The sequence below is a fragment of the Hordeum vulgare genome, chromosome 4H (genome assembly GCF_904849725.1).
Source record: "Hordeum vulgare subsp. vulgare chromosome 4H, MorexV3_pseudomolecules_assembly, whole genome shotgun sequence".
NCBI lineage: Eukaryota > Viridiplantae > Streptophyta > Magnoliopsida > Poales > Poaceae > Hordeum > Hordeum vulgare.
In genome coordinates, this window is record NC_058521.1 from 292623183 (window position 1) to 292695271 (window position 72089).

Genomic DNA, 72089 nt, shown 5'->3' on the forward strand with positions numbered 1-72089 from the left:
ACACTTGTCATTTAGAGCAACCCAAATTCCTCAAAGAGTACGAGAGTAAATCATCAGTGAGGAAATACCCCAAACACCAAACCACAAACCAGAAGCCAAGTGATTGAGCATCACTGAAGAATTTGTTCCTGTGTGGAACTGAAGCCTTTTACCTTTGAGGACTGTGCATCCTCCAAACGGTTTGGCGTCGTGGTCTAGAGCAATCCAGCACTCAACTGTGGATCGTCGGGTGACCATGTTTGTGAGGGTTTGGAAGTCTGCCCTGAAGACTTACCACGAGTGTTGGGCGAGGACTGTGTGTCCTTAGCTCAAGGAGAATACGGTAGGGACTCTGTGTCCTGGGACTGTGTGTCTTTTGGTTTCAATACCAAGCCGCTCCAAACCAGACGTCCAACTATCTCAGCAGTTGGAACTGGGTCATCAACCACTGTCTTCACTTTGATATGGGTTCTATTTCTTCAACTCTTTCAATTCCTCAATAGTGTATGTCAAACATTTTCATTGTCTATGTTGGAAGAATTTCCTATAGACTTTCTCTGAATTTCCTCAACCTCAAATTCTTCACGCGAGTTAATCCTCACCTGCTTAATCTGTGTCTGCTTACTGTGCAAATTGTTTTCCATATTCCTCATCTAGAAAATTGTTGTGGTGATACTTTGCACCCCTGATCCTTTGTTGTTTCCGCTGCAAGTCATTCATCAGTGAGAAATTTCCTCAAAAGGAATTTCCTCGGTGATGAAATTCTAAAAATCTCCTATTCATCCCCCCTCTAGTCGATATAACGCACTTTCAATCCCTCAGTTCGATTCCGGCAGTCCCAAGCCCCCTCCTGCTCCCAGTGACCCTGCTAGACTAACTAGACCTCAAGGGACCCGTTCCCACCGTCGAGCTAAACCGGGAGCCACCTGAGACCGAAGAAGCAAAGTGAAAGAAGCTCCCTCTACCGTTGTTGAAGTGATGCTCGTCCTCGAGCTCCGAAGCTGCTCCAACCTCCAAAAATGAATGCGGCGATCCTTCTCGAGCACGTGCATGTCTGGAGCATGGCGGGAGATGCTGTGTGCCGCCGGGAGTCATCGCCGAAGTGCGGCTTTGTTCATGTCCCAGCGCGCACGAGAGGGAGGGGAGAACCGGACAGAGCCCCAGCCCCGAGTGGCGTAATCCCCCTTTGGTGCATTTCCTATTTTGCAAAGCGTATTCCCTCGCGGCTGTTAGAAAGCGTAAAGAGAACGAAACATTTTCCTTTATAATTGATTTTTAAAAACAGATATTTGCAGAAACTTAGAATAGTTATAACTTTTTATAGGAAAGTCCAAATGGACTGATTCTTTTTCATACCATTTTCTAGTGACCTCTAGTTTATTTTAAGATTTAATTTAAAAAAATTCAAACAACTTTTGTGTGCTGTTTTGGATATGTGTGTTGATCCAAATATTTTCAAACTAGGAATTTGAAGAGTGGATACCTACTCCAAGATGATGGGATACACATCAGCCTCCTCAAACCGCTAAGGCAAGCATCTTGAACCCACATTTGCATGAGTTGTGCGATGAATGTGGTGGTGCTTATATTATGTGATTCGAGGTTATGTTAACATAAGCATCACATGAAATCATACTTTGCATTTTTATGCATGCTTCTCACATTAATAACAATGATGAAATCTGATGGTGGTATGTGCTAGTTATGAGAGGTCGTGGAATAAACTAGTCACGCGGAACATGACAGATTATGGCCTGGTCATTACATGTGCACGAGGATGCCGGTAAAACTTGGTTAACTCCAGTATCGACCTAGATCGAGTCTTGTGTGTGTCATACTTCTTATCGTGCTACCACAGTTCCCTGGATAATGGGTTCGGTATAGTCAGTTGTAGACCTATTATCAGTCACACACCAAGTAGAGGGGCCGGTATGAAGGTATACATGGCCCTGGAATAAATCCAGTCATCCGGTCACGGGGCATGGGTGTTTCCGGTCTGGGACCGGAAGGGAATGGCCCTTCCTAGTGAGCGTGGGGTATAAATTTTTGATCCCATGCTAGTCGAGGTCGGAGCCTCCCCGTCTTATGGTTTTGCCTTGGCAGTGTAATCCGGGTGATGCCGGGCTTCGTGGAGGAAGATCGGTGTGTGCTGATTCTGAGTGTCCACTTCTAAAATGTCGTACACGGGATTAGTCATGATGGCTATTGAAAACCGTGGGCTATGGGTATAGAGGACACCCTCTGCAGAGTCAAAACTATTCGAGTAGCCGTGTCCCCGGTCAAGGACGTTGTTTGACGAGTCAAGTGTCGGTCCTAGAGTCGGTCTTTGGAGTATAAACGGTGATAATAATAATGGTTGTGGTAAATCATATGATAATATGGTGGATGATCATATTATGATTATTACTCTGAACTAACCCCTATGATTATGTTGTTGGATATACCTGGGACGGTTCTACCTCCTGGATATTCAATATTTATTATTATGTCATATAAGCCCTTTATGTGGTGTGGCTCAGACGCCCGACTATGGCATGTTTACTGTTTCTTATAAGCCCTTTATGTGCTGTCGCTTAGACGCCCGACTGTGGCACGCATATTACTACTTATTAAACATTATCATCCTTGCTTGTTTATAAACTATTGATGGAAACATTGCATATATTCATGAATACATCCATGAATCAAACTTAATGACAAGATATTATTGTTAGTGGAATTTGCATGCATCTCACCTGCTTAACGTGCTTGTTTTCTTGATGTTTGTGAGTACATTCGAAGTGCTCACTGGCTTGTACCTGGCTATTGTCTTGGCCAGATTGCATTTGGAGAGGAGCACGATGCCGTCAACCCCGGAACCTAGCAGTAAAGGATAGCAGCCTTGTGAGATAGGAATTTATCCAGGTCAGGCGTTCCTGTGGGAATGGAGTCCCATGGGCACTGGAGATTCCTCTAGTCGCTTCCGCCGTCAACCTCAGACTTTTGTTCAACCCACTAGACCTTCATGGTCTTGTAACCCAACATTTGTATTTTTCTTGGATTTTCTGTATCAAGTGAGTGTCTACCAGCTAACAGCAATCCTAGGGCTGGTATACACAGAGACTTGTTTTCTAGAAATTATTTTCTGAAAAACACATCCCCACAGAAGCTGCCACGTAGCACACCTGTTCGTTAGGATAGTTTTTCCTTTTTCGATTTTATTTCTTTTAACATAAATAGTTATGTTTTTGTTTTCTTTATACCCTTTATGTTTTAACTCCAAATTAGATGATTCTTTTTGCATTGTGTCATAAATTTTGTCTAGTTTCTGTAGATATAAATTTTGACCATGTTTGAATATTGTAAATTTGAATTCAAACAGATTTGATTCAAATCTTGTTTTGTGAATATGTTGAGTTTAAAAATAGGTTTTGAGTTGACTCTTTTTGCTACTCGTGACAAGTGATCTTATTTATCAGTAGGTATAATTTCAGAATTTTTAGAATATTTTAAATTAGGTTTTTAAGCAATACAGATTCCGTTTTAGTTCTTTTAGGTTTCTAGTTATTTCTTTTGTTATAATTGTTTTTAATTTGTTTTCGTTTGTACTTGTGAAAAGTTATATCTTGTTTTCTCTTAGTTAACAGTAGGTTCCACAACAACAAAATTTTAGTTTATTTACTTTTATTTGATGGCATGAAATCAATTCTAGTTGTATAATAACTTGCAAATTGATTTCGTTGCTAGTTTGATTTCCTATTTGAAAATACTTTCAAATAATATTGTTCTATAAATTTTATTTTGTGCTAACTTTACTTTAGATCAGAAACAATTTGTATTAAAGTTGAAATTGTTTTTGATTTAAGTCAAGTTAACCTTGTTTAGTTCATAAGAAGAGTTGGATAAAATATCTTCCATTAGTTCTTTTGCTAAAACAATTTGATGAAAAATACTTAATGTTATCTTAGTTGTTTTATAATTTTGTTTTCTGTTATTTTATTATTTTAGTGTTTTCTTTGTTGTTAAGTTTAATTCGGACAAAAAAACTATTTGGTGTTGTTGTAGTAGAAGACTCCATAGTTTCTTTGAAGTTTCTTTTGGATTCTTGTTTGATTTTTCTTATTGATTTATTGGATAAATTTTAATTGTTGTTTGTTATTGATTGTTAGCATGATTGCTAGTACGATTGCTTATGTGAATACTATGTTTGATTATATATATTTCATCGAAGAGCGAGGAATAGATCTATCAAGCTATTTTTCTATGAGCGATATTTATCGTCATCAACCTTACCAGGCAAGTTCACATTAATCATATTTTTACCTATGGTTTTATTGCATTAGTTTCAACCTTCTCCACCCATTGCATGCAAAGTAGGTACTTGGAAATTTTGATTCTTTAGTAGTATCTAGTGATAGGCACCCATAAGCCCCTTGTTACTTTGGTAGGGACGTTATTTTGCAATGCTTCTAGTTGACGGGGTTGGTTGAGTGTTTATCATGAGTGTTGTGAGAACTTAATAATCAAGACCTGAAGACTTCAAGACTTTCAAGACCTCATGATGCAATATACCTCTGGGTGAAGGACGGTTTAGATGGGCACCCTGGGGAAGCCAGTGGATGACCGGGATGCATGCGGAAGCGCCATGACATCTTGCGGAAAGCTTCACCCAGGCACGAAGAGATGGATGGATACTTCAAGACCCGAGGCTTACCTGCATAGCCACAAGTCATTATGGGCTCTGGCTTGGTTGGACATCGTGGTGACTCTGGACATGCGGTGTTACGAGATGTAAAAGAACGATAGGATTGGATGGGCACCGACAGAGTCTCATAGGAACTCTTTGAAAGACCATTTTTGATCATTCGGTTCTCAAACACCCTGAAGTGTGAGGACTTCAAGGGAGGCGATCACATCTTGTGGGGAACATGTGCAAAACTCTGCATAGTACTAAAACCTAATCGATTAGTCATGTCCACGGTCATGGACAACTTGAGCCAAAGGAACTAAAACTATCAGGAATTCTCAACACCAATAACTTAATGATATGGGTGTTATTGATAACTTGGGTATGAGAAATGGTTGGTGGAACCTTCTCATTAAACAACCAACAGTGTAGTGAATTTTGTTTTTACCCGCTCTCTTGTTGCAGGAAAAAATTGCTTTACGCAAAACTTAAACTACAGCCCCACCTTCCATATATGCATATAGTATAGATGATATTTTCACCCCTCTCTTTTGTGACTTGCCAGCATATTCAATATGCTGACCTACACGGCTGCAACATCTTATGTTGTAGATACTTTCTATGACGAGTAAGAGTATGATTCAGGGTTACGGTCTGCACTCAACCTGACATGGGTGTTTATTGGGACTCCACTTCCTTTGACTGTTTCCACTGAGATTCTGAGGTATATATATCAATTTTACGTTATTTACATGTGATTGCACTTTGATATATACATTGATGTACTGTGTGTGCCAGCATACTGATACAGGGATGGCACAGATACACTAAGGCTTGACTCATTTTGAGTCGGGTCGCTACATTTAATCTCTCCCTTTTTGGTAATTGATGACAACATATATATCAAAGCTTTGACAAAAGGTATAATCAATGACTAGCATCGTCGCTTTGAGAAGTACTTGATAAGAAAGATCTCCCCCTAAATTTGTGCATTATTTTAAATTTTCATTTGAATGCAAATGCACAATCGATTAGGATCATGGGTCACTCTTCCATGTCACATATACCTTGGTGCTACTCATGAATGATATGAAATAATTGTAATGCATATAACACCAAACACTAAGTGAATGATCATCACATAGATATCTCAAAGATAAAGAAATTAGCACCAAATATAGAGCATATAATCAAACACGACAAAGTTTAATTTATCCAAAAGGTGAACCAAATGTTTTACAAACCAAAGAGAGCAACGAAAACAACACTCTCTCTCAAAACCCTATTGATCTACACACTTCTCCCCCATTGGCAACTAGTTACAAAAAAGTTCAAAGATCTAGAACTATGTGTTTCTCTGGGCTTGGTGTCCTCCGTAGCAGTTGAGGGAGTCAAAAAAAGAGTGTCGGAAAAGGCTTCAGCAGATGTCCTATGAGGTGGTGAAGTAGACACTGGAGCTGTAGGAGCTGGTGGAGCTGATGGAGCTGATGCTAGGGCTGATGAATTAGGTTTGGACTCTGGAACTATCATAGCTGCTGATCTAGCCTGAGTCCTAAATTGAGTGGAAGTCTGAAGAGAAGGACCCTCATCATCATCACTGCTAGAGGTGGTTGTGGGCACTGCATCAACCTCCTGCTTCAACTGGTTGATTGTTGTAGTCAGCTCAGTCACCTTAATGCCCAAGTCAAGGTATTTGGTTTCCACGATCCTTTCGAGACTCTTCTGATTCAGCAAAATATCTTTAATATTCTTCTCCATCCCTTGGATGGTGCTGATAAGAAACGCCACCAGATATGCCTTGGATCTCATCGCTGGAGCATTAGCGGCTCTGACTGCCTCTTCCTGCACCTCAGCCTCTACCTCAGCCTATGCGGTTGCTAAAGTGGGACAACTAGGATCCATCACAACAACATTGTCTTCATTTTCTGGCTTGAGTGGTAGGTGTTGACGATCAAGCAGATACACATTATTCCCAATCTTGGAGTTAATGAGCATCTAAATGTTGGGTGCATATCCGCAAGACCTCTTCTTCTCAGCAGAAGTCCTTATCATTATCTCTAAAATCAGGTCCATCACCCTGATCCTGGTGTGAGTGTCTACATGGTGCAATATGTTGATGGAGTACCCCCTGATCATCTTATCATCACCTGATTTGCGCTGAAGGTGTACCTCATTATACTGTTGGTGGTGGGTAGTCCTACTTGCACAAGTAGACTGAGCCTAGCTTATGGGTCTTCATGTATTTCTTAGGCACTAGGTTATACATGTTGGTCATTGATTTGTGGTTCATATTGGCCTCAGTATAAACATCCAAGTCTCTCTTGTACCTCTGGGGCTCCCAAAAAGGTAGCCCACTCTTTAATAGTGTATTGGTACCTCATTCCTTCTATCATCCATACAATTCTACCATCAGGATAGAAGTGAGTTGTGGAGTAGAATCGCATGATCATCCCGTCTTTCCATGTTGTCATCTTTCTGTCAACAAAGTATTCAATGTCTATGGCCCTGGAATTTTGTTGCACCTGAGGGAAGTAGTCTTCATTCTGCTTGATGTAGTCCCAATGTACATACCTCATGTCACTCATAGCTGGACTCTTTTCCAATAGAACAAATTCTTAAAAATCTTGTTGCTCCTTTTTATGGAAGCGAGCATCAAGGACATACCTCCTCCTGGTGGCATATGGATCATATGGGGACCCCGACTTGTAAATCGAGATCGTCGAATGCACGTGTAGAGTGATCCCATAGATCAATGCTCACTGAACACACATATACTAAATAATAAGAGTCTTACATCAATATATAACGTCTGATACAAATAGGACCATTAGGGCCAAGTCATTACATAAATACGGCCTCGAAGGCCAACACACCAACATACTACTGAATGCGGGTAACTTGGTTGATAGCGTGAACCCATGACATCTGCCTTAACCTACAGGCATTGTGACTCGGAAGCATCCTAGATCACATGTTCGTCCCTTTGAATTCTTCTCCAAACTCTGGTTCTTCCATGCTTGGCCAATTAAATAACCAGTGGAAAGCCAATGAGTACTTTGAATGTAATCGCAAGCAACCCATGATGTTGAACAAGGCAATAACGAAGTATGACATAATAGTAGTATGCGGATTTTGCGGAAAGCGGGTTTTTCCTAATGCAACAACATGTTAAAATTCTTTGGCAACATACACCACAAGGTATAGCGGTAACCCAATGAACAAGTTATAGATATCAATATGAACTGATGGCCGGACATCCCATGTCCACCCATCATGCCACGTCACCAGACATAGCTCGAGCATCATGTTTCCCCATGTCACCATATTTTCCTCATACTCCCCCCCACATACACTTGGTTTATGGGAAAATGAGTGGACATAGTTTAAGAAGCACCACCCAGTTGGCCTTGATCGTGGACACGGCTATTCGAATAGTTTTACACTCTGCACAGGTTGCATGCTATACCCACAAGACTTGGGGAACTTCCGTGTCATCCACGACTCTTGGTATCTAACATACCTGGGGTAAGCACCCGAACAATGCCTTTCCCTGGAGACACTTAACAAAGAGTCCACTCGTTTGGTACACATTCCACATGATGTACATCATACGAGCCTCGCTCTAGATCGTATCATCCATGCAGGGACCAACGGTGTACCCGGAACGTCTCAAAACAACATAGTCGTCCTACCAAGCACGACCCCATATCAAGAGTGACCATGTCACTCCCGTCACTACTAATGCGGGATCTTTGCTAATATTGACCAAAGTAATCAGCAAAGCCCCTCCCCATAAGGGGTATTGTGGTCGCACATGTAAGGTTGGAACGGTCGACAAATCTTAAATCTTTCTTGGTACACTCACACAAAACCTTTCTTGGTACACCACTTCTTTCTCGAGTGGTCATCCATCTCAACACCATCACCCTCGGGCATTAGTGGCACCCGATGGTTTTTTTTTTGAAAAGCCTTTGTAAACATTCCCTTCATCGTCACCATGCATATTCCCATCCCTTCTTGCGTAGCAACTACAAGCAACTAACTGCATCCCACATGCAGAACCCTAATAGGTGGTAGGCTCATGCCCAAATGCAGGTTTCAACAAGGTGTTTTTCGGATACTAGCCAACAAGGGGGGTCTCCAATCCAACAGGAATATATGCATAAGTAAGGTACCATATGACATGCAAGTAAAAGTTTCTTAGGCATGCTCAATGGACTACTTGCCTTGGTCAACAAAGTCTCCGGGGTCTTCGAAGTCTTCGGGTCCAACTCCTTCGTCAACCACATGATCTATCGACGCGATAGTAATAACAATAAAAAGAATAAAAACAAAAATAGGACAAAAACTCACACCTAAAATGTGACCGTATTCTGTAAAATACTTACTTCACATCTAAAAATATTTCTCCTTGGTTTTGGAGTGAAAAAGGCTAAAACTGCGTAAAACTAGGTTTTAAAATAAAACTGTGTATAAAAGTTTTTGTAAAAAATACACAGGTATTGTTATTAAATACTACATATTTTTACAATATTTATGGTGGAAAAATAATTGGATTTGGAAGATTATTTTTCCCTATGGAAAATTTGGCAAATGCCAGAAAATAGAAGAAGATAAAGAGCTCAGCACCCTGGCCAGATTCGGCTAGCAGCTGGTCTGGCCCAGCAGTTTGAACCTGATGCACGGGGCCCTGTGGCCAAAGACTAGGAGAGGGAGAGAGGGAGAGGGAGTCTGAGGCCGATAAGTGGGGCGACCCTGTCGGGGTCGTCTTCTACCTCGCGACAGAAGGGGGAGAAGCTGACCGACGTCAGCTTCGTTGATGGCGAGGGAAGATGAGCGCATAAATGGACTCCTCGCACTCCCGCCGTTCAGATGGAGGTTGAGGGACTGGCTGAGGTCGCCAGAGTCGCCGGTGACGAGGAGGCCGCGGCGGAGGGTGTCAGGAGGTGGTTGGTGTGAACACTTGTTGAAGGGAAAGGAGCAGGAAAGAGGTGGAGATGAGGCTAGGGCTTGCTGCGGTCACGATGGAGGAAAAAGTAGATGTCGCAGCGGGCCTGTGTCCCGAGATCGTCGGAGCCTTGATACAGTGGTGCCTCGGTCGATCTCGAGCACTGGTGCTCGGAGAGCTCAAATGGGGTTATTGGGTGGTCGATTGGAGGTAAGAGAAAGGTCCCACAGGGGGAGAGGTCGGGGGGCTTTATATAGGCGGGGTGCGGTCCACCGAAAGTTGGTGCACCCGCGAGGCCGTGGCAACGGCTAGTGGAGGAGAGAAGGCTCGGTAATGAGCATGTGGTCTTCGTGGGCATGGTTTACGTCCAAAGAAAGGATTGAGGGGGAGCGGGGCTGGTTCTTGGCGCGTCGTGGTGGCTGATATTATCGGTGACACATAGTTTTGTGATATAATTTGTAACAGGTAACAAGTAACAATTCTAACTAAGATGCAGCAAGGTGGCCCAATCCATTTTGTATCGAAGGACAAGCATGGACAAACTCTTATGTAAGTAAAAGCGCTCCCGAGGACACATGTGAATTTCTATCAAGCTAGTTTTCGTCATGCTCATATGATTTGCATTCGTTACTTTGATAATTTGATATGTGGGTGGACTGGCGCTTGGGTGCTGCCCTTACTTGGACAAACCTCCCACTTATGATTAACATGTCTCGCAAGCATCCGCAACTAAGAAATAGGAATTAAGATAAATCTAACCATAGCATTAAACATATGGATCCAAATCAGCCCCTTACGAAGCAACGCATAAACAAGGGTTTAAGCTTGTGTCACTCTAGCAACCCATCATCAACCTATTATTTCCCAATGCCTTCCTCTAGGCCCAAATAATGGTAATGTGTCATGTAGTCGACGTTCACATGACACCACTAGAGGACAGGCAATATATAACTTATCAAAATATCAAACAAATACCAAATTCACATGATTACTTATAAGCAGACTTATCCCATGTCCTTAGGAACAAATGTAACTACTCACAAAGCATATTCATGTTCATAATTAGAGGAGTGTTAATAAGCATTAAGGATCTGAACATATGATCTTCCACCAAATAAACCAACTAGCATCAACTACAAGGAGTAATCAACACTACTAGCAACCCACACGTACCAATCTGAGGTTTTGCGACAAAGATCGGATACAAGAGATGGTGCTGATGAAGATTTTGATGGAGATTGACCCCCTCTTGATGAGAGGAGCGTTGGTGATGACGATGCCTTTGATTTCCCCCTCCGAGACGGAAGTTTCCCCGGTAGAATAGCTCTGCCGGAGCTCTAGATTGGTTATGTTGAAGTTTCGCCTCGAGACGGCGGCGGCGCATCACGAAAGGTCTGATATTAATTTGTCCTGGTGAAAACCCTACATATAGCAGAAGAAGGGAGCCGGAGGCCTGCCAGGGGGCCCACAAAACTACAGGGCGCGGCCAGGGGGTATGTCGCGCCCCCTGGCTTGTGGCCACCTGGTGGGTCCCCTCAAGTACTTCTTTTGCCCATTATTTTTTATAAAATCCAAGACTTTGCTCTGTAACTTTTCAGGACTTTTGGAGCTGTCCAGAATAGGTCTCTTAGATTTGCTCCTTTTCCACTCCGGAATTCCACCTGCTGGCATTCTCCCTCTTCATTCAACTCTCGTAAAATAAGAGAGAAAGGCATAAGTATTGTACCATAATGTGTGATAAAAGCCCATAGTTCAATAAATATTGATATAAAAGCATAATGCAAAATGGACGTATCAACTCCCCCAAGCTTAGACCTTGTTTGTCCTCAATCGAAAGACGACATCAATAAATATGCCCACATGTTTAGATAGAGGTGTCGATAAAAAAAATTCGACATGAATGCATCATGATTATCTTTAGAACAACACCATAAATTGATATAGAATATCTTATACTAAAGTAACAATTCATTCACAAGGTAAAATATGAATCAAAAACTCTATTGAGAACTAACAAACTATGTTTTTAGTCATTGAAGGATTCCAATTTATCGCAACATAGGAAAAAGTCAATATAAGATCTTGTATAGCAAACCCACATACTCAATCATCTTATAGTCTTTCATAGTTGTTAACACTCACGCGGTACCTATGAGGTCAAAGCTTCAATCGGACACAGAGAAAGATAGGGGCTTATAGTTTTGCCTCCCAACTATTTACCTCAAGGGCAATGTCAAGAATAATAACTCATGATCACCCACATCCGAGTGGATATATTAGTCTAGATCATTCTCCAAGACATGACGCTTGTCAAACGATAAAGGCGAATTAAAGGAAATGGTGAAGATCACCATGACTCTTACATAAAGGTAAGTGCTAAAAAGTAAAGGTAATAGATAGGCCCTTCGTAAAGGGAAGCAGAGGTTCTCATGCGCTTTTATAGTTGAATGCACAATCTCTTAAAGCAAGATAACGTCACTTTATATTGGCCCTTGTGATAAAGAACTTTATTATGTAGTTTGTTGGTTTTATTTCTTCTATATCAAAAGTTCGTATAAAGTTTATTTTCCTCGCACTAATAAACCACACATATTTAAAGAGCATTTTTTATTGCTTGCATCGATGACAACTTACTTGATGGATCTTACTCAGTCCATAGGTAGGTTGTCATGCCCAAGATGTGGTCCTATCCTTATTTTGGTGCGAGGGCCTCGACAGGGATACAAACGCATCTCGTCGTTTCGCAAGAATGGATATCGTTACAAGTACATGTACTGAAAATATGGGTATATGGAATTGGCTTACACTCGCCACAAGCTACATCGGAGTCACCTGAGTACAATACATACTATCATCATGAAGAAGAGCGGGGTCCGACTACGGACGAAAACAAACGATAAAAGAACGACCTCCATCCTTGCTATCCCAGGCTATCGGCCTAGAACCCATCCTAGATCGAAGAAGAAGAAGAAGAAACTCCAAATCAACAATCAACGTGCTCGCGTCAAAGTAACTCTTTACCTGTACCTGCAACTGGTGTTGTAGTAATCTGCGAGCCACAGGGGACTTAGCTATCTCATTTCCGAAGGTAACAAGACTAGCAAAGCTTAATGGGTGAGGTAGGTTAAGCGGTGAGGCTACAGTATGCGACTAAGCATTTATTTGAGGTGGCTAACTTACGAGTACAAGAATAAAAGAGGGGGTGATTTACGCATAGAGGACGTGAACTACAGATGATCAAATGAATGATCCTACGACCTACTTTTGTTAGACAAAACCCCACCGTGTCCTTGACCAGAGAAGGAGATCATGAAAGAGAAACTCACGGTTACGCACTCAGTTGGCAAGTTTTAATTAAGTTTCCTTTAAGTTATCTAGAAGCAGATGTTAAACAAAGTGTCCACGTTGCCACATAACCGCGGGCACGGATTTCTGAAAGATTTAACCCTAGAGGGATGCTCCAACTAGTCCATCACAAACTACCACACGCTGGGATGGAATGACCTCGATCAGGGAAACTCGTGATCTCCTCGGGTTCCTATTGAAAAACCTCAACCTCGAGATAATACAAAGAATCCTCGGAATCCCTCTCACAAGATGCTCGAAAAAGGTAAAACAAATCAAGCAAGGCCGCCCGACGTGTCGACGAACCCGATAGGAGCCGCATATCTCGTTCTCTGGACACAACCGGATGAGCGCAGCGTACAGTGACCTGATAGAAATCACCTAAGTTGCTCCGGGGTTACCCCGCACACGACTTTATTTTGGACCAACACCATCAGCACACGCACTCCCTATATTATGTTGAATTACTCCTCGGGTTCATGACTCCCTATGTTTTTCAGTATTAACAAAACTATTATGTTCGGCAAATATAGTACCAAAGTTGGGCCTTGCCAAATGAGCTTTATCCCAAAACGAGAATCTACGGAGTCCCCATAACAACCCCAAGCATGTTAGCAGCGCTCATTTATGGAACATAACACCCGTAGTCGAAACTAAGGCGGCAAAGGTGGAACAAAACACCAGGCTAGAAAGGCCGAGCCTTCCACCTTTTACCAATTATATAGGTGCATTAAATTAATTAGCAATAATATGGTGATGTAACAAGGAACCCATGTTCTCACATGCTAGCAATTTCACCTGCAACTAGCAACACTAACACATGGTTAAGCAAGCGGTAACATAGCCAATCAGTGGATTGCTAGGTTGTAGACAGGTAGAAGGTTTTCATCGCAATGCTGGGAGGCTTATATTTAACAGGTGGTAGGCAGCGAGACATAACGATAGAAACGAAACAACTTGCATGGCAATAATAGTAATAGTATCTAGGGAAATGATCATATTGCCTGTGATCCTGCTTGGATAAAGAATGACTCCATGACGGAGACGAACCGATGCAATCGAACAGATACTCACATTCGGACATACTTGCGGAACTCTATCGAGACGTAGCAAACCGGAAATAAGAATCAACACACGATATTCACCATGGCACATGCAAGACATGTTGCACACCCTAATATGATGCATGTTTAGTTTAAATATTCAAGGCATGGCGTGGCAATTCACATCACGCAAACACTACAAATTAAGTGAAGCTCAATATGCAACGAGTTGCATATTGACGAAACTCCATGTTTAATTATTTAGTTCACTCCCGTTTATTTCCACGGCAATATGAAATGTTGTTAAACATGGCAAGGGGTGAAGCACAAATTAAACTACCTATCTAGGCATTTGAAATGAGGCCGGAAACGACATATAGCATCTTCGAACTAACCCCACACGTTGACTTTGTAATCCATCCAGATTTTTCCTTATCACATTTTATGTTCGTTAAACGGAAAACAAAAGTGGTTCACGTGATTCTACTCGTCGTTCTAGTCCATTTACATATATGGCTCATCTCTAACGGAGCTACGGTTCATTAACTACGACCTAAACCGTTTCTATCACGTCAACACGCAAACCGATGCAAACAACACTTAAACAGTTTTAAATATGCATGGGAGTTGGAAAATATTATTATACGTGAAATTATAGCTAGGTTACATATCTAACTCTCTGTGATCCGACGCATGGATTTAAAACTACGGCCGTTTGAAAATCATGTTTTTCTGAAATTAAAGAAAATCGCACGCGCTAAAAAAAGTATTCGGGCCGAATCTTGCACTAGGCCTAAACAGAACATGGGAACAATATTACTAAATGACGCCCAGGGCGTAATATAGGGGGGCTACGGGTGCTTCTCACCTTGGGCTTGGGGTAGTCTGGGCTGACTCGGAGAAGGTGGGTCGGCCGAGGCTGAGGGAGGTGAGCTGGCCGAAGGGGTGCTGGGCCGGCTCGGCGTGCTGGCCGCGGGCCCATGGCACTGGCGAGGCCCATGGGAGGCGCTAGAGCGGCGAAGCGCTCGCACGAGCTCCCGACGGAAGACATAGTGGCGGCTGGAAATCGGTGTTGCGTCTCGCGGCGACGACCCGGCGGTCCGGCGGCATCGTTGCTTGCCGGCGGGAACGGCAGCGGGGCATCGCAAGGCGGTGCACGGAGGCTTTGGGGCTTTGGGAGGAAGGAGGAGGAGCTCGGGGCTGGCTCGGGCTGAGCGGGGCAGCGGCCGATCCTGGCCTGCACGGGCCCGGTCTGGGCTCGGCGTGCCGGTCGCTGGAGGTGGGTGGAGTGGGTGTGGAGAGTGGCAACTAGAGTTAGGGTTTGGCACGGGATTCAAGGAAGAGAGGGAGAGATGGCAAGATTAGGGAGGTGGGGTTGTCAATTTATAAACAAGGGGGCTAGGGTTTGCTATCTGGGGTGTTTTCGGACCCTCCGATCTCGATCGTACGGCTCCGGTTGCGCCCTAGGGTTAGGTGGCTGGGATGAGAGGGCAGAATGGTGCGGCCCGTGACACGAGTTTTAAAACACTGAAACGTCCGACAATAACCCGATGACGGTGCCGTTACGGTCGACCATTCAGGTATCAAACGAGGGCCCAAGATGCGGTCCTATCCTTATTTTGGCCTCGACATGGATAGAAACGCATCTCGTCGTTTCAAAAGAATGGATATCGTTACAAGTACATGTACTGAAAAGATGGGTATATGGAATTGGCTTACACTCGCCACAAGCTACATGAGAGTCACATCAGTACAATACATACTATCATCATAAAGAAGAGCAGGGTCCGACTATGGACGAAAACAAACGATAAAAGAACGTCGTCCATCCTTGCTATCCCCGGCTGCCGTCCTGGAACCCATCCTAGATCGAAGAAGAAGAAGAAGAAGAAGAAACTCCAAATGAACAATCAACGCACTCACGTCAACATAACTCTTTACATGTACCCGCAACTGGTGTTGTAGTAATCTGTGAGCCACAGGTGACTCATCAATCTCATTTCCAAAGGTATCAAGACTATCAAAGCTTAATGGGTGAGGTAGGTTAAGTGGTGGGGCTGCAGAAAGCGACTAAGCATTTATTTGAGATGGCTAACTTAAGAGTACAAGAATAAAAGAGGGGGGTGATCTACACATAGCAGACGTGAACTATTTGATGATCAAATGAATGATCCTAACACCTACTTACGTCAGACATAAGCCCATCGTGTCCTCGATCGAAGAAGGAGCTCACGAAGGAGACAGTCACGGTTACACACTTAGTTGGCAAGTTTTAATTAAGTTTACTTCAAGTTATCTACAACCGGATGTTAAACAAAGTTTCCACGTTGCCACATAACCGCGGGCACGGATTTCTGAAAGATTTAACCCTACAGGGGTGCTCCAACTAGTCCATCACAAACTGCGACACGCTGCGACGGAATGACCTTGATCAGGGAAACTGGTGATCTCCTCGGGTTCCTATTGGAAAACCTCAACCTCGACATAACCCAAAGCATCCTCAGAATCCCTCGCACAAGACGCTCGACAAAGGTAAAACAAATCTAGGAAGGCCGCCCTGCGTGTCGATGAACCCAATAGGATCCACGTATCTCGTTCTGAGGACACAACTGGATGAGCACATCGTACAATGGCCTGATAGAAATCACCCGAGTTGGCCCCGCACACGACTTTGTTTTGGACCAACACCATCAACACTGACCCTCCCTGTATTATGTTGAATTACTCCTCAGGTTCATGACCACATTTGTTTTTCAGTATTAACAAAATTATTATGTTGGGCAAATATAGTACCAATGTTGGGCCCTGCCAGACGAGCTTTATCCCAAAAAGAGAATCTAGGGGGTCCCCATAACAACCCCAAGCATGTTAGGAACGCTCATTTATGGAACATAACACCGATAGCCGAAACTAAGGCGGCAAAGGTGGAATGAAACACCAGGCTAGAAAGGCCAAGCCTTCCATCTTTTACCAAATATATAGGTGCATTATATTAATTAGCAATAATATGGTGATATAACAAGGAACCCACGTTCTCACATGGAAGCAATGACAACTGCAACTAGCAAAGCTAACACATGGTTAAGCAAGTGGTAACATAGCCAATCAGTGGTTTGCAAGGTTGTAGACATGTTGAAGGTTTTCAAGGCAATGTTGGGAGGCTGATATTTAACAGGTGGTAGGCAGCGAGACATAATGAAAGAAACGACACAACTAGCATGACAATGATGTTAATGATATCTAGGGAAATGACCATCTTGCTTGTGATCCTGTTTGGAAGAAGAATGACTCCGTGATGCAGACGAACCGACGTAGTCGAACGGATCCTCACATCCCGACACGCTTGCGGAACTCTATCGATACGAAGCAATCCAGAAACAAGAATCAACACCCGATATTGACCACAGCACATTCAAGATATGATGCACACCCTAATATGATGCATGTTCAGTTTAAATATGCAAGGCATGGCATGGCAAGTCACATCACGCAAACACTACACATTAAGTGAAGCTCAATATGCAACGAGTTGCATATTGACGAAACTCCACGTTTAAATATTTAGTTTACTCCCGTTTATTTGCACGACAATATTAAATGTTGTTAAACATGTCAAGGGGTGAAGAAAAATGAAACTACCTATCTAGGCATTTTAAATGAGGCCGGAAACGACATATAGCATCTCCGAACTGACTCACACGTTGACTTTGTAATCTGTTCAGATTAGTCCTAATCACATTTTATGTTTTTTAAATGGAAAAACAGAGTGGTTCACGTGATGCTACTTGTCGTTCTAGTCCATTTACATATATGTCTCATCTCCAATGGAGCTACGGTTAATTAACTACGACCTAAACCGTTTATATCACGTCGATACGCAAACCAATGCAAACAACACTGTAAACAGTTTTAAATATGCATGGGAGTTGGAAAATATTATTCTACGTGAAATGCTAGCCAAGTTACATATCTAACTCTCTCCGATCTGACGCACGGATTTAAAACTACGGTCGTTTGAAAATCATGTTTTTCTGAAACTAAAGAAAATCGCAGGCGCTAAAAAAACTATTCGGACCGAATCTTGCAGTGGGCCTAAACAGAACATGGTGGCAATATTACTAAACGATGTCAAGAGTGTAATATAGGGGGGTTGCACGTGCTTCCCACCTTGGCCTTGGGGCGGTCTGGGCCGACTCGGAGAAGGTGGGTCGGCCAAGGCTGAGGGAGCTGAGCTGGCCGAAGGGGTGCTGGGCTGGCTTGGCGTGCTGGTCGCGGCCCCATGAGGCTCTGGCGAAGCCCAGCCGAGGCGCTGGAGCGGCGAAGCGCTTGCACTAGCTCCCGACGGAAGACATGGCGACGGCTGGAACTCGGTGCTCCAGCTGGCGGCGACGACCAGGCGGTCCGGCGGCGGAGGCGGTTCTTGCCGGCGGGAATGGTAGAGGGGCATCACGAGATGGCCTGGGGAGGCTGTGGGGCTTTGGGAGGAAGGAGGAGGAGCTCAGGGCTGGCTCGGGCTTAGTGGGGCAGCGGCCAATCCGAGCCTGCACGGGCCCGATTTGGGCTCGGCGGGCCGACCGCTGGAGGTGGGTGGAGTGGCTGTGGAGAGTGGCGGCTAGGGTTAGGGTTTGGCATGGGATTCGAGGAGGAGAGGGAGAGAGGGATAGATTAGGCAGGTGGGAGTTGTCTATTTATAGACAGGGGGCTAGGGTTTGCTATCTGGGGCGTTTTCGGACCCTCCGATCTCGATCGGACGGCTCCGTTCGCGCCCTAGGGTTAGGTGGCTGGGATGAGAAGGGAGAATGGTGCGGCCCATGACATGAGTTCTAAAACACCGAAACATCCGACAATAACCCGGTGACGGTGCCGTTATGGTCGACCATTCGGGTATCAAATGGACTTCGATTGAGATGAAATTTGGCACGTGGTCTACCTACACTATATTAAGACAGCACGCCAAGTTTGAACCCAATTCGAGAATATTTTTCAGACACCTTTAAAAACAAATATTTAACTAATGTCACGAGCGTGGGCGAGTGTGGTCGGGCTCAAAACGGACGACGACGAACATGGAGAGGACCAACAACTAATAAGTGATGCAGGTTTGAAAACAGGGGGCAACGGAGTGCTGATGCAATAAAGATGATGTGCATGATGCGATGATGAATGCGACCGACAATCTAATTGCACGGCGACAATGGAATAAAAGAGGAATCTTCTGGAGCATCGGTCTCGGGCTGTCACATAGGTATAGTAGAATCTCAAGGCAGAACTGGGTTAAAGGTATTTACATGCACAAGTAGTATCTCTACTTGGTGCAGGATTTTTTTGGCTAATATGGGGTGGAAGCAAGCGGCACATGTTGAAGGATCTACAACCATATAACTTCTATTTGGAAATAAGCAAACATAACTCATTATGTTGTCTTCCTTGTCCAACATCAACTTCTTAGCATATAATATTTTAATGAGTTCTCACAATCATAAGAGATGTCCAAGATGATATATTTATATGTGAACCTCTCTTTCGTTATTACTTCCTCATAATTGCAACAATGACCAATAGCTTTGTTTGTCAACTCACAACAAACTTCAATCGACATACTTTTTATATGTGAATTCATCACTCCTAATAAGATCATCATGCATGCTTTTTCTTTCTCTCTTTTTTTATACTTCTATCTATTTCTTTTTCTCATGATCATCGCAAGCAAGCAAAGCCCTTGACTCAAACTACTCTTTACTATATAACTCTTGGACTTGCTTGCATAGGGGGAACAAAAAAGAAAAATCAAAGCTAGATCACAATAAAACTTTATTCTACTATATCAAGGTATAACTAAAAGGATCGAACGAAGAAAAAAAGAAAAAACAGGTTTGATGGTGATACGATACCGGGGCACCTCTCCCAAGCTTGGCACAAGCCAAGGGGAGTGCCCATACCCATGTGTTCAGTTGTCTTTCTTTGGAGGTGGTGATGTTGGAGTTGTTGGTGAGTTTGAAATCTTATCAAGTTTCCACTTAAGCATGAAATTTTGTTCCCTCCAATCGTCTACTTCCAGGTCGAGCCTCAATATCCTTTGGCATAATTCACCCTTGCTTTCGTGCACAAAACGAGAAGGGATAACTAGCACCTTGGGTTTTCTCCTTGTGTTGGGAGGCTTGACTTCTACTCCACATGCATATCTTCGGGTTGAGGCAAGGGAATTTCCTCTTCATCCGATCTTTCTTCAGCATACTTGCATATCTCCTGCTCCTCCTCCGAGCACAATCCATAGGGATCTACATCCCCATAGAGCTTGGGATTGGCAAGATAATGTGATACATAGCTCTCCCCATCGGAATCTTGGGATGACATCTTACTCTAAATCTACTGCAGGAATAGCTCGAAATGTAAAGAGGAGATATTGTCGAGATACATAGGTCAAAACCTTTGGGAGATTATATAATGAATTTTTGCCAAACCGAAGGAGTCTTCCACAAGAAAACAGAGTCCAGAGAGTGCACGGGGTGGCCACAAGCCTGCAGGGCGCGGTCAGGGGGGTTGGTCACGCCCCCCGGGCTTGTCGCCTCCTCGTGCATGCTTCAGACTACTTTAAATTTTCCTAATTTTTAAATATTCCAAAACTGGTAAAAATTGCCATTGAAACATTTTGGAGTCGGTTTTCTTACCGTAGAACATACCTATTCCTTTTCGGGGTCTAAGACGTTCTGATAGGTCTCCCTAATGTACTCTTCCGGAGTTATGGTAGTGATAATATTAGTTTCAACATTTATGGGAGTACGTGAGATATAATGTTTAAATCTTTGCCCCTTTACCACCTTCGGATTTGTTCCTTCGGCCTTGTTGATCTTGATGGCACCAGAACGATATACTTTCTTGATAATGTAATGACCTTCCCATTTAGAGAGAAGTTTTACTGCAAAAAATCTTAAACGTGAGTTGTATAGCAAGACATAATCACCTACATTGAATTTACGCTTTTGTATCTTTCTATCATGCCATCTCCTAACCTTTTCTTTAAACAACTTAGCATTCTCATAGGCCTAGGTTCTCCATTCATCAAGTGAGCTAATGTCAGATAACCTCTTTTCAACAGCAAGTTTGAAATCATAGTTAAGTTCTTTAATTGCCCAATAGGCTTTATGTTCTAGCTCTAGAGGTAAGTGACATGCTTTACGATAAACCATTTTATATGGAGACATACCCATATGGTTTTGGTAAGTGGTTCCATAAGCCCATAATGCATCATCAAGTTTCTTATACCAATTCTTTCTAGATCTATTAACGGTCTTTTGCAAGATCAACTTCATTTCTCTATTACTCAATTCTACTTGCCCACTAGATTGAGGATGATAAGGAGATGCAACTCTATGATTAACATCATACATAGCAAGCAATTTACGGAAAGCACCATGAATAAAGTGTGAACCACCATCATTCGTTAAATATCTCGGGACTCCAAATCTAGGGAAAATAACTTGTTTCAGCATTTTAATAGAAGTGTTATGATCAGCACTACTAGTTGGAATAGCTTCTACCCACTTAGTAACATAATCAACAACAACTAGAATGTGGAGTGTACCTGTTGGATTTTGGAAAAAGGTCCCATGTTATCAAAACCCCAAACATCAAATGGTTCTATAACAAGAGAGTAATTCATAGGCATTTCCTGACGTCTACTAATTTTACCAATTCTTCGACATTCATCACGGGACAAGACAAACTTACGAGCATCCTTGAAGAGAGTAGGCCAATAAAAACCAGATTGTAATACCTTGTGTGCAGTTCTATCTCCAGTGTGATGTCCTCTGTAGGCCTTGGAGTGACACATGTATAGGATTTGTCCCTGTTCATACTCAGGTACACAACATCTAATAATACCATCTACTCCTTCTTTATAAAGGTCTGGATCATCCCAAAAGTAATGTCTTAAATCATAGAAGAACTTTTTCTTTTGTTGGTATGTAAAACTAGGTGGTATAAATTTAGCAACAATGTAGTTAACCTAATCAGCATACCAAGGAGCGTTGCGTGAAGCATTTATATTAACTAATTGTTCATCAGGAAAGCTATCATCAATAGGCAGCGGGTCATCAAGAACATTCTCTAATCTAGACAAGTTATTTTCTATGGGGTCTAAACTTATCACAAGCAAACACAACTGCTAAAAATTTCTTTTGAGTGGTAGCGTAGTTTCTTTGAGGACTGTCTAGAGTTTTACTAGCATATTGGATAACATTTAATTTCTTATCAACTCTTTGTCCTAGAACAACACCAACACCAAATTCACTAGCATCACAAATAATTTCAAAGGGTGGGTTCCAATCAGGTGGTTGAACAATAGGTGCAGTTATCAAGGCTTTCTTAAGAATTTCAAATGCTTCTACACAATCATCATCGAAAACGAATGGAACATTCTTTTGCCAAAGATTAGTGAGAGGCTTAGAAATTTTAGAGAAGTCTTTAATAAATCACTTATAGAAACCAGCATGACCAAGGAAACTTCTTATACCTTTAATATCTGTTGGACACGGCATATTTTCAATAGCATCAACTTTATCTGTATCCATCTCAATACCTCTTTGTGAGATTTTATGTCCCAAGACAATGCCTTCATTAACCATAAAGTGGCACTTCTCCCAATACAACACAAGATTAGTTTCTTCACTTCTCTGCAAAACTCGATCAAGGTTGCTCAAGCAATCATCAAAACAAGTTCTGTAAATGGAAAAATCATCCATGAAAATCTCAACAATCTTTTCACAAAAGTTAGAGAATATAGCCATCGTACATCTTCGAAAGGTAGCAGGTGCATTTCATAAACCAAAAGGCATACGTCTATAAGCAAAGGTACCGAAAGGGCAAGTAAAAGTGGTTTTCTCTTGATCCTCTTTTGACAGGTATTTGAGAGAAGCCAGAATAACCATCTAGAAAGCAAAATTGTGTATGTTTGGATAGTCTTTCTAGCATTTGATCAATAAAAGGTAGAGGGTATTGATCTTTCCTAGTAGCCTTATTTAGTTTCCTAAAATCAATTACCATTCTATATCCTATAACAATTCTTTGTGGGATCAATTCATCTTTCTCATAGGAACAACGGTAAGACATCCATTTTTAGGGACACAATGAACGGGACTAACCCATCTACTATCAGTGACAGGATAAATTATACCTACCTCCAAAAGTTTTAGTATTTCATTTTTTACCACTTCCTTCATTTTGGGATTTAATCGTCATTGGTGATCAACAACTGGTTTAGCATCAGGCTCCATATTGATTTTGTGCTAACATAGAGTGGTACTAATGCCCTTAAGATCATCAAGAGTATATCCAATAGCAGCATAGTGCTTCCTCAGAGTTTTCAATAATCTATTTTCTTCATGCTCAGAAAGGTTAGCACTAATAATAATAGGATATATCTCTTTTTCATCAAGATAAGCATACTTCAGAGTGTCACGTAATTGTTTAAGCTCAAACACGGGATCACCCTTTGGTGGAGGAGGATCCCCAAGTATTTCAACATGTAGATTGTGTTTCCGAATAGGCCGCTGATCAAACAAAATCTTATCTATTTCATTCCTTTCATTCATATGCATATCATTTTCATGGTCTAGCAAATATTTTTCTAATGGATCAGTAGGAGGCATAGAAACAGAAGCAAGACCAATAATTTCATCTTTACTAGGAAATTCTTTGTCACGGGGTTGACTACGAAATATAGAGAAATTGAAATCATGAGATGCATCCCCAAAACTTACAGTAACCGTTTCTTTTTCACAGTCAATCCTAGCATTAACAGTATTCAAGAAAGGTCTACCGAATATAATGGGACAAAAATCATCTTGTGGGGAACCAAGAACAAAAAAATCCGTAGGATATTTTATTTTCCCACACAAGACTTCAACATCTCTAGCAATCCCAATTGGTGAAATAGTATCTCTATTAGCAAGCTTGATGGTAACATCAATTTCCTCTAATTCGGCTCGTGCAATATCATTCATAATTTCTTGGTATAAGGCAAAGGGAATTGCACTCACACTAGCACCCACATCACATAAGCCATTATAAAATTGATCTCCTATTTTAACAGAAACAACAGGCACGCCAACAATGGGTCTATGTTTACCCTTACTATCAGGTCTAGCAATTCTAGCGGCTTCATCGCAGAAGTGAATGACATGCCCATCAATATTATCAACCAAGATATCTTTAACCATAGCAATATTAGGTTCAACATTAATTTTTTCAGGAGGTATAGGTGTTCTAGTGCAACTCTTACGAACTACAGTTGAAGTTCTAGCATGTTCCTTTATCCTAACAGGAAAGGATGGTTTCTCAATATAAGGAGTAGGGATAATAGGATCGGCATTATAAATAATAGTTTCTTCTTCAACTTTAATAGGTTCAGCTACTTTAACTTCAATGGGAGGATGATATTTAAACCACTTATCCTTGGGGTGATCAACATGAGTAGCAAAAGATTCGTAGAATGAAGCTACTACCTCAGAGTCAAGCCCATATTTAGTGCTAAAATCACGGAAAAGCATCGGTGTCTACAAAGGCTTTAACACAATCAAACTTAAGGCTTATACCTGACTCATTACCTTCGTCGACTTCACAATATTCAGAGTTGTGTTTAATTATTTCCAATAAGTCCCATGTGAATTCAATATCTTTCTTCATAAAGGAACCAACACAAGAAGTGTCGAGCATGGATCGATCATTACGAGAGAGCCGAGCATAAAAATTCTGAATAATAATTTCCCTCGGGATCTTGTGATTGGGGCATGAATATAACATTGACTTAATCCTCCCCCAAGCTTGAGCGATTCTTTCTCATTCACGAGGCCAAAATTTATAAATATAATTCTGATCAGATGAACCAGATGCATAGGATAAAACTTCTAATGAAATCCCAATTTCAATCGGTTGTAGTTCCATGATCCAATATCATTACATAGCCTATACCATGTCAACGCCTTTTCCTTCAAAGATAAAGGAAATACCTTCTTCTTGACATCATCCTCGGGCAGACCTACAAGCTTAAATAATCCACAAACTTCATCCACATAGATTAGGTGCAAATTAGGATGTAGTGTTCCATCTCCTGCATAAGGATTAGATAACAGTTTTTCTATCATACCCGAAGGAATCTCGTAATAAATATTTTCAGTAGGTGCGGCAGGTTGAGGAGCATTGATTTGTGCTTCTGGTCGGGGTGAAGATACCCCAAACAAGCTCCTCAAAGGATTATTTTCCATAGTGACAAGTGACAGTAAATTTCAGCACAGTATATAATTTTTTCCTTACCAAGTTCCACTTACCAAAGGTGCTTCACTCCTCGGCAATGGCTCTAGAAAAGAGTATTGATGACCCACAAGTATTGGGGATCTATCATAGTCCTTTCGATTAGTAAGAGTGTCGAACCCAACGAGGAGCAGAAGGAAATGACAAACGGTTTTCACTAAGGTATTCTTTGCAATCACTGAAATTATCGGTGACAGATAGTTTTGTGATAAGGTAATTTGTAACAGGTAACAAGTAACAATTGTAACGAAGATGCAGCAAGGTGGCCAAATCCCTTTTGTAGCAAAGGACAAGCCTGGACAAACTTTTATATAAGGAAATGCGCTCCCGAGGACACATGCAAACTTCTGTCAAGCTAGTTTTCATCATGCTCATATGATTCGCGTTCCTTACTTTGATAATTTGATACGTGGGTGGACCGGCACTTGGGTGTTGCCCTTTCTTGGACAAACCTCCCACTTATGATTAACCTCTCTTGCATGTATACGCAACTAAGAAATAGGAATTAACATAAATCTAACCATAGCATTAAACATATGGATCCAAATCAACCCCTTACGAAGCAACGCATAAACTAGGGTTTAAACTTATGTCACTCTAGCAACCCATCATATACTTATACTTCCCAATGCCTTTCTCTAGGCCCAAATAATGGAAATGTGTCATGTAGTCGACGTTCACATGACACCACTAGAGGAGAGACAACATAGAACTTATCAAAATATCGAACGAATACCAAATTCACATGATTACTTATAACCAGACTTATCACATATCCTCAGGAACAAACGTAACTACTCACAAAGCATATTCATGTTCATAATCATTGGAGTATTAATAAGCATTAACGATTCGAACATATGATCTTCCTCCAAATAAACCAACTAGCATCAACTACAAGGAGTAATCAACACTACTCGCAACCCACAGGTACCAATCTGACTTTTTGAGACAAAGATCGGATACAAGAGATGAACTAGGGTTTGGAGAGGAGATGGTGCTGATGAAGATGTTGATGGAGATTGACCCCCTCTCGCTGAGAGGATCGTTGGTGATGACGATGGCTTTGATTTCCCCACTCCAGCAGGGAAGTTTCCCCGGCGGAATAGCTCCGCCAGAGCTCTAGATTGGTTATGTTGAAGTTCTGCCTCGAGACGGCGGCGTCGCGTCATGAACGGTCTAATATGATTTTTTCCAGGTCAGAACCCTTCATATAGCAGAAGATGGGAGCCAGAGGCCTGCCAGTGGGCCCACAAGCCTACAGGGTGCGGCCAGGGAGTAGGAGGCGCCCACTAGCTTGTGGCCACCTGGTGGGTCTCCTTCGGTACTTCTTTCTCTCATTATTTTTTATAAATTCCAAAACTTCTCTCTGTAACTTTTTAGGACTTCTGGAGCTGTGAAGAATAGGTCTCTTAGATTTGCTCCTTTTCCTGTCCAGAATTCCAGCTGCCGGCATTCTCCCTCTTCATGTAAATCTTGTAAAATAAGAGAGAAAAGGCATAAGTCTTGTACCATAATGTGCAATAACAGCCCATAGTGCAATAAGTATTGATATAAAAGAATGATGCAAAATGGACGTATCAATGGCAAGTGCGACCTGATCACTTTGGGCGGGCGCATGCATGCGTCGCCAGGGGCAGGAGAAAGGGAGAGAGGAGGGGGCGACACGGCGCTGGCACCAGTCGTTGACGTAGTCAAAGTTAGACAGCATGTGGGGCCGAGCCATGTCCGGGGCTAGCTTCCCTTGGCGCGGGCATGCACTGTGGCGCGTCCAGAGCGTAGTGTTGGCATGCCATGACATGTTGGCGCGCTCTAGAGCGCCCCCACTATGTCTACTAGTGTCTGGGGGCTTTGGAGATGCCCTTGGGATACTTTGGAGCCGAGGAGAGAAGTGGGGGTCAAGGGAAAAGTGAGTGGCAGTATGTGCGAGGGATGAAATAGAGAAGGAATTGAGGATTATGTCTTCCTCTCATTGAATTAGAGCTTGGGCTCTCGGCTGCAAATGTGGGGCTGAACCACACGCTTGTGATAAAAGTTGGAGTGAAGGAAGAAAGTAGAGGGGTGAAAGTAGCTATTTTACTAAATCACCAGATGGCGTTTGATGCTGGTTTGAGCAAGATAACCCCATCAAATGCAGTGAAAATTAAGAGGATTAAATGATGGGAAAAATAGTAGGATTCAGCAAGTTTGAGCTCATTTGAGCAAGGTTGACAATGTAGACATGGAAAACACTAGAAATGGGTAGAAGCAGATTTTTGTGAACCAAGGTGAGTAAACCAACTCCCACAAATACACAAATTAGTGTGGCGGCCTTATTTGGGGGCTGGATCGGTCCTGCAAAGTTTGAGAGCAATGGAGCAAACTTGGCAATGTAGAGTGTTCAAACTTGGTTTTGGACACGAAGGGTTTTGGCTTTATTGGGTGAACCAAATCAACTTTGATGTGGATGAAACTTTGCAAGGTGACCTCATTTAACATGTGGGACATGCCAGAATTTTCCTTGGATTTATTGGGAATAATTCCTTTGGAAATATTTCAAAAGCTTAGAATAGGCAAAAAGGGTTTTGAGGGGTTTTGCCCAATATTTTGAACGTGACAATGTGTAGAAACTCACATATATGGAAAATATATATCCTCTGAGTTTCCCTATTTTTTATCAAATATTTTTAAGGTAGGAAAATAATTTTCCCCTATGAAATACCATTTATGGCCTCAGAAAAGGGTCTTTAAATAAAATAGGAAAATAGCTTTTCAAATAATAATTTTGTGGTTTTGGGAAGTCATTTTAATAATAGAATCAAAGAAAAATCTTTGGGGTAAAACATCTCTCCGAAATTAAGGACTTGTAGTGAAAATCTCAATTCACGGGGTTTGAAGCTTCAAAAATAGATAAATGCCTTTTGTTGAAATAATATTTCATTAAGAATAGTCCTTGGTCCTATACACGTGGCATGATCATTATGCTAGGGTTTGGGTCAAGGAGAAGAGTTTTTAGCGAGAAGGTAGTTTGGGTGAATTTAAACGCAATCAAGCTCACAAACAAGTTGCAATCAAATCAGTCATCACATGCACTCAGAAGTTTTAATTAGTTCCAAATTTTGTAAAACAGAAAGTGACAAAGTGGTACAAACACAAGGTGTGACAGGTCAGTTGCTCTCCACTTCCTCAGCCTTGGACCCTTCATGTCCTTCATATTCTCTGCAATGGGGTGTTCATTGTTTTGTTCAGGCGAGGTCTGAGCTTCCTCAAAATAGCAAGTTCTTCTTACGCTGCAGTAGCATCCCTTGATGTAGAAGCCTTGTTCTTCTGAGCTGTAGGTATATCTCTTAATGCAAAAGCCTTGGGAGCAGTTGGCTTGGCCTTGGTTGCGGGCTTGCTGGGCATATCATCTCCCATCAATTTCTTCTTCTTAGAAGTAGGTGGGTTAGTTGGTTCCTCTTTCTCTTCTTCCTCATCATCAGCTGGATCTTTATACATAGGGATTGGTCTAATGCCCCAAGAGTGTAACTTGCCTTATTTGGAACCTTCTGTATGTGGGTCCATCTTGTCAGTGCCATGAGAGATCAATGCATGTGTTATTTCATGTGTCACCTTGTCATATTTCCTTTCGCATGCATGCATCTATTTCTTTCCTTGTCTTTTGTGTTTGTCGCTTGTGAGTCTATGTGATGTAGGGTATGTGTTGTGATGTTATGTGTTGATAAGTGAGATGATGTGGAGTAGTGCATTTGAGAGTAGGAGCAACTATGTTGGTTTGCACTAAGGTTTTAAAAACCTTCTTCCTCTCTTTTATCTCAAGGTCAAGATCCACTTGCCCCATCCCTATTTCAAAAATGCCCATGTTTTAGTATGTTTTGTGGTTGATGTGATGCTAGGGTTTTAGTGATTTGAAACTATGTCTTAGTGGTGCAAATATTCACAAAACAGATCAACTTAATGATGTTTTGTAAATATTTACTTGCTCCAAAAATCCCTTTTTCTTTTTATTAAAATAGGTCATAATTTCTTATGACCAGGGGTATTTTTATTTTATTTTCTTGTGCCATAGGTTTTCCTGGGAGTTTATTTTTCTTTTGCTGGTGTTGGTTAAATAAGAAACACCAGTGGGTTTCTTTTCTCTTGTCTATCACCAACATGGGCCTCTCACCCCCTCCCGAGGCCAATCTCTCCTCTTTGTTTCCCCAGCGAGAGCCCAAGTGCGCTCCTCCTCCTTCCTCCTGACGCCGTCGTCCATGCGCACGCTTTCCGTCAGACTTCACTGAGAGAGCGAGCGACGCCGTGAGGCTCACGGACGTCGAGGATCCTATTTATCATCGGCATGCGTGCCCGAGTGCCTAGGGTTCCGCGTCCCCCCTCCTAGCGCCGCCACCTCTCCTCCATCTCCTTCTTCCTCCCCAGGTAAGCTCTGTGTAAATCAGGTAGCAGAGAGTAGGGAAGTAGTGTGCCGCCGTCGTCCACCGCGCGCTCATCGCCTCCGGCATCGGCCAGCATGTCAGGGGGCTTGGGGAAGGCCTCCGCGTTCCATTCCCGTCGTCATTGAGGTCGGGGAGCGACCACATCGACGGGCAGGACCACGTCTCTGGCGTGTTCCCGACGGCCCCGTCCCCTGCATCAGATCTTCTTCGGTTCTGCATCAGGCCATCTTCAGATCTTCTTCGGTCGTCGTCAGGCGCTTCCCTCCGATCGGCTCCCTCTTCTCCTTCCCCTCGGTGAGCCTATCTCTCTTCGTCCCTTCCCCTGTGTAGATGCGGCCAAGGCTCGTGGCCGAGCCTCTCTGATCGGAGATGAGCTCGGATGTGCAGGGTTGTTGCTATGTGTGTGTTGTGCGTGTGTGTCTGGGCTCGTGCCGTTGCACAGAGCAGTAGTGGTAGGATAGATGATCCCCGCGCGCAGCAGCGGTAAGAGGAGACCGCTCCGGTGAGCGTCGCTGCTGGCATCTCTCTGCAGAGCAGAGCAGGGCGACTCGTGGTAGGTTATCTTGGTAGCTCCCCTTGTTTTGTCGAGTCCTTGTTCGTAGCCCAGTGGTTTGCAGTGTGGGGCGTTGGTCAGGTGGTGCTGGGTTCGAATCCCGCAACGCGCCATCCCTTTTTCATTTTTATTCGGCACAGTAGCATCAGCAACAGCAGGGGCAGCTTAACATGGTTTATGTCTCTCTTATGTCGAGCAGTGGAGCAGTAGCAGAGTGGTGTGCTGCTGTGTGTTGTTAGCACGGGATCTTGGGTTCGATTCCCCCCAAACCCTTATAATTTTCTTGCTCATTTATTTTGTTGTTCTCATTTTTTTTGCTTTGTAGTGCTGTAGTGTGCCAGATCACCTCATGTAGTATTTATTTTTAGCTCTCAAACAGTAGGTGTGCCTAGTTAATTTTGCTAGTTTGGTAGAACTGCATGTGTAGAGATTCTGTGCTAGTTTAGGTGGATCAAGATCACATGTATGTGAGTGTGTTTAGCATGTGTGTAGTGTAGTGATGTTGTGTTTGTGATACTTGTGCTCATGGGTGATGATCTTGAGCACTAGTTAGTGCAAGTGAGTGTATGTGAGTGTGTGTAGGTTCCCCCCCCCCCCACATACTTTGTGTGTGTGTATAGTTGATCATGTGTGTGTGTGATGGTGTGTGTGCTTGTGTGTGTGTGCCACACACATGCCCAAGTCATGATGTGCCTTGATGAGAACATGAGCAAGCTAGTATGTGTAGGTGTAGGAATGCATATGTGAGTGTAAGCTAAGGTGTGTGTGATAATTAGCATGTATAGGTGTTTATTATATGTTCTGCTTGATGCATGTGTGTGTGGTGGTGTGCTAAGGCACATGAGCATGAGGTCTACCCCTCATGTGCACCATTGGTTATATGACAGTGTGCAAGTGGATGTGTAGGTGATAATCTAGTGAGAAGCACATGTGATGATGCACTATTCACCTCTATGTAATTCCATGCTCATTTTCTTCTTAGCTTTGTGCCCAATTGTTTTATGCAAGTGCCTATGTATTATATATGTTTTTGGGGTAGAATCATCCCAGGAATCCAATGGTGGGATCAGATTCCACTTTGGAACACTTCCTGACAATGTCATATTTCTGTTTTGTTCCATGTTTAGAGCTTGGTTCCATGTGATGTGATGAGCCCAAGAAGATGAATCCTTGTTGTGGCAGTAGAGAGTGAACCCTTCTACAACATGTTGGTTTTGTTTCATGCTTAGGATTTCATATGTGCAAGTTGTGCCTAGTCAAAGTAGGCATGTGGCTGAAAATTCCAGTTTAGTGAAAATCTGTGATTTTCACTAAGTCTCAGAAACTGCTGTTATTTTCTTCCCTTGTAGTTGTGCTTGTAGAAGTTTATGTGTTCGGAATCAGCCCTTACAATAAACTGAGAAGTTGTAGCTTTGTGTTTGTCTAACTCTCTGTCAATTTTCATTCCATTTGGCTTCCTGTAGATATTGTTTTGGGTGCTGTCAAAATGCTTCAGAGCATAAACAGCTAGTGAGAATCTGAGATTTTCACCAATTCCGTGAAAACTTATATTTTTGTCCAAGTTAGCAGTTGTAGATCTTTCTATGTGAAAATCCTTTGTATTATATTTTTGCTCAGGCTTGTAGAGATTTTGAATAGCTTCTTCCACATATCCTATTTGGCACATTTGAGTGGCGGTAGGTGCTTTGCATGTAGCTCTCAAACTGCTATGATGCTGTTTAGGACAGATTGTATAGTTTTGATGTTTTGATGCTTGTGAGTGCATAGTTGACGGTGTGGTGATATTCCTTGTGCCACCCCATCCATAATTGTTTGTTTTGTGTTTTGCCAACCTGGGAATACAAAAAGTATGCCATTGGAGTGTGTTGTGATGGATTTGATCCGTAGGACTCCGTTGTTGTTTCATTGTTTCCGAATGATCCGTAGCTCCGTTCGTAACGTTCTTTATATGTTTTTGCATCGTTTTCGCGTGATGCATCCTCACGCAGGTAAAGATATCTTAGAGTACAGTTCTATCCAAAAGTTGTATTTCCTTCTCATGCATGTGCAAGTAGCTACAATAGAGATGCATGTCCATTCTCATCTCATGCATCATGTGCTTGTTGCATCTTGTTGTGCTGCTGTTAATTGGATGTTATTTTTATGTTGGGTAGCACCGGGATCGGAGAACGAGTACGTGGATCCGGGAGAGTACGTGCAGGACGAACAAGAGCAGTTCCAAGCTGAGGACATCACAGACAAGATGATATGACCTTGATTCCATCTCTAGACTTGTTATGCTAGATTCACGTTTCCTTCGTCATATGCTCGCTGCCTACCACTAAAATAATTTCCTCCTGATATTGCCATGAAACCCAAACACTTTTCCCCTGTAAGTGCATCTAGTGCCCCTTAGTGATTTTGGTGGTTTGAAGACTTATAGGTTAAGTATCTAATGTGTTTATGAGTGTACACATGATCTATAAGTCACTGAGGAGTTTGAGATATTTGAAGAATATCGACAACTAAAAATATATGTCTTCAGTTGAAGAAATTGGTCTGAAGCTGAAGAAATGAATCGCGAGGAATCTGCGATGAAATTGATATTCCTCATGAAGATACTGATATTGAGAAGTCCGGTGGTTCCTGAAGAAAATCATTCTGAAGAATTTGAAGCATGAAGATTTACACTTTCTGTTTTACTTTCTTCGCATTTGAGTAATAGGAACATCGTACTATTAAAGGGGGTCGAAGTTACACTATAGAATGAATTTCCTCATGATGCTCAACCCAAGCCTACTCCTACCAAAAGCCTCAAAGTGAGGAATATGAGTGACATGAGGACTCTCACAGTTGAGGGTTCCGACCGTTTCGATAGCCACGCCAAGTCACTGGTCTTATCCACTCCAACGGTCATATTATTTAAGGGCATTAGTGTCAAATCATGTCGGCATGCTCCCAGGCTATAAATAGCCACCCCCACAACCACTAGCTGGTTGGCTGCTCCGTTAGAAACTGACACTTGTCATAAGAGCAACCCAAATTCCTCAGAGCCTTCGAGAGTAATTCATCGGTGAGGAAATACACCACCCACCGAATCCACAAACCAAACCTAGTGATTGAGCATCACTGAAGAAGTTGTTCCTGTGTGGGACTGAAGCCTTCTACCTTTGAGGACTGTGCATCCTCCAGAAGGTTAGGCGTCATGGTCTAGAGCTTTCCAGCAGTCAATTGTGGATCGCCGGGTGACCAAGTTTGTGAGGGTTTGGAAGTCTGCCCTGAAGACTTACCACGAGTGTTGGGCGAGGACTGTGTGTCCTTAGCTCAAGGAGAATACGGTAGGGATTGTGTGTCCCGGGACTGGGTGTCCTTTGGTTTCAATACCAAGCCGCTCCAAACCAGATGTACGACTGTCACCGCAGTTGGAACTGGGTCATCAACGACTGTCTTCTGTGAGAAACGGATTCTAATTCCTCAACTCCTTACTTTCCTCGTATTATGTGTTGATGACTTTCACTACGACTGTTTGAAGAATTTGTGGAAGACTTTCTTTGAATTTCCTCAACCCCAAATTCCTCACGTTAGTTAATCCTCATCTGTATTCTGCGTGCCTGCTCACTGTGCAATCTGTTTTCACATTCTTCACTCTGAAAAACTGCTGTTGTGAAACGTTGCACTTCTGATCCTTTACTGTTTCCGCTGTAAGTTAGTCATCAGTGAGGAATTTCCTCAAAAGGAATTTCCTGAGTGATGAAATTCGAAAAATCTCCTATTCACCCCCCCTCTAGTCGATATAACGCACTTTCATCCCCTCCTAGCAAATATTGAATGGCTAAGTAGGCTTGCTCAGCTTCTAATGTTAGCATTGCTAGTTGCAGTTGCAATTGTCTCATGTGATAACATGAGTTTGATATCACTATATTAAATATGATATTTAATTATTGCACCTATATACCTGGTAAATAACGGAAGGCCTAGCCTTTTACCGGGTGCTTTGTTCCGTTATTGCCGCCATAGTTACCGGCTACCGGTGTTTGATTCCATAACTGATCGCTCCTAACACGTTCGGGGTTGTCATGGGGACCCCCTTGATAAATCGTGTAGTGTTAAGACTTGTCCGGCAGGACCCAACATTCGTGTTAATTTTCTAATCACTTAATAATATTCTACATAGGAATAGCTACCCCAAGGAATTAATCAACAAACTGGGCCAGTGCTCCTCATGAGTGTTGGTCCAAACTAGAGCACCGTGCGGGGCCATCCCAGGGCAACTCGGGAGATATCTCTGGCCACTGTACGCTTCGCTTATCCGGCGTGTCCTGAGACTGAGATACGCAGCTCTTATCGGGGTCATCGACATGTCGGGAAATCCTGCTAGTCTTGTCTTACCTTAGCGATATATCTTGCGTATAGGAATCCCGGTGAATCTTTGGTTCTCCCCAGAGTTGAGGTGTTCCTCTAAGGAATCTGAGGAGATCACGAGATTCGTGATAGAGGATTACTTTGTGGCCCATGACCGTTTGTGATGGACTAGTTGGAGCACCCCTGTGGGGTTTAATCTTTCGGAAAGCGGTGCCCGTGGTTATGTGGCAACTTGAAAATTTGTTAACATCCGGTTATAGATAACTTGAACATAACCTAATAAAATTGCCAACTGAGTGCGTAACCGTGAGTGTCCCCTTCGAATACCTCTCTTCGATCAGGAACACGGTGGGGTTATGATTGACGTAAGTAGGTGTTCAGGATCACTTCTTGATCAGCTAGTCTTCGCCCGCTAGTATAGACCACCTTCAATACTTGTTCTACGTAAGCTAGCCACCATAAAAGCTTAGGATGCTGTTACCTAAACACTGACCTTCCTTACCTAATAACTTGACTAGTTCTGGCACCGAGGTCATAGATGGCTGAGTCCCATTGGCTCACAGATTACTTCAACACCCCAACAGGTACAGGTACGCCTAACACAGGTGATCCCGACGACACGCAGCTGGCGTGGCAGTACGATGAGGAGAACGACCGCATGCATGTGAACTATCCAGAAGACTGAGGCATGGTCGTGATCGTGGGCAAGCATGGAGGGTAGCATAGCCTTTTCTCATGTTATGTAGTCCGTAGCAGATCTACCTTGTTTGAATACATGTGTGATGTAAACTCTGATATATTCTATGAGATGACAGATGATTCCCTATTTGTCATTCTATTATTATGTATGTGCTATGTTACCGTGCTTGCGAAACGCTTAGATGCGTTTCTTTCCATATTGGGGCCTCGTTCACAAAATCGGAAAGGACAGTATCTTAGTCGTTACAATTGGCCTTCCAACAACGTGGACAATTCTCGTCCTGGCCCTCTTCTTGGCAGGCTTGGAGGTGGTAGCAGCCACTAGAGTTTTAGCTCCCCCTGTTGTAGATTGAGGGGGCCTCACTATATTTGGGTTGCCATACTCTTTTATCACAGCCTTCCTTTTGGAAGTTGTGTCATTTGGGATGAAGTATTCATCCTCTTCATCTAAATTATGCTTCTTCCTAGCCCTGGTGGTTGCCTTGGGCAAGCCATCAAAACTGGGGGTGCCTAGGTCTGACAAACTCCTCTCGGAACTTATGCCTGAATCAACTTCCACACTCTTCTTTGTGTAAGCATTCTGGCTGTCCTCAGAACCTAACATACTCATAGGCTGACCTTTTGAATAGGTATAGAGGAGTAGGAAAAGATGAGAATCACAAAACACAGACATTTTGCAAAATCTTGAACTCAAAATCTTAGTATTAAGTTTCTCCTAAGTGCCTTTCGGTTCCACCCAGTTGAAAATGTGAGACTCTGTGAGACTGACTATCTCTTAAACACAAAATTGGCCACTCTTTCCGGTTTCACCGAAAGAGAAACTCGGTCTCACAAAGGTAGTTCTTAGAAACCCTAGACTACGAGTCGGTAACACCGAGCCGTACCAACTCGGTGACTCCGAGACACACACAGTAGAGATCTAAACCAAAAAATCCGTTCAACAATCTAATAGAATTTCTCTGTGGATAGATGTATTGCAAGTCGTGGCAAGATGATGAACTGGTCCTATTGTGCAATATTTAAACTTTGGAAGCGGAAAAGGGGGTAAAATTGTGCCCTGACTTGGTGTTGGTTACGCTACAGCGATGACGGCGGGTAAGATTGTGGTCGACAGCGAAGGACTCGTGTGGCTAGGGCGCACGAGAGATAAAGGGTGATGTCCAGAGACTCGAGCACAGCAGCACAGGGGTGTTGGAGGTCGAAGAGTTGAAGTAATTTTCAATCTTGGGTTCACGGGATTATATACCCTCCTGCTGTCAGTGACACTGATTTTACCATTTCTGTGAAACCTAGTTTCTTAACTTCCAGGGGAAGGGAAACAAGGTGAGTCTGAGATTTAAAAATCGGTGGTACCGAGGTTAAAAACTGAGATAAACCCTAGTGCTTCAGTGGGACCGAGTTTGTGGAGTTGGTCACACCTAGTGGCACATCAGAGGTTTTGGAAGTTAGCTTTTGTCGAGACGGAACTCTGACTGCTCATCACACAGAGGGTGTGACAAGTGCTTGCTCAAATTTTCTAATGAAGAATGAATAGAAATTGAGACCAGAAAGCATAGAGTAGCTAGAGAGGGGTACTTAGGCATTCTTGTATATACAATTGGACAAACAAAATGAAGAGCCGAATAACAACAATTGGACATCCTCGAATGAGCAAAAATATGCATACCAACATGCTCACACAAAAAGATGTCAAATGAAACATGGCAAAAATGCACAACCACTCTAGTATCTACCAAGCTCTGTGAGTCCAAGATTTAAAAATCGGTGGTACCGAGTGATATGTCTCCAACATATCTATAATTTTTTATTGTTCCTGTTGTTATATTATCATATTAGGTTACTTTTTGGATCATAATTCACCAATTTATATTATTTTTGAGCACTAACCTATTAACCAAGTGCCTAGTGCCAATTGTTGTTTTCTGCGAGTTTTTTAGTTTTCATGTTTTTAATACCAAACGAATTCCAATTGCCACGAGACTTTTTTATGATTTTTTCTAGACAAAAAGAAGACTTGGAAGCTTTAGAGGAAACCCGAAGCCACATGTGGGGCCCCCAAGGAAATAGGTAGCGGCCAGGGATGGTCGTGCCCTGATGCCTTGGCGCTCCTCTATGGTCGTGTTGTATGGCCTATAAAGTCACAAATATTCCACAAAGCCTAAAGATATACGCAAAATACTTTTCACGCTGTTGCAAGTCTCTGTTCCACGATGATCCCATCTCGAGCTCTGTTTCGGCACCCTGTCGGAGGGGGGATTGATCACTGAGTGCCTCTTCATCAACCTTGGTGCCCTCGTGATGATGTGTGAGTTCTTCGCCATAGAAATACGGGTTTGTAGTTTGTATCTAGATGGCTATCTCTCTCTTGATCTTCAATACAATGACCATCCCATCTTTGCTTTGATCTATCCCGATGTAATTCTTTTGTATGTTGTGTTTGTTGGGATCCAATGAATTATGGGTTTATGTTCAAATTATTCATGAAAAAATATTTTAGTCTTATCTAAGTTTTATGATTCTTATTTGCATGATCATCATAGCTTCGTAATTCTCTCAGATCTATCTAATTGCTTTGTCGAAGTAATTTGGTGTACCTTCAGTGAGAGGGGTGCGTTGTGGTGGGTTCAACCTAAAGAGTTTCTATATCTTAGTGACATAAGGGGACAAGATGTGTCTTTGTGTTTCCGCCACTAAGGGTAAAACAATGGGGTTTATTCATATTGGTTGAGTTTACTCTGTATACATCATTACATTGTTCTCCAAGCATTACTCTATTTTACTTAATACTCTAGATGCATCGTGGATAGCAGCCGATTGGTGGAGTAATAGTAGTAGGTGTAGGTAGGAGTCGGCCTTTTTGTTATGGATGTGATAAATATATATACATGATCATTTTCGTGAAAATCACATAACTATCCGATGTTCTATCAACTGCCCAATAGTAATTTGTTTACCCACCATATGTTGCTTTCATGAGAGATGCCACTACGGAACACTATGGCCCCCGAGTCGATTCACTTATATATTCAGCGAACTTATAATTTCCTCGCTATTATTATTTGCCTTTTATTTTATTTTGCAAGTCACAACTATCTACAATTATCTACACACCTCATTCGCTTGCAAATATCGATATCAAGGGGTTTGATAACACTCTTGCCCGTGTTGGGTGCAATTTGTTTGCTCTTTTGTGTCCAGCCATTGAAGACAATTCAGGATTGATATTCCTATTGGTTCGATAAACCATGGTTTCTTAATCGAGGGAAATACTTACCCGAATTATGTTGCGATAACACATTCCTCTTCAGAGTAAACCCAACGCAGATCACAAGTGTCACCGAGGTTCAAAAATCAGATCAACCCTAGTGCTTTGGTAGAACCGAGTTGGTCGCACCGAGTGGCACATGGGAGGTTTTGGAAGTTAGCTCTTGTCAAGACGGAACTCCGGATGCTCCTCACACAGAGGGTCCAAAAAGTGCTTCATCAAATTTTGTGATAAAGCATGAATAGAATTTGAGACGAGAAAGCATAGATAGATAGAGAGGGGTACTTATGCATTTTTGTATATCCAATTGTCCAAATAAAATGAAATGCCAAATAACGACAATTGGATATCCTCAAATGGGCAAAAATATGCATACCAACATGCTCACACAATAAGATGTCAAACGAAACATGGCAAACATGCACAACCACTCTAGTATCTACCAGGTACTCTGGCGATGACGAAGTCATCTATATATGAGTATATTGACTTAGGAGCCAAAAAAATACTTGATCATACGTGATACTCATCGTTTAAACACAAGTGGGGTTTCCACTTGTAACACCCAAGATGCGGTCATATCCTTATTTCCGCCCGAGGGCCTCGATAGGGATAAAAGCTCATCTCTACCTTTTACCAAGTATGTATGCGCATTAAACTAAATAGCAATAATATTGTGATATCCCAAGATTTCCATGTTATCACATGCAAACAACTTGCACCTGCAACTAGCAAAGTTATAAGAATGGTTTGCTGGGATGTAGAGGGGTTAGAGACTCTTCTTGGCAATGTTCGAAGGCTTGCAATTCAAGTGGTAGGTAGCGAGACATAACGATAGAACGGGGCATCTAGCATAGCAATGATAGTAGTGGTATCCAGGGAAATGGTCATCTTGCCTGAGATCCCGCTTGGAGGAAGAACGAAACCATGAAATAGACAAACCGGCGTAGTCGAACGAATCCTCACACTCCGAATAGGCTTCGAAATTCAGTCGAGAAGAAACAATCTGGAAACAAACAATCAACACATGATAAACACCACAACATATTCATGACATGATTTACAATCAAATATGATGCATGTCCATTTTATTATGCAAGATATGGTAAAGCACAACAATCAACCTCTACAAATTAAATGAAGCTCAATATGCAACGAGTTACATATTGATGAAACTCCACACTTAAATCATTTAATTCACTCTTGTTTATTCAGACTGCAAGCTTAAATGTTGTTAAACACGGCAAGACGTGAAGCATGAATAAAATGTCTGTCTAGGCATTTTAAATGAGGTCAGAAACAACATATAGCATTTTCGAAACGACCCCATATGTTGATTTCCAAATTTCTCTAGATCTAAACTAACCATATTTTATATTTATTAAACCACCATGTGATTCTACACATAATTCTAGGCAATTTACATGTATAGATCATTCAAAGCAGAGTTACGGTCTAAAAGATATGACCAACACAAGTTAATATGTGATAAATGCAAAATGTATGCAAATGACAACCACAAACATTTTAAAGCATGGATGCGACAATATATTATGAAACTGCACGAAATTTTAGGCAAGTTTCATGTACGGCATGTTCAAAATGGAGCAAGTTTCAACAATTACAACCAACACAAGTTATAGTGATAATCTGCGCAAAACAACAACATGACATTTTGCACACATCAAAACAACAAGCTACAGGAATCTAAAATACACAATCAAGAAATGGGCAGTAATTTACATAATGCACAATAATTCATCTTACAAGATCTATTTTTTTAGAAGCACGGATCAATGGGAAATGAGCTCACAAGACGACTACTTGAACACAGTTTCAGACTTACTGAAAATAAGAGGTTTTAACAAAGCTTGTTTATTCTGAAAAGCATATTGATAGAAAGAAAACATATGTTAGAAGACTTATCATGGCATGAAAATCTACATCATGGTAGTGGGCATGATGCACAACAAATAACTCCACGGGAGAAACATCAAACTATGCACAGAATCATGCCTATCATCCACCCAACATGGCAACCTGAACTAAGCAGTTTCTTAGACTTAGAAAAATTAACATTGTGCGAGAAACAATAGTTTTATTAGATTGACATGTTTGACAACAAAATTAACTAGGATGAAAAACATATACTTTAAAACTAATGTCATAAACTAACACAGCATAACATACTTTACAATTCACTCCATTGGACCAACCACAAAGGGGTTGTAGTCTAAAGTCAATTCACATGGAAACATAGAAAAAATATATAGGAGATTCCAGACATAGAATTATTTTGTAACCTTAAAACAACAAAATATTTATGGCAAGTTCGCATGATGAAAACTATAGCTAAACAAGACATTCATAGCATGGAAAACCTACTAACAGCAATTAGACATGGCATACTACAAATTACTCCATTGGGACAAATTCAAAATAGGCATGTTTTCTTTAATTCGACCTTCTCAAAATGGAACTTAACATTAACAAATTAGCACTTTTGACATGATAACACCTTTAGAGCAACATATTGACATGATAGAGATGATTTACATGGCAATCACACACATGGCATCATTGTAGACATCACACAGAACAAATCACATGAAGGAATCACATGCAAAAGACCTACGGATTAGATGCAACAATCGACGCAAGTTCGAAAAAAATCAAATTTTAAAATTATTCAATAAGCATTTTTCCAACAGATATTTGAGCATGTAGATGTAACCTATTATACATGCAAATTCCACAATCATGTAGTGCACGAAGAGTAGATGATTTTTCATATAAAGTTTATTAAATTTGGTGCTATGGTTATTTTCTTATGAAATAAATCATTTTAGCATGGCATTTACACAAAATAAATGAAAATAGGAAGTTAAAAAATTTTAACACATGCGATAACTGGATATTATTAATCTACACAAAATTCTGAAGATTTTACATATATAAAATATTTTCATCCATTACGCAGTTAGTCTTTTATTAACATTTTTAAATAGTGGCATTTTTATGTAATTATGAAATGTCATGATATTTGGTGAACCGAAGAAAAAAACACTAGGGGCTAAAGTTTACACTTGATGAAACACACATGGGTGTCATACAGCAATAACATGCAATGGGCGTCGGATAGATTTTGGCTGCTCACCCTCGACCCTGGGACGGCTCGGGGCATTGCGTTGTGCAAGCCGAGGCTAGAGGCGCTAGATGGGCTTGGCGCATAGCTGGGCCTTGCGCAGGGAGGCAGGCCCACACGCGGTAGTGAGTGGCACGCTGGGCAAGAAAACATTTCCTCCTGCGAGCGCTGTAGAGGCATCCATGGTGGAACTTGCAAGGCAGCGGTGTTGTTGACTCCCAAGTGGCGAGCAGGGGCGGCTGGCGGAGACAGGAACATGTCACCCCAATTGGTTCCTAGATGGATCTAGGCGCGGCAAGGCGGGTAGCACTCCCGCGAGGTTCTTGCATTGGGAGGGACAAACAAGGAGTTGAGAAATAGAGAGATTGAAGGAGAGAAGAGGGAAGAGGGAAGATGGGGCACGATGGGCTCCGGCATGGTGGCTCATCGGCGGTGAGGTTGCCGGAGGCGCGGGTGACGGGGTTGGTTGCCGACATCCATGACAGCTCGCAAAGGAGCTCGGGAGGCGCATAGCTCGTGCATGGAGGCACAGGTTGCGGCCGGCGTGAGGCATTCGGGCTGGGGCGGGCCTTCGATGGGATCGGCGGGCCCTACGCGTTGGAAGGGATGGAGATGGCGGTGGCTGAGAGGTGGGAGTGGATGGAGGCGCGGATTTCTAGAGGTGACTTAGTGTTTCCAAATTTGGAAGCTAGGGTGTCCATATATAGCAAGGGAGGGCTAGGTTAAGAAATTTTACACTATTTCGAGCCCTCCGATTAAGATCGGACGGCTCAATTGCGGAGATAGGTTAGTTGGGCTATGTGGGCTATGTAGAGGGGTTGGGCTAAGAAGAGAGGAAAGTTATGGCCCGTGACTTGTTTTGAAATACCGAAAACGTGTGCGATTTTACAGGCTATAGTGCTGCTATAAGTTTACAAGTTCGGCTATCAAACGACTTCTAAATGCGATGAAATTTCACACGCGGTTTGTCTACACTATATTAAGATCGGACGACAACTTTCGAATTTTATAAACACTTTGAAAAACAATATTTTGATGATGTCGCAGGCACGTGCGTGTGTGGTCAGTCCCGAAACGGTCGTCGACGAGAACGTAGAGAACCGAAAACTAATAATGGATGCAAGTTTTGAAAAAAGATGACAAGAAAGTGTTGATTCAATGTGGATGATGCGCATGATGCGATGAAGAATGCGACAACCAAATAAATCACACGGTGATAACGAAATAAAAAGGGAATCTTCTGGAGCATCGGTGTCGGGCTGTTACAACTCTCCTCCACTAACAAGAGATCTCGACCCGAGATCTTAGAATGAGAATAGGAAGAGAAAAGGAAGAGTTAAAACTTAGTTGCCTCTTTGACAAACAAGTGAAACCAACAAAACTTAGAGGTTGGAAGCGATGAACAATGGCATGAGGAACAAGCAAAAGTTTCAAAGAAATTCGGGAGCACTTCGGTAGGAAAGAGAAGAAAGATTGATAAGATGAAGAGAACTTGTAAAGATAATACAACACTCTAGTTAAATGGACAAGCAAGGATGAACATGATCTGAACAAGACGAGATGACGGATCGAAGAGAGCAACCTCCGAAACAAAAGAACGGTCAAAAGAAATGAAGGTTCAAAATAATAAGATTATGACCTTGCAAAGATTTTGATGGAATTTCACGAAGAGATACTTGAGAAAATTTGGAACTCTGGAAAAGAAAATATGAAGAATTTGGTATAAATAACTTGATATCATGAACAACTCCGAAAGAAGGATTGAAATAACTTTGGTGAAAGTAGAATAAGAATTATATTATGCTTATCCAACATCAAGTTAAACTGATGACAAGAAATGGATTTAGCATACAACTTATTCTTCTTGAAAATATTGAAGAGAGAATACCATGAACTTTAAGAACTCTTGAAAAATCATCGATAAGAATTGGAATACATACAAGGAGACAACAATTGAGAAGGATTTGAGAATGAAAGCTGAAAGCTGAGAATGAAGAAATCTTCTAAAATTATGTCCTTTGGAGGATCGAGAAATGAAACCAACATTGAAATGCTCCAGATAGGTATGGAGGGAGTTTCTCAGGATCGAAAATAGTTTTAGAGGATCACAACAAGATGCCATGATGAATCTTCAGAAGAAAGGACATAGATTTAAGAGAATCTCTCCTTCGATCTTCAAGCAGGGAATGATGGCGAGAAACATCACCATGAATTGTTGAGATACACTGGAACAAGAATAAAGGAATAGGTTGAGCTAACGATGAAAATAATTCAAAGCAATCTTATGGAAGAAATATGAGTGATGAAAAATATTTCTTACGTCATATTACAAAAGAACTTGAGTTCTCCGGAAAAGACTAGAAGAGTCACGTAAGATCCTCCCAAACACATGTGAGTTATGGGCCCACTCGAAAGGGTTATGGGCCCAATCACAATAAAACACCACAATCGATTGCTTAGAAGGAGATACTGCATGGGTACAAATTAAGAACTTGATGAGGTGAGACCCTCAAAATAATTTGAAAATATTTGAATGAAAAGATGAAGCTTCTCATATGTCTTCAGCACTATTGATAGAATAGAAAGGTGGATAAACAAGAGAGGATTGGCTAAGATTTTCCAACATCGGAAGGCATTGTATGAATGAAAAAATAAATGATGAACACCGAGAGGTTGAATCAAATCCATCGGGGAAGAACACGGAGACGAAGAAACGATGAACTTAGCACTGAGCATCTTCACAATAAATCATCGGATACCATACGAGAGAAAATATAGCGGAAGCAACAATGAAAGAAAGGCACTTGGACAATAATTTAATCATTGAATAAAACGGGGAGGTGGGTGGGAAAACAAAGAAAATCTTAGGATGGATGAAGCAAATTCCAAAAAGGAAATATGAGGATAGATGTTGCAAATATTGGAGAGGATTGAATTCACTTGACGAGAAGCACTACAGATGGAAATACTTTACATGACAATTTGATTGAGCAAAAGGATTATCACTATCATAGAAATATGGGAACACCGCTTAAGAAAGATATGAAATCTCCACTTGACATCGAGGCAACTCGAGTTACAATACTCCAAAAAAACAAAGGATGAGGAATGCAAATTAAGTCGGAAACAAATACATAACCCATTAGGCATTTGTTGCAAACATAATCCTATGTAACTACTTGAATTACCACCTGAGAACTCCCGAAATCTCAGACAACTCCTAACATGATACTACGCTCCAAATGTATCACATTCGTCAATACATAACATGAGGTCTCGGAAACTCATCTACCTCACACCCTCATAATCACAACCATACCAATTATGGAAGTACATCTAGACGCTCTCCCTAGTACTAGGTGATGCCAAACTCCTCTCGCCACAAAGAGTATAGAAGCAATTTCGAACATTCACATCCTTAGATACTAAGGAAACTGAACGATAACGATGTGTCGAGAACCCCTTGGAACTCTACTTCCCGAAAGCAAGAGGCATCAAGTACAAAATTCCATCGCATCGACATCAAAGAGGTTCCAAAATACCTGCATGATCCTACAAAAATGAGAGAGAAGAGGGGTAGAATTAAAATTCCTACGTTAGGAATCCTCGCCACATCATAGAAGAGGAGTACAAAGAAACCAACTCTCTCATATATAACTAAACTCAAAAAAAATAGACTCGACTTGGCCAAGTTCGATCAATCAAGGGTGTTCCTATGTCGGTATTTCTCTGATACCAACTTGTAACATCCTAGATCCGATCTTATCCTTATTTCGGCTCTAGGGCCTCGTTAGGGATAGAAGCGCATCTCGTCGTTTTGCAAGAATGGACATCGTTACAAGTACAAGTAAAGAGGAGATAAGTATATGTAATTGGCTTACATGCGCCACAAGCTAACTCAAGATCATCTCAATACAACCATCAATAACAACCATCATACACAAAAGCAGGGCCCGACTACAAACAAAATCAAACGAGAAAAATGACATCCCTGACCGTTGGAGGTCAAACTTGACATGTGGGGTCCTCATGTCAGTGACACAATCTTTAATTAGGAATTAGAATTGAACTTTAAACTTAATTAGTGGGGCTAGGCCCACTGCCACTTACTATTTAGGATTTAATTAAGCAAATTAATTATTTTAATTTAACACAAATTAAACCTAGGGCTGGTCCCACTTGCGAGTGACCCAGGAGGCCAAACCTGGTGATCAGCGGGGTCGGGCTCACCGGCGTTTAACCGCCGAAGGCACTAGAGACGACGGAGGGGTTCGGGTTTCACCCTTCGGCGACCAAAACAACGGCGGAGACCACCTATCGAATGGCCACTCACCGACGCGTCTAATGGGGCAAGCCCGAGGGGCTAAGATGGACCAGAGCATCGCCAGCGGCAAGCTTGGCGGCCGCCGGAGCTCGGGTGAGCTCGGGGTCGAGGCTACATGGGGTGAGATCCCCTCCTGAGACCACCTACATGCTCTACACGAGCACTTGATCCCAATGGTAGCATTGACTCGACCTGAGAAGCACTAGAGTGTCACCGGCGTCGAGCTCACACAACGGAGCTCTTCGGGGTCCGATGAAATCGGAGGCTACGGCGCTCAGTCGAATAGGAGAAGGAGGGGAATGGGCTCCTCAACTCACAGCGGTGTCATAGCCGTTGAAAGTGGGCTCGGGGATGGCTTGACGACGACGAATCGACGACGACAGCTTCAGTGGCCAGAGGTTGAAGGCGACGACGGCCCTGGCATTCTGCAGCATCTGGCAAGGTGTGGCTCAACGAGGAGCAGCAACAGGTCATAGCGGAGCTCGAGGCCTAGTCAAATGATAGGGGGAGTGACTGGAGAGGCGAAGCGACGGCGACGACCTTCAGGTGCGATAGCCATGGCGGAGCAGAGATGAGGGGAGAAGAAGAGGGTTGAAAGGAGGAGGAGGAGGTGATTGGGACAATTCCTCTAGAGGTTATCCTCCTCACCAGCTCGACGGAGGAGGCACGAGGCAGCTAGGTGTGTGCCGACGGCACAGCGAGCGGCGGCCATCTCCTCCTCTACCAGTAGGCAGGAGGAAGACGACAGCCAAGGGTGGGCTGGGCCTTCACTTCCAAGTAGGTGGCCAAGTTAGTTTTTCTTTTTGATTCAATTCTGTTTTATCTCTGTTTTGTTTATTTCTGACATTTGTTTTCTTTTATTTGGCCAAAACACTTAGCCCAAAATGTCTGAAACATTTTATAAAATATAGTTTGATTATTTTCAAACTCCCACAAAAGTTTCAAAAAAATTGGAGCAACTAAATAATTATAGTGCATTAATTGATATTTTCAGAGGCTTTGTTGGGTTAATTTAAATGCCAAAAGGGATGTGTAAAAAAAATGCATCCCTGAAATATTGTTGCCAATATATATCAGAAAGGATGATCATTTTTTAAGGTCATTTTGGGTTCATTGAAAATCATATCTTTTCGAATGGTTTTAATTAGGTGAGGTGCTAGGGTTTCTTATTCCCCTTTCAAATTAGAACAAATTTAAATATAATGCACACTCTAGCTAGGCACAAAGCAACTGAAAACTAGGGATGTGACGCATTGATAGGAAAGTACAGAGTAGAACAAGTGAAAGATAATTTGTGAGAACGACTTGATAGGTATTTGGTCTGAAAAGGGTCTGAAAAGTGCTTGCTCAAATTTTATCATGAAGCATGAATAGAATTTGAGACGAAAAAACATAGATTAGCTAGAGAGGGGTACTTAGGCATTCTTGTATATCCAATTGGACAAAGAAAATGAAGAGCCAAATAACAAGAATTGGACATCCTCGAATGAGCAAAAATATGCATACCAACATGCTCAAATATTAAGATATCAAATGAAACATTGCAACCATGCACAACCACTCTAGTATCTACCAAGCTCGATGAGTCCAAGATTCAAAAAACGGTGGTACCGATTGATATATCTCCAATGTATCTATAATTTTTTATTGTTCCATGTTGTTACATTATCATCTTAGGATACTTTTTGGGTCATAATTCACCAATTGTTTTTTAGCACTAACCTATTAACCCAGTGTCGAGTGCCAATTGCTGTTTTCTGCATGTTTTTTGTTTTTCATGTTTTCAGTACCGAACGAAGTCCAATTGACACAAAAAAAATTTATGATTTTTACTAGACCAAAAGAAGACTTGGAAGCTTGGGAGAAAACTTGACGCCACACGTGGGGCCCCCAAGGAAATAGGGCGCGGCTAGGGGGTGGGCTCGCCGTGTTGCCTTGGCGCTCCCCTATGGCCCCTCTTGCCCTGCTCTCTAGCTTATAAGTTCACAAATATTCCGGAAAGCCAAAAGATATACGCAAAACACTTTTTACGCTGCCACAAGTCTCTGTTCCATGGTGATCGCATCTGGAGCTCCGTTCTGGCACCCTACCAGAGGGGATCGGTCATAGAGGGCATTTTCATCAACCTTGGTGCCCTAGTGATGATGTGTGAGTAGTTCACAACACAGACCTATGGGTCTGTAGTTAGTATCTAGATGGCTATCTCTCTCTCTTGACCTAAAGTACAATAATCATCGCATCTTTGCTTTGATCTATGTGATGTAATTATTTTGTATGTTGTGTTTGTTGGGATATAATTAATTATTGGTTTATGTTCAAATTATTCATGAAAACATATTTGAGTCTTCTCTTATTTGCATGATTATCATAGCTTCGTAATTCTCTCTCATCTATTGAATTGCTTTCACCAAGTAGTTTGGTGTTTCTTCAGAGAGAGGGGTGCGTTGTGGTGGGTTCAACCTCGCGATTTTGTATATCCCAATGACATGAGGGGACAAGTTGTTTCTTTTTGTTGCTTCCACTAAGGATAAAATGATGGGGTTTATTCATATTTGTTAAGTTTACTTTGTCTGCATCATGTCATTGTTCTCCAAGTTGTACTCTGTTTACTTAATACTCTAGATGCATAATGGATAGGAGTCGAAGGGTGGAGTAACAGTAGTAGGTGCATGCTGGAGTCGGCCTATTTTTTTATGGATGTGATGCCTATATATACATGACCATTGCCATGAAAATCACATAACTATCTGATGTTCTACCAATTGCCCAACAGTAATATGTTTACCCACCATATGTTGCTTTCATGAGAGATGGCACTACAGAACTCTATGGCCCCCGGGTCTATTCACTTATATATTCGGAAAATTTATATTTCCTCACTTTTATTATTTGTCTTTTATTTTTTTTTGCAAGTCACAACTATCTACAATTATCTACACGCCTCATTCGCTTGCAAATAACGAGATCAAGGGGACTGATAACACGCCTGCCCGCGTTGGGTGCAATTTGTTTTCTCTTTTGTGTGCAGTCGCTAAAGACGGTTGAGGATTGATATTTCTATTGGTTCAATAAACCTTGGTTTCTTAATCAAGGGAAATACTTACCTGAATTATGCTGCGATAACCCGTTCCTCATCATAGAAAACCCAACGCAGATCACAAGTCTCACCGAGGTTCAAAAACCGGATCAACCCTAGTGCTTCGGTGGGACCGAGTTTGTGGAGTTGGTCGGATCAAGTGGCACATGGGAGGTTTTGGAAGTTACCCCTTGTCGAGATGGAACTTCGAGTGCTCCTCACACAAAGGGTCTGAAAAGTGCTTGCTAGAATAGAATTTGAGATGAGAAAGCATAGATAGCTAGAGAGGGATACTTATGCATTCTTGTATATCAAATTGGCCAAAGAAAATGAAATACCAAATAACAACAATTGGATATCCTCGAATGAGAAAAAATATGCATACCAACATGCCCACACAATAAGATGTCAAATGAAACATTGCAAATATGCACAACCACTCTAGTATCTACCAAGCACTTTGGCGATGACAAAGTCATCTATATATGAGTATATTGACTTAGAAGACAAACAAAAATACTTTATCATACGTCATACTCATCGTTTAAGCACAAGTGGGTTGCCACTTGTAACACCCAAGATGCGGTCATATCCTTATTTTTGCTTGAGGGCCGTGATACGGATAGAAGCGCATCTCGTCATTTCACAAGAATGGATATCGTTACAAGTACATGTAAAGAGGAGATGCGTATATGGAATTGGCTTACACTCGCCACAAGCTAACTCAAGATCATCTCAGCACAAGCATCAATATCAACCATCATACATAAAACTAGGGTCCGACTACGTACTAAATAAAATGATAAAATGGCATCCATCCATGCTAATCCCACGTTAACGTCCTAGAACACTTACCATGATTGATGAGGAAGAAGAATAGGAACACATAATCAAACAAACATCGCTTTACCAATACATGCAACTGTTGTTGTAGTAATCTGTGAGCTACAGGGACTCAACAATCTCATTTCCAAGGGTATCAGGACTAGCAAAGCTTAATGGGTGTGTCATGGTTAAGTGGTGAGGTTGCAGCAAGCACTAAGCATTTATTTGAGTGGCTAACTTATGAGTACAAGAATGAGAAGAGGGATCTATGCATAAATAGAATGTAACTAGTAATGATCAAGAAGTGAACCTAAACACCTACTTACGAGTCAATCATAATCCCACCATGTTACCTTCTTGGTTCAAACCTCACGAGAAGTGACTGTTATGGTTACACACACATGATTGGTGTATTTTACTTGAGTTTACTTCAAGTTTGCTATGACCGGGTGTTAAAAAAAATTCCAAGTTGCCACATAACCGTGGGCATGGCTTTCGAAAATATTTAACACTGCAAGGGTGCTCCAACTCATCCATCACAAACTAGCCACAAGCTGCGTGGAAAACGTCAACCACGGAATAGCACACAGTCTTCTCGAAATACCGCTAGAAAACCTCAACCTCGAGATAGCCCAAAGTATCCTCGAATCTTGTGCACAAGACGTTCAAGAAAGGTAAAACACATCCAGCAAGACCGCATGACGTGTTGACGAACCAGATAGGAGCCGCGTATCCCATTCTCAGCACATGACAGATAAACGACGCGTACGGTGGCCTCATAGAAATCCCCTGAGTTTCCCAGGGTAGGCCCGCACAGTGCTCCATTTTGGACCAACACTCAAGAGGAGCACTGACCCAGCGGTTGATTAATTATGCACGGGGGGTGGCGGGTCCCTATGCAATTTATTAGTTATTAGGCAAATGTAGTACCAATGTTGGGCCTTGCCACAAAAGTTTTATCCCAAAACAAAAATCAAGGGGGGCCATAACAACCCCAAGCATGTTAGGCGCGCTCAATATGGAACATAATACTGGTACACAAGTAACTAGGGGGCAAAGGTGTAACAAAACACCAAGCAAAAGGCCAAGCCATCCACCTTTTACCAACTATTTATGCACATTAAATTAAATAGCAATAATATCGTGATATCCCAAGATATCCATGTTATCACATGGAAACAACTTGCACCTGCAACTAGCAAAGCTATAAGAATGGTTTGTTGCGGTGTGGAGGGGTTAGGGGCTTTTCATGGCAATGTTAGGAAGCTTGACATTCGAGTGGTAGGTAGTGAGACATAACGACAGAAGTGAGGCATCTAGCATAGCGATGATAGTAGTGGTATCCAGGGAAATGATCATCTTGCCTGAGATCCCTTTTGGAAGAAGAACAAATCCATGAAGTAGACGAACGGGCGTAGTCGGACGAATCCTCACACTCTGAATCAGCTTTGAAACTCTGTCGAGAAGAAACGACAACAACAACCAAGCCTTTCAGTCCCAAACAAGTTGGGGTAGGCTAGAGTTGAAACCCATAAGATCTCAAAGCCAAGTCATGGCTCTGGAACGTGTATAGCTATCTTCCACGCACCCCTGTCCATGGCTAAGTCTTTGTCGATATTCCAAACCTTCAGGTCTCTCTTAATGGACTCCTCCCATGTCAAGTTTGGTCTACCATGACCCCTCTTAACATTCTCAGCACGCTTTATCCGTCCGCTATGCACCGGCGCTTCCGGTGGCCTCCGTTGAATATATCCAAACCATCTGAGACGATGCTGGACCAGCTTCTCTTCAATCGGTGCTACCCCAAGTCTCTCTCGTATATCATCACTCCGTACCCGATCCTTCCTTGTGTGACCACATATCCATCTCAACATGCGCATCTCTGCTACACCTAACTGTTGGATATGTCATTTCTTTGTTGGCCAACACTCCGCGCCATACAACATCGCAGGTCGGATAGCTGTCCTATAAAACCTGTCGAGAAGAAACAATCCGAAAAAACAATCAACGCATGATAAACACCACAACATATTCATGACATGATGCACAATCAAATATGATGCATGACTATTTAATTATGCAGGATATGGCAAAGCAGAACAATCAACCTCTACACATTAAGTGAAGCCCACATTCGAATCATTTAATTCACTCTCGTATATATAAACCGCAAGCTTAAATGTCGTTAAACATGGAAAGATGTGAAGCATAAACAAAATGTACATCTAGACATTTCAAATGAGGTCGGAAATAACATATAGCATTTTCGAAACAGCCCCATATGTTAATTTCAAAATTGTTCCAGACCTGAACTAACCATATTTTACATTTATTAAGCGGTGAAACAAAATGCACCATGTGATTCTACACGTCATTCTAGGTGATTTACATATATAGATCATTCAAAGCAGAGTTACTGTGTAAAAGATATGACCAACACAAGATAATATGTCATGAATGTAAAATGTATGCAACTGAGAACCACAAGCATTTTAAATCATTCATGCAACAAGATATAATGAAACTTCACGAAATTCTAGGTAATTTTCATGTATGGCATGTTCAATACGGAGCAACGGTTCAACAATTACAACCATCACAAGTTATAGTGATAATCTGCCCAAAATAGCAACATGCCATTTTGCACACATGAAAACAAGAAGCTACGGGAATCTAAAATACACAATCAAGACATGGGAAGTAGTTTACATGAGGCACAGTAATTCATCTCATATGATCTAATTGTTTAGAGGCACGGATCAATGGGAAATGAGCTCACCAGATGTCTACTTGAACACAGTTTCAGACCTGATGAAAATAACAGGTTTTAACAAAGCTTGTATATTCTAAAGGCAAATTGACAGCAAGAAAAACATATGCTATAGGACTTATCATGGCATGAAAATCTACAACATGGTAGTGGGCATGATGCACTACAAATAACTCCATAGGACAAACATCAAACTATGCACAGAATCATGGCTAGGATCCACCCAACATGGCAATCTGAAATAAGCAGTTTCTCAGACTTAGAAAAATTAACATGGTGCAAGGAACAACAGCTTTATCAGATTGACATGTTTGACAGAAAAAATAACTAGGATACAAAACATATACTTGAAAACTAATGGCACAAACTAACAAAGGATAACATGGTTTACAATTCACTCCATTGGACCAACCACAAAGGGGTTGTAGATTAATGGAAATTCACATGGAAACATAGCAATAATATATAGAAGATTCCAGACTTAGAATTATTTTGGACCCTTAAAACAGCAACATCTTTATGGCAAGTTCACATGATGAAAACTATAGCTAAACATGACATTCATGGCATGGAAAACCTACTAACAGCAACTAGACACTGGCATACCACAAAATGGAACTTAAGGTTAACAGATTAGCAGGTTTAACTTGATAGCACCTTTAGAGCAACATATTGACATGATAAAGTTGATTTACATGGCAACGAGAGGCATGGCATCAAAGTAGACATCACATAGAACAAATTCCATGAAGGAAATACATGCAAAAGACCTACGAATTTGATGCAACAATCCACACATGTTCGACTAATATATGAATTTTTAGACTTATTCACGAAGCACTTTTGCAATAGAGATTTGAGCATTTAGATGCAATCTATTATGCACGCAAATGCCAGAATCGTGTAGAGCATGAAGAGTATATGATTTTTCATATAAAATTTATTTAATTTGGGGCTACGGTTATTTTATTATGAAATAAATCATTTTAGCATGGAATTTACGCAAAATAAATGAAAACAACAAGTTACACATTTTTAACACATGTGAGAGTTAGATATTATTAATCTACACAAAATTCTGAACATTTACATATATAAAACATTTTCATCTGATGCGCGGTTATTTATTTATTAGCATTTTAAAATAGTGGAATTTTTCTGTAATTATGAAATGTCATGATCAATTGATAAATTTGCTGAACTAGAAAAAAAATACTATAGACCTAAACTGTGCACTGGATTAAACACACATGGGTGTCATACAACAATAACATGCAATTGGCATTGGATAGATTTTGGCTGCTCATCGTGGGCCTTGGGCCGGCTCGTGGCGGTGCGCGGTGCAAGCTGAGACTAGAGGCGTTGGCTGGGCGTGGTGCGAAGCTGGGCCTTGTGCAGGGAGGCCGGCCCACACACGCTAGCAAGCGGGACGCTGGGTGAGCGAGCATTTCCTCCCGCGGGAACTACAAAGGCAACCATGGTGGCAGTTGCAAGGCGAGGGGGCTGCTGACTCTGACGAGGCGAGCGGGGATGGTCGGCGGAGACGAGAACGGGTCATGGCGGCGGCTCTCTTCTGGATCTCGCGGTTGCCAGATGGATCCGGGCACGGCAAGGTAGGCAACACGATGGCGAGGTTCCTATGTCATGAGGGACACAAATGGAGTTGGGAAAAAGAGAGATGGAAGGAGAGAACAGAGAAGAGGGAAGACGGGGCACGGCGGCTTCCGGCCTGGTGGCTCGCCGGAGGCGCATGTGACGGGGTCGGGCGACAGCATCCATGGGAGCGTGCAAAGGACCTTCAGAGGCACATACCTCGTGTGTGGAGGCGCATATTGCGGCCGGTGGTGAGGATTCGGTCTGAGGAGGGCCTCAGATGGGTTTAGTGGGCCCTTCGGGCTAGAGGGGGTGGAGCTAGCAGCGGCTAAGAGGTGGGAGGGGCTGGAGGCACCAATTTCAAGGAGGTGGCTTAGTGTTTCCACATTTGTACATTGGGGTGTCCATATATAGCAAGGGAGGGCTAGGTTAGGTAATTTTACACCGTTTCGAGCCCTTTAGTTTCAATCGGATAGCTCCAGTCGTGGGGATAGGTTAGGTGGGATAGGTGGGCTGTGTAGAGGGGTTGGGCTAAAAAGATAGGGATGTTGTGGCCTGTGACATGTTTTGAAATACTGAAAACGTATGTGGTTTAACCGACTATAGTGTCGATATACTTTACACTTTGGGTATCAAACGATTCCGAATGCGGTGAAAATTAACACACGGTCTACCTACACTATATTAAGATGGCATGGCAACTTTTGATTCATTCCGAGAAAGTTTTATAAACACTTTTAAAAACAATATTGATATGATGCCGCGGGCGCGTGCATGTGTGGTTGGTCCTGAAACGCTCGTCGATGAGAATTGAGAGAACCAGCAACTAATAACGGATGCGAGTTTTTAAAAATGACGGCAACGGAGTGCCGATGCAATGCAGATGATGCACATGATGCGATGAAGAATGCGACAACCAAATAAATCACATGGTGATAACGAAATAAAAATGGAATCTTTTGGAGCATCGGACTCGAGTTGTTACACCACTTTTACATGAAGCTTTCAATGTGTTCACATCTTTAAGAGATGCTTTGGCTCAAGTCTTAGAGTTAAGCTCCCCCTTGATGTGATATCCCCCCTCATAGGGATAAACTAACCTTGGGTTTTGTTGTAGAAGACTTCATGTAGGTGTAGTAGTGGTGGATGATCATTGTTGATGAAGATCATCTTGAGTTGGGAGCAATCCTTGTTGTTTTGTACTCTTATCACCTACATGTGTTAGTCCCACACAAGGAACAAATACAAGAATATATATGGACATTGAGTGAAGCGCACATGAGATGATGTCCATTGATACGTTAATTACCTTGTATCTTTCTTACCTTTAAGGGAATATGTGACTCCTTGAAATAATGCATAGGGTTCGAGTCGATTGTAAATAGTTCTTGCCAAAATAAAATATAGTGAATTTTGTTGGCAGAGTCACTCCTCAAGAACTTATCTAGTTCTTCTCCTTAGGTACCCACATCAACTTGATGGGGATCCTTGGAGTTGAGATAGCGCTTGATGAAGTAGAGCTAGTGTTGGCCTTGGGTATCCACTTGACCATGGCATGGGATTCTTCTTCAAATGAGTCAATCTCCTCTTGAAGCTTATCCTTCCCCTTGAGCTTGTGGTCTTCTGGTGGAAGGTCATCTTGAGCATTTGTTCCCTTGGGGAGAGTAGGATCATACTTCTCTTATGAGGAACAAGCTTTGGATTGGGGTATTGACCTTCTTCTCGTTCAACTCCTTTGGCATTGAAGTAGACAATTCCTTGTTTCTTCCGATGTCCTCCTTGCTTGCGTACAATCCCCTAGAATTGCTTACTTCCTACAAGACTCTTGAAGACACCTCTCTCTATAATACCTTTCAATAAATCATTTTCTTGATCAAGTGTAACTTGGCTAACAGAATCATTAGTGGAATCAATAGAGCTATTAGCAACAACATCATTACTTTTAGCATTAGTGTTGTTGTTACTAGAAGAAGAAACTTTCTTGCCTTTGTTACTATCTTGCTTAGATTTAACTTGCAGAACAAAAGATAGACAACAGTAATCCTTTGGCTAGATAAGAACTCTCCTTTGGAATATCATCATTTATCGCTTTAAGAAACTCATGCTCTTGCTATGAATTTAGCTTCTCAAAGCATAGCTTCTCATCAGTTCTTGAAAGCTCTCTATAATCTTCTAGAGTAGATTCATGGGCTAACTTAAGAGTGTTTAATTCTTTAGTTAGACGCTAAATCTCCTTCTTATCATCATCTCATGACTTATCTTGTCTAGCATGATTATCATCAAGTTCATTTTCATTGATATCACTAGTTTTATCAAACAGAAAGTCATCATCTCCTAGTAAGTCATCCTCGCCACTATTAAAGTCAAAGTACTTAGGGTGTGATACCTTGGGGCCTTTATCCACGAAGCACCTTCCAATCCCTTCATTTGGTGAATCAAATATGTTATGGGAATTGAAGGATATGAGTGCTAGATCGGCAACACCTTCATCCTGACCATAGTCGGCGTTGGAGTGGGAGCTTCTCTCGGCTTGGTTGTCGGATTCAGAGGCGGATACCCATTCACCAACATGAGCTTGATGTCTTCTATTTGAGTGGTTCTTGGTGTACTTGTCCTTCTTCTCCAATTCCTTGCTTCTCCGGAAGGTCTTCGTTCATAGCGGTCTTCTATACTCCTTCTGTCCCTTCGAGGTGACTCATCTCTTGAGCTTCATCTTCTAGGTGACTCTTCTCTTCTTTTGTGGGGGGCAGCACTCATTGGAGTAGTATTCGGGCCTTCCACAATTGTAGCAATTTGGTCGTGACTAGATGAACGCTTCTCTTCATATCTTGAGTTGGAGCTTCTCTCTTTGCCTCTACTCTTGTAAACTTGTTGAATTTCTTGACCATGAGGCTTATCTCTTCATTAGTAACAAGGTTGTCACTTGAAGTACCAGGTGTATCACTTTAAGCTTTGTATGCACTGCGTGACTTGTTGTGAAGTTCTTCTTTGTCCTTGAGTGACATTTCATGAGCAACAGTCCTTCCAGTGACTTCCGTTGGCTTGAGATCTTTGTAGTTTGGCATCATTTGGATCAATGTGAACATGGTGTCATACTTTCCATCCAAGGCTCTAAGGATCTTCTTGATGATGAATTTGTCAGTCGTCTCTTTGCTTCTTATGTCAGCAATCTCATTTGTGATGAGAGAAAGCCTAGAGTATATTTAAGCGACTCCTTCACCTCCTTCATCTTGAACTTGTCAAGGTGACTTTGTAGCACATCCAACTTAGATTCTCTAGTGTATTCAATACCTTCGTGTGTATCAACCAAAGTTTCCCAAAAAAATTGCATTCTCAAGATGGCTAATCTTGTTGAACTCTTCGGGGCATAGGCAGTTGAATAGAATGTCGCATGCTTGAGTGTTGTATTGCCACATCTTCAATTCTTCTATCGTTGCTTCACGATCTGGTTCCCTTCCATCACCAAAGAACTCATATTGCAAACAAACACGAGAAATAGCCCCAACGGCAGGGTTATGACCAAGAATATGCATTTTCATTTTATGCTTCCAACTAGCAAAGTTTGTACCATCAATGTATGGAACTATACAGTGTTAATTTCCCTCAGTAGACGCCATACTCTCCTAGGTTGTGAAACCAATGCAATCGATACTAAAGCTATAATACCACTTGTAGGATCTGAAATATGTCTAGATGGGGGTGATTAGACTACTAGACCATTAGCCTTTTCCCAATTTTAGTTGTGGGAAAGATTTAGCAATTGTAGCAAGTGAAGCACACACTACACATGCAAGTCTAACAGTATAGGAGCGGAAAGTAAAGGCATGCACATGTAAATAGAGGGAAGATATAGGTGGTGTTATCGTACATCCACCTTGATGGAGACTTCAACCCATAGAAGGTAACGGCCATGCGAGTGCACGAAGGTCTCAACCCACAAAGGATACATGGATAAGCAACCTTGTCTTTTCCATCATGGCTTACATCCATGAAGGCCTAGCCTCACATTGTCGGAGATATAACCTGTCGGTGCACTAAAGACAGGGGTCCCTAGTGCCCCACACATATGCACGGGCGCAATGAGCTCCTGACGGCAGGGCATGGCAGGATCCAGACAAGATGCACCGCCAAGTTTACCAAGGCCCCGGCAAGCCTGCCTTGCCGGGAAGATAACCAAGGCCAATCCCATTTAGTGGGCGCGATGAACTCACCAAGCACAAAACCTCGGCAAGCCCCCCTTTCCAGGACGACAACCGAAGCCCTCCCCCCCCCCCCCGACAAGCTTCCTTGTCGGGACGAAGACCCAAGGCCCCGGCAAACTCCCTTGTCGGGATGACGGGCTAGGCACTGGAGGGTAACCTCCCTTGCCACAGAGTTGCTGCCCCCAAGTTCCAGCACATTCCGCATGCGCCAGCGCAGGGGTCCAGGTGTCCAAACGCCTGGACACGTGTCTTCACCAGCACATTGCTGACAACGACAAGACGTGCATTTAATGCACCTGACAGCGGTAGATGGATAAGCACCGCTCTAGGTTCGCTATAACTTCTCGTGAACCTACCACCAAGCACTGTAGGTGACCCCTTTTCTTATAAAAGAGGGCATTTAGCTCATTCACAAGGGGTTAGACTCTTTGAACATTGGCCAGAAGACAGTTATCATCAATCACTCTAATGAACAACAGAATGCTTAATATGATCGGACAAGCAGGACGTAGGGTTTTACGCGTAAGCGGACCGAACCTGGGTAAAAAAGGCTTGCCGGGCATTGATCGTTAGCTCTACTCTTGACGTCATCTTTCCCCGCCCTACGACCACAAGGGTTTCATGTTGATTCCCATAGGTGTCGACCTAGCATCGCCGACATAACCCCACGATATAACCCTCCCTACGGGGTCAGGTCACCAGATGGCGGCAAGACAACTTATCCATCTGTGAAGAGACATACGTGAAGAGACAAGGCCAGCAGGACAACTTATCCATTAAGCCGCCCGACGGCCCAATATCTGAAGGCGGTGAGTCAAGGCCCAAGAGGTGGAATACCGCCAGAGTTTCCTTGCTCGGGAGGTAAGACGAGTTAAAAACATAACCGGTCATAAATCATATCATGACTCGGATCCTTGTAAGCCCAGAGCCTAGACTGTATATAAAGGCGAGTCCCTCAGGCCAATAGACTTAAGTTACAATTGATCAATAGCTAGGTCAAGTGAATCCGCTCCCTTATAATTGGTTTCCAAGCAAAAAACACAAAGCAGGTTGTAGGCTTTTACCTCGATCATGAGGGGCCGAACCTGGGTAATCCATGTCTCTCGATTTCGATCAACCCCGACAAGCTAACCACCTCATTGCAATGGCCTCACGTCTAAGTCCTCACCCTAGGACATCTGCAATGACAAAACTGCGATAGTTGGTGCCCTCCATGGGGCCTGCATGTGGTGGTTTCGAGGTCTTGAAGGGCTCTTTCCTAGGGCTCGAGGGATACGTCATTGGAAGGATGACGAAGAGCCCTAGCGGAAAGATCTCGACGATGTTGGCTGGGGACCCGAGGCCAACTCAATCGAGTAAGAGTACTAGGTTCCCTTCGACAAGATTCATGTATTCATCGGTAAGATAAACTGGTCACGACACAAGCCGGACCACTGTACCGACCTCGTCGAGTCGTCTCGGCGCGCGCAACCCGCCCATCCTCAAGCCGGACAAAAGCATGTTTTTATTGGGTTTGTGCATGGCGCATGGCTGTAGGAAAACTCCATGTCTGGAGGAGAGACTCTCGTTTATTCAGATGATGAATACTCGACCGAGAGATAGATTCAGTTTATCAACTCAAAAATGACGGGCTCGGGGGATTTTCTGATGGCAACAATATTTTGTACCCGTATGAGTCGTCGTACCAAACCTCCATATTCATGGCCGGTACGGTGCCGGCTCTCAATTCTGCGATGGTTGGAGGAGCAGCGGCGGTTGACCTTTTGGCCCAGTCTCCTTGGGAGTATGGTTTGGTATAGGCCGCCGAGTCAAGTGCTGGTTGAGCTTATGACTACCCTGACAACCTTACTCGGGACTGAGATCACTGTGGAAAACTAGGCAGAGCTCAATGTAGAGATTGCAAGGATCCAAACACAAATACCCAAAGCCCGGGAGGACATTAACGCCAAGAACACCCGGACAGCTGCGTTGCAAGCCCAAGTGAACGCAGAAGCGGAACATGTGAAGGCAGAGGGGTGGCGGCTCAATCTTAATCAAAACGCATCCAATGCAGTCCTTTTGATGAGGCACCAGATTCATTCACCCCCGATCTATGAGCCGATGCGTTTGTTCAACTCTCCATGGAAAGGCCCAAGAACTCCCGCAGCGGCGAGTATACTACAATTAAGTCCTGAGATCCCCGGGGGCAGGGTGGCTACTCAACCTAACCGGCCACACCCGACATAGAGAGAAGAGTCGGCCTTAGACCCGCCCCTAGTCCAGATGACGCAATGCTTTGTGACGCCGCGAGGACACTTTTTCCAACCCGATGGATAATATGGTCGGAACAGCAACCAGGCTTACCGCGCTCCTTATTGTTGGTGATTCACCGATCGTGATGGAAGCCTGGAATGCCATTGAACTGTTGCAAACAATGATGGCTCAGCAAGCTCAATATTCATATAGTCAGCAACACATCCATTCAACCCCTCTGCCAAGTCCTATCTATAGCCGGCACATGGAGTCGCTAGCCATTTCTAGGAGCGAGCGACATCAAAACCCGCCCCAGATTAAGCAGTCCAATGATGCTCAGGCATTTGCGGATGAGGCAAGGGCCCATCGAGAAGCAGAGGCAGAAAACGAGGGGGCTTATCAGCTGCCTAGAGTGGCTCCTTCACCTAAAGTGGCTGGCAGATTAAATACTAGAAAGATCGGAGTTCCGTGCTTAGTGTCGGCTCTACGTAACAAATGCAGTCCTAAGGATTTTAAGGGACCAAGTAAGGTATTGAATTACATGACAGATCTTGAGCCGACGTCTTGGATTGGAAGCTATGAGCTAGCTATGGGCATGTTAGACATCAGTGATGCAGTCTTGCCAAGTACTTCCCCATGATATTGGAAGGGTCGGCTTGTACCTGGGTTAAGAACGAGCCACCAAATTATATCAACTCCTGGCTAGAATTGAAGGAGTGCTTCATATAGAACTTTCAGGGGACTTGTAAGCAGCCCATGACCATTGTGGATTTGGAGCATTGTGTGTAGTGTGACGATGAGTCGGCCCACCATTGGGCCCGCCGAGTCACTACCATTATACACTCTTCAAATAATATTGCGGCGGCTCAAGCTGTTCTTATTCTAGAGCAAAACTGACAGTTCGAGCCTTTGAAGCAAAAATTAGGGGGGCTTAAGTGTAAGTGTGAGGATACGGGCAATCTCATGGACGCGCTCATCAGATATGCCGACTCTGGCGGCACGAAGGACCCTAACTCAGATGATGACAAGTCTGGAAAGGGAAACAAAAATGGTGGTGGTAAGGTCATCAGCAGAATGCCCTAGTGCACAATGGTAATAACCAGGTTAATGGTGGAAAATGCAAGTGCCCAAATGACGGATCAGGATTTGTGGCTAACACCAATGTGGGGTTTAAAAACGAGTGTCGTAACGGCAAACCGCCATATACTAGAGGGATGCCCAAAAATTGTGACGCGGCTCTTAATGCGACGTGTCCAAATCACAATTACCATGACAAGCCATCTACTCATGCTTGGAAGGATTGTATTTTCATGGAGGAAGCCCTTAACCAGATGTTCTAGCAGCGTCACGACAACGACAGTGAGTCGCCGGGCGGGTCAGGTTCTGGAGGTTTCCATGGATCCGGTTTTGGCAATGGTGGCTCAAATTCTGGCTATCAGGGCCAAGGGAGCCATGGGGTTCATAGTCAGAAGTCTGATCAAAGCAGTCAACGACAGAACAATAAATCAGGATAGCAGAGTAATCCTAAGCAGTTGAGTGGCGGCCCGTACGATGTATTTACTACACGCACGTGCAAGCAGGACTAGAAAGTCTGAAAAAGGGTGGTTCACATGGTTGAGTCGGGCGTGCCACAATATTGAAGGTGGTTGGAGCACACGATTACTTGGAGCCACACAAATCACATGCCCTGGATTGATTATCCAGTTCACCTGGAATTGGTGGTAGCCCCTCAAGTGGGTGGTTATAAGCTTACTAAGGTACTTATGGATGGTGGCAGTAGTATCAACAATTGTACTATGATACTTTTTCACGGATAAATCTAACATAGAAGGATCTTAAGCCATACTCTACTATTTTTCATGGCGTCCTTCCCGGCAAGTCGGCTTATCCTATAGGAAGGATTACCTTAGTGAGGGATCGATAGAAGAGGTGTCTAGAGGGGGTGAATAGACTACTTAGCATGATTAAAATCTTGGATTTTCCCAATTTAATGGTTGGCAGATTTTAGCGATTCTAAGAAGTCTAGTGCACCCTACACATGCTAGTCAAAATATATGGCAGCGGAAAGTAAAATACGTTGCACATGTAGTAAGGAGTAGAGTTTAGGAAGATCAAATGTGAAGATGTTGGCATGGCAATTTTTGGCATGGTTCCGATAGGTGGTGCTATCGTATGTCCATGTTAGTGGAGAATTCAACCCACGGAGGGTAATGGTTGCGAGAGTCCATGGAGGGCTCCACCCACAAGGGGTCGAGGAAGAAGCGGCCTTGTCTATTCCACCACGGCTTCCGTCCACAAAGGACTAGCCTCACTCACAGTAGATCTTCATGAAGTAGGCCATCTCCTTGCCCTTACAAACATCTTGGTTCAACTCCACAACATGAAGTAGGAGGCATCCAAGCGAAACCTAACCAATCTAGGACGCACCACCCTCCAAAAGGTAATAGATGTGGTAGAACGATGAACTCCTTGCTCTTGTGCTCCTAAAGATAGTCTCCTCAACACTCAATCACTCCCTCACAGAATAGGCATGGGTAGGAGAGATTTATTTGGTGGAAAGCAACTTGGGGAGTCTAGAGATCAAGTTTCAAATGGATGGATTGGAATATATTGGTCTTAACACATGAGTAGGTGGCTCTCTCTCTGAAAAATGGATGTGGAAATGAAGTGTGTGTTATGAGTGCTTCCTATGTTAATGAGTGGTTGGTGGAGGGCTATATATATGCAGCACCCAAAATCCAACCGTTACACCTAAAATGACCAACTCGGTGACACCAAAGTCATAAACTCGGTGGTACCGACTTGCACAAAAGGCAACAACTTTCGAATCTCGGTGAGACTGATATACACAACTCGGTAGAACCGAAAAGGTGGCTAACGGTTAGATGGCCCAAATCGGGGACACCGATACCCAAACTCAGAAATTCTGATTTTTGTACCGAGGCAATAGAAGGTAGGTCACCTGAACTTTGTAGCACCGTTGCTGAATCGGTTGTACCGAAATGGTAGGTTTGGCTAGGGTTCTATCCGGGTTGAAAATCAGTAGCGCCGAATCTGAACAAGTGGTGGCACCAATTTTGAATATTTGGCTTTGGACATAAGTGTTAGATGAAAAATGACTTTGTGTTTTTGGTGGCTATCTCTGATCACTTGAGCAACGAGTTCATTTTAATACCTCACCCCCTTTTAATAGTATTGGATTTCCTATGGACTCAAAAGTGATTTCTCACAAATATAAATTAAGAGTCTTCTACCTTGAGGCTTGAGCCAATCTTATTCCTTTCTTGCATCAAGGGGCATCTCCACATAAACCTTTAGCCAATGCTCTCTATGGACTACACGTGAAATATACTAGGTAAAAGTGTTAGTCCAAGAGACAATGTATGTTGTCATGAATTATCAAAACCACCAAGGGAGCACATGTTCCTCCTTTTTGGTAATTGATGACAACATACAATCCAAGCTTCAAATAAAAATAGGTATTAGAATATGACAGCTTTGAATGATACATGACTAGTACAAGATCCCCCTAAATGTGTGCAATCCCTTTTTAAGGATAGTTTCTTTGGACTGCATGGGCACACAGATGGTAGAAGGACAAGACAAGCCATATAAATCTTGTCTATATGCATCAAACATATGTGAATGAAGAACTTCCAAATTCAAGACTCCCTCTTTCAAACAAAATGTGCAAGAAACAAGATATCATCATCAACAAGGATATGATGCATATACTTACCTTGAGGATTTTGAGCATCTTAGCAGTAGGAGTACACTTGAGAAAATAGTTGTTATATAACACAAGACTATACTATTGTAAACATGCAAAGAGCTTCAATCAGCACCAAGATATGGAGAACATATGAGAAAATATGATTCGATGATATATATATATATGTCTCCAAAAGAAATAAGAACTTCTCCCCTAAGGATGAATAAGTAAGATTACCTCTCCCCCTGAATCATAGCATGTATATATTGGGAGTAGGTAAGGCAAGACAAGTTCAATCACTCAACATTTTTATCTTTTGATTGAGAAAAGATGTAATGCAATGATAGAAACAATTTTATCTCTCCCCCCCCCTTAATATGTAAGGTTTGGTACATCTCCTTTAAGATAGATCTCCCCGTAGTCAAACCTTCCCTTAGGAACATATATCTCCCCCTATTGATATTTCTCCCTCTTTTTGTGTAAGCTTATTGGTGATGTATCTCCCCTTTATATAGGTTCATTGGAAGGTTTGATATTTCTCCCCCTTTGGCATTAATTGCCAAAAAGGTTAGAGGGTATGGGCTCATTGAGAGAAAGGGATCCTGGATTCATCTCCTTCTGATAAGGGTTCCATGAAATATTTCTCTCACTTAGATATGGATATGATTTCATTGATTCATCTCCCCCTTAGGTATTGGTAAGAGTTCATTATATGTTCTCCCCCTTTAATATGGATAAGAGTTCCTATAAAGATCTCCCCCTGTTTGTTAGGGATCCTACATGCTTCTCCCTCTTACATTGTGGGATCACTGAGAGCTCTTTCTCCCCCTAAGACAAAAGTACAAAAAATATCTGAAAATCAAATGCAGAGAATATCGGAGTAACCGAGGCAATATGGTTCGGTAGAAACGAGAATGAAAGTCAGGCCTCTCGGAGAAATAGGTTGGACCGAGTTTCCCAAATTGGTGAAACCGAGTTGCAATGAAAATCAACTCCTTAACTAAAAATAGGAAGATAATGAACTAAAGATTGTTATAATATACCAATTGAGAAAGAAAAAAGACAAAACATTTTTTCAAAAATTTTGATGTTTTTTTTAAACAATATACATACAAATAGATGAGAGTTCAATGGTTCCAAAGAAGTATGAAATGACAAATATGAACCATACAAGAATCTCCATCTAGATGTGGGGTGGTGACTAGGTCACCTATATTAGAGTATTTGACTTGAGGAGTCAAGCAAGAATGCTTGATCATAGGTCATACTCATCAGTAAGCACAAAATTGGGTTACCATTTTTCGATTAAGCACATTGATGTCTTCATATCACTTGAGTTGCTTTACCTCATGACTTGGTGTAAATCTTTATCAAGAATATGAGTACATACCTTTGAATGATGTTGATGACATGGCATGTAGGTGAACTTGTTGTGGGTGCTCAAAGTTGATGAAGATCATCTTGAGTTGGGAGATATCCTTGTCGTTTTGGTTCACTTTTCAACTCTAATGGTTAGTCATGCAAGGAAGAACATAATATATCCAAATGACATGAGTCAATTTCATTATCATATGATCGTCAAGGATATGATTTTGTTGCCTTCTTCCTCCATCTACGACGAAGGGGTTGTTGATACTTGGCTATGTCAAGATTGCTTTTGATGAGAGTTGATGGCAATCTTGTGGACTTAGTTCTTCCAAGTACCTACAAAAGGTTAGAGGAAATACAAGGGAGCATAGTTTTCCAAGATATGAGATGGTGTCAAATTAAAAGCATCATGGAATAGGCAATCAAGCTCATGTCCATGCATGCATCTGAGTGAGTCTAGCTTAAGTTTGAAGCATCAATGATTTTCAATTCACTTCTCAAATGACAGAACACTTTCTCATCATATGGTTTGGTAAATGTATCAGCTAATTGTTTGTCGGTACGAACATGCTTTAGATGTATGACTCCTTTACCAACATGATCACAAATGAAATGATGTCGCACTTGAATATGTTTTGTTTGAGATTGTTGCATGGGTTATAGGCAATTTTAATAGCATGTTCATTGTCCCATAACAATGGAACTATTCTAAATGAATGCCATAACCCTTAAGAGTTTGAGTCATCCATAGTAATTGTGCACAACATGATCCAGTGGCAATGTATTCCGCTTCGGCAGTAGATAAAGATACCGAGTTTTGTTTCTTGGATGACCAAGGCACAAGAGATCTCCCAAGAAATTGACATGTACCCGAGGTGGATTTCCTATCAACCTTGTCACCGGCATAGTCCGAATCGGAATAGCCAACAAGATTAAAATAGGATCCCTTGGGATATCATATGGCAAAAGTTGGTGTATGTATCAGGTATTTCACTATTCTTTTAACAAACAATAGATGACACTCTTTAGGTGCTGCTTGGTATCGGGCACACATGCAAACACTCAACATGATGTTAAGATGGGAGGCACATAGATATAGCAATGAACCAATCACTTAGTGATAAACCTTTTGATCAACTAGTTTATCCTCCTAAGTGAGGTCAACATGTCCACTAGTAGGCATGGGGGTTCTCATACATTTGCACTCTTGCATGTTGAACTTCTTGATCAAGTCCTTGGTGTACTTGGACGTACCTTCTCGTGATTGTTTGATTTGCAATCCAAGGAAGAATTTTAGCTCACACATCATAGACATCTCATACTTCTCTGACATTTAAAATGTGGGTTAGTAGAACCAAAGATAATATCATCCACATATATTTGATACACAAATTGTTCGCCACTAGCTCTTTTAGTGAATAAGGTAGCATCAATTTTACCAATTTCAAAACCCTTTTGAATGAGAAACTTTGTTAGACATTTGTACCAAGCTCTAGGGGCTTGTTTAAGACCATATAAAGCTTTACAAAGTTTGTAAACATGATTAGGTTTCTTGGGGTCACAAAGCCAAGAGGTAGTTTAACATAAACTTCCTCCTCAATTTTACCATTTAGAAAAGCTCTTTTGATATCCATTTGGTAAAGAGTAATATCAGGGTGATTGGCATAAGCGAGAAGAATGTGAATGGATTCAAGTCTAGCAATGGGCGCATAAGTCTCACCATAGTCCATACCTTCGACTTTCGTGTATCCTTAGGCTACGAGATGCTCCTTGTTGCGTACAACTTTTCCATCTTCATCTTGCTTGTTCCAAAACACCCAACTTGTACCAATTATGTTTTGCTCATTTTCGGGGTTTCAACAAGTGTCCACACTTGATTCCTCTCGAAGTTGTGTAGCTCTTCGTGCGTGGCAGTCACCCAATCCGTGTCATGAAGGGCTTCTTCAACCTTCGAAGGCTCAATGCTAGAGATGAAAGAATAATGCTCGTATAATTTAGCTAAACGAGATTTAGAGCGAGTGATTCTACCAGTTTTTATGTCACCATAGATTTGATTCAGCGGATGATCTCTATCCACTCTTGCTCTAACTCTTGGTAGCTTCTTCTTATTGGATGGTGGAGCTTCTTCATCATCATCTTCTTGCTCGTTGTTGTTGATGGTGTCATCTCCTTGAGGTGGTGGTGAGGAAAGTTGAGGTGGATCATCATGATGTACTTCTTCTTATTTTTCATCATGTCGTGTACCGCTTGTGGATGCCTCCATGTTGTTCTGTGGTTCGCCTTGACGCGAAGTAGGGGCTTCCACTTGAGTTGATGAAGTAGTCTCCTTCACCTCCATGGGACAAATCTTGCCAATACATAAATCTTGGATGGCTCCCAAAGGTTCCTTATCTCCTTCATCATTTGGCAATTGTTCGACTTGTGAACCATTAGTCTCATCAAACATCACATCTATCGTCTCTTCAACTTTTTGAGTGAAGTTGTTGTAGACACGATAAGTGTGAGAGTTCGATCTGTAACCAAGTAGGAAACCTTCATAAGATTTAGGAGAAAATTTAAACTGACGATGCTTATCAATAATGTAGCACTTAGAACCGAATACTCGAAAGTATGCAACTTCGGGTTTGTTACCGGTGAGTAGCTCGTATACCATTTTACCAAGAAGCTTGTGTAGGTAAAGTCGATTTATGGCATGATAAGCTGTTTCCATGGCTTTTTCCCAAAAGTGTCTTGGAGTCTTGTATTCGTCAAACATTGTTATGGCCATCTCTATGAGAGTCCAATTCTTCCTCTCAACAACTCTATTTTCTTGAGGTGTGTACGTCGCTGAGAACTCATGTGAGATACCTTCTTCGTCAAGAAAAGTATCCACATTAGTGTTCTTGAACGTCGTTCCATTATCGCTCCGAACTTTCTTGATCTTCACGTCAAACTGATTTTGTGCTTTCCGAGCGAAGTTCTTGAAGGTCGTTTGTACCTGTGACTTATCATCAAGAAAGAATACCCACATAAATCTGGAAAAATCATCAACAATGACTAGACAATAAGAATTTCCACCGAGGCTCTTGTAAGCATTGGGACTAAAAAGATCCATGTGAAGCAGCTCAAGTGGCCTTCTTGTAGTCATAATGTTCTTCATGTGATGACTTCCACCAACTTGCTTTCCTGCTTGACAAGCACTACAAAGTCTATCTTTGTCAAAGAAAGCATCTTTTACTCCAAGAATATGATCACTTTTGATAAGTTTGTCAAGATTACGCATACCAACGTGCCCTAATCTTCTATGCCATAACCAACCTTTAGAAGATTATGGAATAAGACATGTACGTGGTTTGGATTTTTTAGTGAAATCGACAATGTATAGATCACCTCTATGGAAACTAGTAAATACAATGTTATGGTTGTCACTACAAAACCCTCGAAAGTCAACTTTCTTAAATAGCACATCAAAACCAAAGTCTGCTAGTCTAGATACAGAAAGAAGATGGTAGCCAAGGGAATCAACAAGAATGACATTTCGAATTGAGCTATCATGAGATACGACCGCCTTACCAAGACCAAGTACCATACCCTTGGAGTTATCTCCAAAGGTCACATACCTTCGAGGTAAACGGTTTGGTGTGAGCTCATGGAACATGTCTTTATCTCTGTTCATGTGATCAGTGCGTCCACTATCGCGAACCCAGTTCTTTCCTCCGGCCATGTAGTCTCTAAGGTTCACCATAAGACTAAGGTTCCTCATGGTCTTCTCATACTTTATGTCGAACTCTTCATCTTCATCTTAGTATCCATGCTCCACATAATCATCATCGGACAAAATTCCCTCATCATAAGAAACAAGAATTTCATCAGAAGTTTGAGTGTGAAAATGTTCAAATTCATGCATGCGAATGGCTTCAACAATGATATTGTTAACAGTAGTGACATCTCCTTTAGCACGCATGAGGTCACGAATCTCAAATAGACATTGATCAAAATTAGGATCATTTGGCTTCATTTTGTGAAAGGCAATGCATTTGTGGACAATGATATCAAGATTTTTCAAGGAATAATTTGGATATATTTTCTCTAAGTCTTTCCACAAAGTATGATCACACTCAAAGTTTTGCATTTGATTAAGCATATTTCTTGGTAGTCCTCTAATGATTACATTAATAGTCTTAAGATTACCAAGCATATCAATTTCATCATCATGAGAAGGATGTACGTGATCAATGGGAGGCGTATAGGGATATTCAACATACGTGCACAAATGCAATTCATAAAATATATCAAGCATTTCATCTTTCCATTGTCTATCAAACTCACCACTGAGAACGGGCACTCTACAACTAAAAATCTCAGAACTAGTCACATTCATCTTCCTCCAACGGTGATTAAACCAAGGTTTTGGAGACCTTGCTCTGATACCAATTGAGTGATCAATAGAAGAGGTGTCTAGAGGGGGGGTGAATAGACTACTTGACCAGATTAAAATCCAAGCCTTTTCCCAATTTTATGGTTGGCAGATTCTAGAGATTCTAACAAGTCTAGTGCACCCTACACATGCAAGTTAACATATATGGAAGAGGAAAGTAAAAGACTTTGCACATGTAGTAAGGAGTGTAGTTTAGGAAGATCAAACACAAAGAAGTTGACACGATGATTTTTGGCATGGTTCCGATACATGGTATCATACATCCATGTTAGTGGAGACTTCAACCCACGGAGGGTAACAGCTGCGAGATTCCACGAAGGGCTCCACCCACAAGGTTCCACGAAGAAGCGGCCTTGTCTATTCCACCACGGCTTTTGTCCACGAAGGTCTAGCCTAACTCACGGTAGATCTTCACGAAGTAGGCGATCTCCTTGCTCTTACAAACATCTTGTTTCAACTCCACAACACGAAGTAGGAGGATCCCAAGCGACACCTAACCAACCTAGGAGGCACCACCCTCCAAAAGGTAATGGATATGGTAGAATGATAAACTCGGTGGCACTGAAGTCATAAACTCGGTGGTACCGACTTGCACAAAAGGCAGCAACTTTTGAATCTTTCTGAGACCGATATACACAAATCGGTAGAACCGAAAAGGTGGCTAACCGTCAAATGGCCCAACTCGGTGACACCGATACTTGCAAATTCCGATTTTGTGTACCAAAGGCAACATAAGGTTGGTCACGTGAACTCTGTAGCACCGATGCAGAATCGGTTGTACCGAAATGGTAGGTATGGCTAGGGTTATGTCTGGATTGAAAATCGGTAAGGCCAAATCTGAAAACTTGGTGACACCGATTTTGAATATTTGGCTTTGGACACAAGTGTTATGTGGAAAATGATTGATTGTTTTTGGTGGCTACCTGTGAGCACTTGAGCAACCAATTAATTTTAATACCTCACCCCCTTTTGATAGTATTGGCTTTCCTATGGACTCAAAAGTGATTTCTCACAAATATAAAATGAAGAGTCTTCTAGCTTGAGGGTTGAGCCAATCTTATTCCTTTCTTGCATCAAGGGGCATCTCCACATAAACCTTTAGCCAATGCTCTCTATGGACTAAACCTGAAATATACTAGGTAAAAGTGTTATTACAAGAGACAATGTATGTTGTCATGAACTATCAAAACCACCAAGGGAGCAAATGTGCTTTCACTTGGAGGTGGCCTTTGGTAATAAACATAACTACAGGGCAGAGACATTATGGTTTGAAGTGGTCAAAATTAAAAGTCCATATCATGCGCTATTCGGACGACCGGCTTACGCCAAATTCATGGCTCGCCCCTATTACGTGTACTTACAACTCATAATGCCAGGACCCAAGGGAACGATCACGATGCATGGAGATCGTCAAGTTGCCTTGGAATGTGAAGAAGGAGATGTTGCTTATGCATAAAGTGCTTGTGATGTAGTGGAGATGAAGTTTTACAAGGATACTATTGACCCAGCCGATATGACCCCGCTCAAGAAACCAACCACTGAGAAGGACCCTCTCCTCAAGTTCTAGCCTGCTAAAGATACAAAGCAAGTTGATTTTGTTCCTGGCGACTCTTCCCAGGAGTTCACCATTAGGATAGGCATGGATCCCAAATAGGAAAGTGCGCTCATCGAGTTCATCCGTGATAATTGGGACATCTTTGCATGGAAACTTTCTAACATGCCGGGTGTACCGAGAGAACTCGCTAAGCACCACCTTATTTTGGATCCTAAGATGAAGCTAATCAAGCAATTCCCCCATCATTTTAATGAGGGGATAATCAAGGCCATTGGAGAAGAGGTGTCCCGGCTCTTAGCTGTCGGGTTC